This window comes from Myotis daubentonii, chromosome 11 (assembly GCF_963259705.1).
Source record: "Myotis daubentonii chromosome 11, mMyoDau2.1, whole genome shotgun sequence".
NCBI classification, from domain to species: Eukaryota; Metazoa; Chordata; class Mammalia; order Chiroptera; family Vespertilionidae; genus Myotis; species Myotis daubentonii.
In genome coordinates, this window is record NC_081850.1 from 64751999 (window position 1) to 64803764 (window position 51766).

The 51766-nt window shown below is 40.9% G+C and overlaps 1 protein-coding gene across 1 annotated transcript; it reads left to right on the forward strand.

Annotated features, from left to right (window-relative positions):
• The first annotated feature begins 1486 nt into the window (after positions 1 to 1486).
• Positions 1487 to 51092, forward strand: HSDL2 (hydroxysteroid dehydrogenase like 2). The gene is made up of 11 exons (XM_059657664.1): positions 1487 to 1631; positions 19462 to 19625; positions 21086 to 21184; positions 22067 to 22181; positions 24920 to 25023; positions 27811 to 27909; positions 35787 to 35981; positions 37743 to 37814; positions 39379 to 39525; positions 42139 to 42267; positions 50458 to 51092. The coding sequence occupies exons 1-11, from the start codon at positions 1615 to 1617 to the stop codon at positions 50568 to 50570; spliced, it is 1254 nt and encodes a 417-aa protein (XP_059513647.1). The 5' UTR covers positions 1487 to 1614; the 3' UTR covers positions 50571 to 51092.
• Positions 51093 to 51766: the final 674 nt, after the last annotated feature.

Below are 51766 nucleotides of genomic sequence, written 5' to 3' on the forward strand. Positions count from 1 at the left end.
TACTCATTTTCTTGAGTATAGTTTTTTTTAATGACAGTCCCTATCAATAATCTTTCTAAAACACTTCATATTTACAACTATAGGCCCAGTGCATGAAATTTGTGCACAGGTAGGGTCCCTAGGCCTGGCCAGTGATCAAGGCTAATCTGTGGGGAGACCGGTGGGTGATTGGGGGGCCCCTGCTGGCACTTGCCTTGGCCAGCCTGGTGCCACCCAGTCACCTCCCTCTGTGGGGCAATGGCGGGGGGCGGGGGCGTCTGCTTGCACCTGCCTTGGCTGGCCTGGGGCCTGCAGGCTGGGGGCAGCTCCTGCATTGAGCATCTTCCCCCTGGTGGTCAGTGTGTGTCATAGCGACCGGTCGTTTGACAGTTGTTTCACCATTTGGTCAATTTGCATATTAGGCTTTTATTATATAGGATATAGGATAGTCTAAAGTACACATTGGCTACTCCTCATTCCTCCCACATAGACAGAGACCTTTGTCTTTTTTGCCCTGCCTGTAGCTCCAGTGACCAGCACATAGCAGGAGCTAATATCTGTTGAATAAGAAAATTCCTCCCGAGCATCTAAACACCATATCATGGATTGTAAATTCAAATGTCTATAGGGGACTAGCATGTGATATAAATGAGTAAATAGAGCTCTTTCAGGGAGTCTCCAGGCTGGTTTCTCTAACTAGGCCCAGAAAGAACTTGATCATCCTGTTCTACCATTTCACAATACAAAGCAATTTCTTCAAGTCTACCTAAATATATGCCAGTCTTTAGTTCATTAGGGTAGCTGAGTCATGTCCAAGATGTACTAACAAAACAATATTGGGTCACAGAATTAACCTTATTGCGTCACTGGGTTTGGAGATTGCCTCGATTAGATATCGGCTAAGAGTAAAAAAGTCAGAGTAACTGAATTCTTTGGTGTGACTATTGCAAAGAGCTCTGGTCCAGAAGCTGCCCCCCCACCAGTGCCATCTACAGCCCCGCGAGGTCAGACCGGCTTCAGTCCAGATTCCGTGGGAGTCCACATGCGACACTCGTCGGCTTCGGGCCTAAAGTATCTGCGAGGAAAATCGTTCCTGAGGGCAGCCTCCGAGGGAGGATGGGCAGCCGGACAGTCGCCCAGGTTTGCACATGGCAGGAGGTAAGTCCGAGAGGCAAAGCATTCCCAGGGCAGAGTCAAGGTCCTAAAGCACGACTCAAACGGAGACCCCGCTGGCAAAGGAACGCAGCCCCGTGACCAGGAATCCATAATGGGCCGTGAAAAGGCGTACGCAGCAGGTGACGCGCCCAGCGATCTACGCGCGCGGGCTGGAGACCGATTGTCACTGTAGAGCCCGCGAGAGGGGCGGGGCAGAGTGGTCTCCCACGGCGCTTGCGCAGAGAGCGGGTTTCCAGGGCCAGGTAAGGGGAAGTGGTAACCAGCGCCGAGCGCCGGGAGGGCCTACTGCGTGCGCAAGCGCACTCAGCAACGTCCGGCTTCCAGTACCCCGTCCTCGCAGACCTCGGGGCGGGGCCTCGGGGCGGGGTCTGGGGCGGGACTAAATGCGGAGGAAAGGACAGCCTGTCACTACATACTCGCTGCCGTTGCTGTCGCCCCCGATTCCGAACGGCGAAAGTCATGTTACCCAATACCGGGTAAGGGGATGGGGAGCCGCGGGGAAAGACCGGGCCGCGCGGAGTGCGCCTGAGTGGATGGCCCGAGGGCCCGGCGGCGGCCGCGGCGGTGGGAGGGTTTACGAAGCTGCCCGTCCCGCTCCGGAATGCTGGATTGCGCTGGACGCAGTGTTCCTAGAATTGCGATAACGCTTGAAAAGTAACCGAAAGTTGTATACTTCAGGGTGGCAGCCATATATAAACTTCTTCTGGAGGTTAAGGGTCCTGATTGGGTTACCCGCCGCCCGTAGGGCCGGCCCCATCTTGGCTTGAGCTATAGCTGAAGGCATGAAAGTTCTAGGTGAAAGGTCACTGGCACACTTGTGCGCCCAATGCGTTGTTCTCTTGGGCAGAACGCTCAATTCTGGAATAATAAAATAATGGAATATTTAAAAAGTGATTTTCAAATTAGTAACAAATAAAACTAATCTTACAGATATTTTTGTCCGGGGATTTTTTTTTCGCTTTAAAAAGATTTTAATTGTGGTAAAATACACAATAAAATTTGCCATCTTAACCATTTTTAAGTGTGTAGATCAGTAGTAAGTATATTCAGCCCTAGCCGGTTTGTCTCAGTGGATTGATCGTCCCACCGTGGACTGAAGGATCCCGTTTTCGATTTCAGTTAAGGGCTTGTACTTCAGTTGCAGGTTGGGACCCCTGACCTTGTAGGGGCTCGTAGAGGAGGCAACCAATCTGCTCCTTTCTCTCTGTCTCTACTCCCTTCCACTCTCTCTAAAAATCAATGGAAAAATATCTCGGGTGAGGATTAACAACATCATATACAAAAAGTATATTCATAGTGTTGTGCAACCAATCTTTAGAACTTTTTCAACTTAGAAAACTCAATACCCGTTTAAACAGTTTCCCCCCTTCCCCAGCGCCTGGCAACCCACCATTCTGCTTTGTTTCTATAAAGTATGGGTGCATTGAGCTAAGTAGCATGTCTATTATGTAATTCGCTTGAAACATGCAAACACATGGCCAAAAGATTTAAACAGCTCAAAAGTGAGTTTTTTGTCATCCTTAACTAACAATTCTGTTACTCTCTGGTATTTTCCCAAAAATATTCTGTGCATTTATAAATATACTAGAGACCTGGTGCATGGGGGGGGAGGGGGTTCCTCAGCCCCCCCCCCCTGCCCTTTTGCATCCAGGAACCCTGGGGGGATGTCCCAACTGACAGCTTAGGCCCACTCCCCACCCCCTCACCCCCTTTAATCGGCAGTTGGACATTCTTAGCGCCCCGGAGGCAGGAGAAGCTCCCACCACCGCTGTGCTCTCCAGCCATTAGTCCAGCTTCTGGCTGGGCAGGTCCTGCTTTGAGCATCTACCCCCTGGTGGTCAGTGTGCGTCATAGCGATTGGTCGCGATTGGTCGTTCCGCCGTTCAGTCGATTTGCATATTACCCTTTTATTATATAGAGTAGGATAGGATTTTGTATATTACCCTAAACACACACACACATACCACATTTTTTAAAATTATTAAATTTATTGGGTTGACATTGGTTAAGATTATACTAGAGGCCCAGTGCATGAAATTCGTGCACTGGGGGGGGGGGTCCCTCAGCCCGGTCTGGGACCCCTGGGGGATGTCTGACTGCCATGGAGGTGGGAGAGGGTCCTGCCACCACCGCTGCGCTCGCCAGCTTTGAGCCAGGCTTCTGGCTGAGTGGCGCTCCCCCTGTGGGAGTGCACTGACCACCAGGGGGCAGCTCCTGTGTTGAGCGATTGCCCCCTGGTGGTCAGTATGCATCATAGCAACTGGTCACTCCACTGTTTGGTCAATTTGCACATTAGCCTTTTATTATATAGGATAAGTTTTAAGTGTACTGTTCTATAATGCATCCTCTATAGATTGCGTTGCATACACAACTTTTAATGGTAGCAAACTCTCTTCTGGGCCTTGCTATTTGTACCTATATGTCTTAGACACACATTTTCAATACATATAACTCTTCTTTCCTTTTTTAAAAAATATATTTTTATTGATTTTAGAGAGAGGAATGGAGAGGGAGAGATAGAAACATCAACGATGAGAGAGAATTGTCAATTGGTTGCCTTCTGCAGGCCCCCCACTGGGGATTGAGCCCACAACCTGGGTATGTGCCCTGACTAGGAATCGGACCATGATCTGGTTTATAGACCGATGCTCAACCACTGAGCAACACCAGCCAGACTCTTCTTTCCTTTTCATGGTTACATAGTATTCTATTGATGTACCATAATATATTTAACTAGATCCATCATTGGATATCAGATCATTTCTAGTTTTTTGTTACACCATCTTTGTTATAATGATTATTCACATATTCACCTCTTTGCACATATTTGAGTATATCCACATGAGAAGTTCCTGGAAGTAAGGTTGCTGGATCAAAAAATATATGCACTTTAAATTTTGATAGCTAATACTAATAGCCCTCTAAAAAGGTTGCATGCCGCCACAAAAGGATGAATGAGATGTCCTAATCCAACACATGGGCAAACAGAAAAATGCTTGATAATAAAAATGTTTGTTTTGATCATAAAAATCTAGAGAAAAAATGGAACCTCATTATAGTAAAAATTTGAATCATGAGTAAGGATGAGAATCTTTGATATGTTTAAAGCAGTAGGTCCTCAAAAGAGCACTTTTGAACCCCATAGGACATTTGAAAATATCTAGGAACATTTATTTATTTATTTATTTATTTATTTATTTATTTATTTATTTATTTACTAGGGGCCCAGTGCATGAAATTCATGCACGGGTAGGGTCCCTAGCCGCTGCCGGCTGGGACCTCCCTTCCCCCAGCTGCCTGCCACCGCTGACGGCAGGGGTAGGGCCGGTGGGGAGGAGGGGCCACAGGTGGTTGGCCGGCCGGCCCCGCCCCCTGGTCAAACTCCCGGTTGAGGGGACAATTTGCATGTTAGGCTTTTATTGTATAGGATTTATTTATTTATTTTAGAGAGAGAGGAAGGGAGAGAAAGAAATATTGATCAGCTGCCTCCTGTATGTCTCCCCCTGGGGATTGAGCCTACAACTTGGGCATGTACCCTGATCAGGAACCAGTCTGGTTACCTCTAGGTGCAAAGGACAATCCCCAAACAACTGAGCCACACCGGCCAGGGCTGGGAACATTTTTGATTGCCAAAATTGAGGCTGGAGTCTAATAGTTGGAGTCCAGGAAGCTGGTAAATACCCTATAATGGGCAAGGTAGCCCCCTATAACAAAGAATTATCTAGTTCAAAATGCCAGTAGTACAGAAATTGAGAAATTCTGGTTTAAAGCCATCTTTGTATCTTTTTCTTTGCCTGGCTTACACAATAAAGTTTTTGATTGATCTCTGAGAGCTCTATTTAAAAAAAAATTGTTCTATGTTATGTATCACAAATATTTTTCTCAGTTAGCTGTATCTTGACTTTGATTATGTAATTTATCATGTAGAATGTGTTTTTATTGTGTCATAGTTATCAGTCTTTTCTTTTAAGGCTTTTGTGTTTTTGTGCAAACCTATAAGGCCATCTTAAACCAAGATTTGTATTTTTATTTTTCAATCCCCACCCAAGGATATTTTTCCCATTGATCTTTAGAGAGAGAGTGGAAGGGAGGGAGGAGGGGGGCGTAAGAGAGAAAGAAAGACAGACAGAGAGAAACATCTATGTGAGAGAGGCACATCAACTGGTTGCCTCTCACATACGCCCCAAAACTGCAACTGAGGTGTGCCCTTGACCAGGAATTGAACCCGAGACCCTTCGGTCTTCACTCTAACCACTAAGCAAACCTGCCAGGGCCAAGATTTTTTAAAATTGGGCCCTGGCTAGTGTGGCTCAGTTGGTTGAGTATTGACCCGTGCATCAGAGAGGTTGCTGGTTCAATTCTGGTAAGGGCACATGCCCAAGTTGGGGACTTGATCCCCAGTGGGGCTTATGCAGAAGGCAGCCAATTGATGTTTCTCTCTTATCAATGTTTCTCTCTCTCTCCTTCTCTCCCTTCTTTCTCTCTCTCCCTTCTCTGTCTCTCAAATCAATAAAAACATCTTTTAAAAAATATTTTTTTTATTGGTAAGTATTCACCTAGTATTTTTGTTTTGGAATTTTCTTTGAATCTCAGATTTTTTCATCCTTTTGAGATGAAATACTATTTTGCACATTATTTTGGCATAGGAATTGAGTTAGGAAACCCACTTCATTTTGGTTCAGTTGGTTGGTTTTATAGTTGTCCCTGCACTGTTGACTGACTAGTGATCTTTTCCTTCCTGTTAGAAATCCCACCTCTATCATATATTGAACTAGAGGCCCAGTGCACGAATTCGTGCACCAGTGGGATCCCTCGGCCTGGCCTGCGAGACTGGGCCAAAACTGGCTCTATGATATCCCCTGAGGGGTCCTGGATTGTGAGATGGCACAGGCCAGGCCGAGGGACCCCACCGGTGCACGATCGGGGTCAGGGAAGGACGTGGGAGGTTGGCCAGCCAGGAGGGACTGCGGGAGGGCTCCAGGGTGTGTCCGGCCTGTCTGGCTCAGTCCCAATAGGCCGGACCCCAGCAGCAAGCTAACCTACCAGTCAGAGCATCTGCCCCCTGGTGGTCGGTGAACATCATAGCTAGCGGTTGAGTGGCCTTAGCATATCATTAGCATATTACACTTTGATTGGTTGACCTGACAACTGGACAATTAGCATATTAAGCCTTTATTATATAGGATTCTTGTATGTAGAGGGGTTGATTCTTGACTTTTTAATTCTGTTACTTAGTCTGTCTTTTCAAGTACCAGTACAAGCTATTTTAAATACTCTAGTTTTCTAAAATGTTTTAATATTGGGAAGGCTAGTTCCTGCTTCATTTAGATTCTTTTTCAGAATTTTCCTGGTTATTCTTGAATGCTTATTTTTCCAAATGAACTTTAAAATAGTTTGTATAGTTTTTTAAAGTGATTTTCTTTTTTAAAATAGCCTGGCTGGCGTGGCTCAGTGGTTGGATCTCGACCTATAAACCAGAAGGTCAGGGTTTGATTCCCAGACATAGCACATGCCCGGGTTGTGGGTTCAATCTCCAGTGTGAGGCGTGCAGGGAGCAGCCAATCGATGCTTCTCTCTCATCATGATGTTTGTATCTCTCTCTCCCTCCCCCTTCCTCTCTCAAATCAATAAAAATATGTTTTAAAAACATCATAAAGTAGTTTAAAAATTTATCACCTTTATTCTGATTTTCAGGTACCAGAGAATTTTGGTAAATTGTAGTATAGGTTATCTCTACATTAGTAAGTTTTTTAGCCAACTATGTACTGAGGAATTTGGGGTCTTTCCTTCCTTCCTTTCTTCTTTTTGTCCTTCTATCTATGTACTGAGGATCTCTCCCTCCTCCCAGTTCTAATGTTTTAGAGATGGAGGAGTTCCTTAGCGTACAGACCCAGGGTTCAGGTTAAGAGGAGCGGCTGCCTTTGCCTTTCTTTCAGCCATGCCTGAGACTCTGAATGAGGAGAAAGATGTCCTTTATCCTACTGGGAATCAAGCCAGCTAGACTGGAGGCAAAGAAATAAGGCTTTCTGAAGCAATATGGGACATGAAATAGTTATAAAACTTTGAATATGAGTAGATACTGAATAATATAGAGGAATTATTATGAATATTCTTAGTTGTAATTATGACATAGCTATGTAAAAGTTAAAGATGCATATTTACATGTGAAATTTTATGACCTCTGATATGTGCTTTCTGATAATCACTCAAAATGTTGATAATTATTGAATTGTTAAATAAACAAGGGAGCTTATACTATTTTCTATATTTTTGAATATATTTGAAAGTTCCATAGTAAAAATATAATAATGGTCCTTAAGTGTCTTTGTACTGATTGTATATTAGTTGCAAGGGAAAGAAATGTAATTATACAGTGGGTAAATCTGATAATATCATAATTGGATGATCAAAATTAATATTTCCAGTAAGTACAGATGGACATCATGTGCTTCCAGGTGTGATACACTGTGGACATAATATTTTATATTCTAGCTGGAAATAACCTGAATCTAATCATAAGGACACATCAGTTGAATCCAAAGTAAGAAGCATTCATTTTAAAAAATAAGTGGCATTATATTCTTCAAAAAGTCAATATCATAAAAGACAAGAGAGGTTGCAAAAATGTTCTAGTTTAAAGAAGACTAAAGAGATATGACAACTAAATGCACTATCTGATCTTAAACTAGATTACGTACTGGAGGGCAAAAGTTATTCTAAAGCAGTGGTTGCCAAACAGTGGTCCATGAGGTCCGAAAGGTTGGTGACCACTGCTCTAAACGGTATTATTGGTCTGGCCAGCATGGCTCAGTGCTTGAATGTTGACCTATGAACCAGGAGGTCAGGGTTCAATTCCCTGTCAGGGCACATGCCTGGGTTGTGGGCTTGATCCCCAGTAGGGGGCTGCAGGAGGCAGCTGATCGATGATTCTCATCATCATTGATGTTTCTCTCTCCCTCTCTCTTCCTCTTTCTGAAATCAATAGAAATACATATTTTTTTAAAAAAGGATATTATTGCATCAATTGACAAAATTAAAATATTGGCAGTATATTAGATAAAAGTAGTTATTGTATCAATGTAATATTTACTGAAGTTGATAACTCTACAGTGGTTATGTAAAATAACAGGCCATGACATATTCAACTTGCATTTAAGTAGATACACGGAAAGAGAAAGGGAGAGAGAGATGAGTATAAATGCTAAAGCAGTAGGGCAAAATGTTAACAATATATGAATCTGGGCAAAGGATATATGTGTATTCTTTGTACAGTTCTTATTCTTGCAATTTTTCTTAGAAATTATTTACAAATAAAAAGTTAAAAACAGTGATGTACCTGGGAATAAAGCCAACAGAAGATTTATAATACCTTTCTGTAGAAAATGATACAATTTATTGAAAAATACTAAGTAAGTCTTAAATAGATAGAGAGTGATACCATGTTCATGGATTGGAGCACTCAGTATCATAAAGATGTCTGTTCCTTCCAAATTTAATTTTAGACTTAGTACAATTTCTATCAAAATGCCAACTGATTTTACTTATGCAGTTAGCTAAGCTGATTCTGAAATATATGTGGAAAAGCCGAAGGTTCAAGTATAGCCAAGAAACTCTTGAAGAAGAACAAATTGGAAGTATTAGCATTATCAGTTATCAGGACTGATAAAGCTATTATAGTTAAGACACTGCAATTTTTGTAGGGTCAATGGAACAGAAAAGAACTCCTAGAAAGAGATCTACTTATTTATGGAGACTTGATCTTTATTTTGTTGTTGTTATTAAGCCTCACGTGAGGATTTTTTCAATTGACTTTTTTTTAGAGAGAGTGGAAGGGAGGGGGAGAGAAAGAAACATCTATGTGAGAGAGACACATTGGTTCGTTGTGTCTCACACTTGCCCTGACTAGTGCCCGGATCGAGCCTGCAGCCCCAACAGAGGTACGTGCCCTTGACTGGAATCAAACCCAGGACCCTTCAGTCCAAGGGCAGATGCTCTATCCACTGACCCAAACTGGCGAGGGCAGGAGACTCAGGCTTGAACAAGGCTGGCATCAAATATCTGTGGGAAAGATGGGCTTTTCAGACTTTGGCAGTTGGTTATTCATATGGGAAGAAGTATAATTGGATCCCTACCTCAATTCATATACAAAAATTCTGGATAGATTAAAGAGAACAATTAAAAGATAAACCAATGATTTATTATTCACAGATCTTTGGGTTGAGTGTTTCTCTGCTCTCCATACTGGAAGTTGAGATCATTCATATGGTTGCATGTAGCTGGATCCTTGGCTGAGGCTGAAATGTCCTAAATGGCCTCACCCTGCAGATCCTCTCTCAAATGGTCTCTCATTATTTAGTAATCTGTCCTTGTTCTTTGCAGCATGACATTTGGCTTTTGAGAGAGAGAAAGTGGAAGCTGCCAGTCATCTATAGCCTAGGCCAGTGGTTGGCAAACCGCGGCTCGCGAGCCACATGCGGCTCTTTGGCCCCTTGAGTGTGGCTCTTCCACAAAATACCACATGTGGGCGCGCATGTACAGTGCAATTGAAACTTTGTGGCCCATGTGCAGAAGTCGGTTTTCGGAAAGGAGATAGACGAAACATGTATACAAGCTGAGTGTGGATGGGAGAGTTGAAAGGGGTCGACCTCAACGACCGTACCTCAATCAGATTGAGGACGTTTTTAGCAAAGGCCGGCTTAGGAGTACCCTAATTAAGTTAATAACAATGTACCTACCTATATAGTTTAAGTTTAAAAAATTTGGCTCTCAAAAGAAATTTCAATCGTTGTACTGTTGATATTTGGCTCTGTTGACTAATGAGTTTGCTGACCACTGGCCTAAGCTTAAAAAGATTATTAGGCTAACCCAGACACAAGGGAAGGGGGAAAATATGCTCCTTTTAATGGAAGGAATGCCAAAGGAATTGTAGCCATGTTTAATCTACAACAATGTCCTATAATCTAGCCGTTTCACCAGTAAATATATATGCCCTAGACAAACTCTTGCACATTTGACTGGAAGAAATGTACAAGAATATTTATATTCATAATACAAAAAAGAAACACCAAAACACCTGGAAATCACCCCCAACATCCATAAACAGTAGAATGAATAAATACTTTATAGTATATTCATATATGGAATATTATATATTCATTTTAAAAATTATTTTGGCCCTAGCTCAGGGGTGGGCAAACTTTTTGACTCGAGGACCACAATGGGTTCTTAAACTGGACCAGAGGGCTGGAACAAAAGCATGGATGGAGTGTTTGTGTGAACTAATATAAATTCAAAGTAAACATCTACACTAATAAAAGAGAAAAATGGTAATTGGCGTACGGCGATACCCTTTTCATTGGCTAATCAGGGTTATATGCAAATTAACTGCCAACTAAGATTGGCAGTTAACTGCCAACAAAGATTGGCAGTTAACTGCCAACAAGATGGCGGTTAATTTGCATATGTAGGCACAATGCAGGGAGGCGAAAGGGAAAGCAGGAAGAAGCCCCCTGCCACTGACAGTGATCAGAAACCCAGGGGGGAGCTAAGAGCTGGGGGGCAGGGCAAAGGCGGCCCTGGGGCCGCCTTTGCCCTGCCCCCCAGCCATGATCGGAGAATCAGGTGCCTTTTCCGCCCTGGCCAGTGATAGCAGGAAGTAGGGGTGGAGCCAGCGATGGGAGCTGGGCACGGTCGAAGCTGGTAGTCTCAGGAGCTAGGGGTCCCTTGCCTGGGCCTAAAGCGAAGCCCACGATCGCGGGGCCGCTGCAGCTGCGGGTCCCCGCTGCCCGAGCCGGACGCCTAGGCCAGAGGCATTAGGCCCTGGGCAGGGGTGGAGCCAGCAACCGCGGCGAGCTGGGGGTCCCCTGCCCAGGCCTGACACCTCTGCCGGAGGCCTCAGGCCTGGTCAAGGGGCCGATCCGGTGATTGGTGATCAGAGGGTGATGAGGGTCAACTCCTCTGGCCGAGGCATCAGGCCTGGGTGGGGGCCAGAGCCAGTGATCGGGGGGAGATGGGGGTCCCCTGTCCAAGCCTGACACCTCTGGTGGAGGCGTCAGGCCTGGGCAAGGGGCAGAGACAGCAATCGGAGGGGTCTGGGGGTCCCCTGCCCAGGCCTGACGCCTGGGCCAGAGGCATCAGGCCTGGGCTGGGGGCAGAACCAGTGATGGGGGGAAATGAGGGTCCCCTGCCCAGGCCTGACGCCTCTGTCACAGGCGTCAGGCCTGGGCAAGGGGCTGATCCTGTGATTGGAGGGTGATGGGGGTCAATGCCTGAGGGCTCCCAGTATGTGAGAGGGGGCAGGCTGGGCTGAGGGACACTCCCCCCCACACACCCAGTGCACGAATTTCATGCACCGGGCCCCTAGTCATTACATAAAAGGGTACCGTCTTTTTTTCCAATAGTTTTATTCATTTCAGACAGGCCGGATCCAGCCTGCGGGCTGTAGTTTGCTCACGGCTGCCCTAGCTGGTTTGGCTCAGTGGATAGAGCATCAGCCTGCAGACCAAAGGGTCCCAGGTTTTATTCCAGTCAAGGGCACGTACCTTGGTTGCAGGCTCCTCCCTGGCCTGAGCCCTGCTCAGGGCTCGTGCAGGAGGTAACCAATTGATATGTTTCTCACATTGATGTTTCTCTCTGTCTTTCCCTCTCTCTTCCACTCTCCCTAAAAATCAATGGAAAAATATCCTCAGCTGAGGATTAACAAAAAACAAACAAAGAAAAAATTAAGCCGAAACCGGTTTGGCTCAGTGGATAGAGCGTTGGCCTGCGGACTGAGGGGTCCTGGGTTCGATTCCGGTCGGGGGCATGTACCTGGGTTGCGGGCATATCCCCAGTAGGAGATGTGCGGGAGGCAGCTGATCGATGTTTCTCTCTCATCGATGTTTCTGGCTCTCTATCTCTCTCCCTTCCTCTCTGTAAAAAATCAATAAAATATATTTAAAAAAAATTAAAAAGAAAGTGGCGTTTTTTAAAAAAAACAAATAAATAAAAAATTAATTATTCTTGGAAAGAAGCAAATCTTAGAATAACATTTACTATATGAATCTATTATATAAAATTCAAAGTTAGGCAAAAAATAAATAGTGTATTGTCTAGACTGGTTAGGCAAAACTTTTTCTGTAAAGGCCATGTAGTAAATATTTTAGGCTTTGTGGGAAAGAGGCAAAATTGGAGCCATTATGTAGGTATAAGATGTATTATACATCATGAGAAAACCAATTTCCATAATATTTTTTATTGGTGAAATTCAAAATAATTGAGTGCTTTTTTTTGTAATACAGATTCTACTAATGAGAGGAATAAAACTCTTTTTGGAGAGAAGAGAGTGTAGTAGGTTCCTAGGACAGCCATAACCAAGTACTTTGAGTGGCTTAAAACAGAAATGAATTCACTCACAATTCTGTAGGCCAGAAGTCTGAAATCAAAGAATCAGCAGGGCCCTGAATCCTCTGAAATTTTGGATAGAATCCTTCCTTGCCTTTTCCTAGCTGCTGGCAATCCTTGGCATTCTTAGCTTGCAGCTGTCATCACATGATACTCTTCCTGTGTCTATCTACATAATTTCCCCTCCTCTTTTAAAGACACCAGTCATGCCCTGGCTGGTGTGGCTAAGTGGTTAAAATGTTGGTCCGCACACAGAAGGGTCATGAATTTGATTCCCAATCAAGGGCACATACCTGGGTTGCAGGTTTAGTCCCCAGCCCCAGTTGAAGCACATGTGGGAGGCAACCAATCAATATGTCTCTCTCACATCGATGTTTCTCTCTCTCTTTCTCTCTTTGCCTCCCTCCACCCTCCCTCACTTTCACTCTCTCTAAAAAAATATCCTCAGGTGAAGATTAAAAAAAAAGGCACCAGTCATATTGGACGAAGGGACTACCCTAATTTAATATGATCTCATCCATACTAATTACATCTACAAAGGATTATATCTGGGCAAAGGATATATGTGTATTCTTTAAAGGATACAAATGTATTACATCAAATAATTCTGACATATTGGAGTTTAGTACTTGAACATATCCTTTTGATAGATACAATTCAATCCATAACAGAGAGATAATGTTTTACAGATGAGCATTTATGCTCAATTTGATGCTAGAGAATACTTAATTTGAACCCCAATTATGTGTTCTCTAGCATCAAATTGAGCATAAATGCTCATTTGTAAAAACACTAACAGATGAATGGACAGATTTGGCCCTAGCTTAGACATGGGTATGTAGGTATCTATACTAATAAAAGGGTATGACCTTCCGGACGTACTTTGGGACAAAGCCATGATGGCAGGCCCCAGGCAGAGGCGATTAGGAGCGATCAGGCCAGGCGGGGAGGGCAGTTGGGGGTGATCAGGCTGGCAGGGAGGGCAGTTGGGGGCAATCAGGCCGGCAGGGGGGCAGTTGGGGGCTAGCCGGCCGGCAGTGGGGGGCAGTTGGGGGCGATCAGGCCAGTGGGGGGGGCAGTTGGGGGTGAGCAGGCCGGCAGTGAGGGGTAGTTGGCATCAGGCCAGCAGAGGGGCAGTTGGGAGTGAGCAGGCCAGCAGGGGGGCAGTTGGGGGCAGTCAGGCCGGCAGTGAGGAGCTGTTGGGGGAAAGCAGGTCAGCAGTGAGAGACAGTTGGGGGTGAGCAGACCGGCTGGTGGGGCAGTTGGGGGCGATCAGGCTGGCAGGAGGGGAGCAGTTGGGGGCAAGCAGGCCTGTGGGGGGGGGTGCAGTTGGCGGCAAGCAAGCCGGCAGGAGGGGGGCAGTTGGACATCCCCCAAGGGGTCCCAGATTGAAGAGGGTGCAGGCCAGGGTGAGGGACACCCCCCCACACACGAATTTTGTGCACTGGGCCACTAGTTAGGAATAATAAAGAAACCAAGGGAATGAATAATATTTATCTATTTTTTAAATTACATTTTATTGATTTTTAGAGAGAGGAAGAGAAAGGGAGAGAGAGATAGAAACATCAGTGATGACAGAGAATCATTGATCATCTGCCTCCTCCACGCCCCCTAGTGGAGATTGAGCCCAAAACCCGGGCATGTGGCCTAACCAGGAATTGAACCATGACCTCCTGGTTCATAGGTCGATGCTCAAGCACTGATCCACACCGGCCTCATGGGAATGAGTAATACTTAAAGTAGTTGTTACTTTGCTGTGCAAAACCTTTTTAATTTGATGTAGTCCCATTTGTTTATTTTTTGCTTTGAAACCAACAAAAAACCAAAAAGGCAACCTACCAAATGGGAGAATATATTTGCAAATGATATACTCAATAAGGGGTTAATATTCAAAATATATAAAGAACTCATACAACTCAACAAACATAAAAAAACACACCAAAAACTCAATTAAGGAGAACCAAGATGGCGGCAGAAGATATAAACCTGTACGTGCTGCCCCCCACAGCCACATTAAAACTACAACTAAAAGACAAAACAGCTGTTATCCAGAACCATGGGAGAGCTGGCCGAGTGGAAGTTCTGCAACTAGAAGGAAAGAAAAAAGCACATTGAGACTGGGTAGGAGGTGCAGAGGCGCCAAGTACAGAGGTACAGAGGCACACACAAGGCAGGCTGCACCTGGATGCGCAGTTTTTTTCAATCGGAAGGGGATACAAGCTCTCAAATGCACTGAACTCGTTTACGGCGAGACTCTGGGGACCCAGACTCCTACGGGGAGAAACTGGACTGTCTTGCAGCGGGTTGGAGAGCGAGGGTGGCTTTCTCGCAGAGCTGCTCGCAGGGATCGTTGTTACTGTGGGGGCACGGGACTCGGGGATGCGGAGATGCGGAGACGAGGAGACGTGAGGAGTCACGGAGATAGCTGACGACAGCCATTGCTGATTGCTCTGCCCTGGTGATTCTCTGAGACCCCGCCCCATTCAATTTACATCCCCACCCAAGCAGGGCAAAGGAACCGCCTGCCCTTTTGCAGCCTAACCTAACAAACTGCAGCTGGTCCAGAGAGCTCCAAAACTTCCAAACCCCAAACAAAGAGGAGAAATCTGCTGATATCACTGTAGCTCTTGCTGGGTGGACTCACACAGTGGTTGACTTGGAGATCCAGGAGCCAGGGTACCCAGTGGTCAGATAGTAGATTTCAACTCCTCACATCCATAAGGAACACACTCAAGAGGCAGACTCAGTGAGCACCGAAGCCCCACTGAAGCAAGTCCTACCCCATAAGGGTGTCTCCAGCACAGCAGTTCTTCCACTATAGACACAGAAGGTCCTCGCAGTCAGCCAAAATGCAGGGACAGAGAAACATGTCACAAATGAAAGAAATGGAGGAAAGCAAACTACTGGACATAGAGTTCAAAACCACAGTTATAAGGTTACTCAAGAATCTTTTATGAACCTCCGAGGAACTTAGTGAGACCTTCAAGGATCTTAATGAGAATGCCAAAAAAATGGAAAAGGACCAGTCAGAAATTAAACATACACTGATTGAAATTAAGAATAATATATAGAGATCCAACAGCAGACTAGAGGATCCCAAGAATCAAGTCAAAGATTTGAATATGAAGAAGCAAAAAACACCCATCCTGAAAAGAAAAAAGAATCCAAAAATATAAAGATAGTGTAAGGAGCCTCTGGGACAACTTCAAATGTACCAACATCCAAATTATGGGGGTACCAGAAGAAGAGAGAGAGCAAGATACCGAAAGCCTATTAGAAGAAATCATGACAGAAAACTTCCCCTACCTGGTGAAAGAAATAGACTTACAAGTCCAGGAAGAGAAGAGAACCCCAAATAAGAGTAGTCCACAGAGGACCACACCAAGACACATCATAATTAAAATGCCAAGGGCTAAAGACAAAGAGAGAATCTTAAAAGCAGCAAGAGAAAAACAGTTAGTTACCTACAAGGAAGTACCCATACGACTGTCAGCTGATTTCTCAACAGAAACCATGCAGGCCAGAAGGGAGTGGCAAGAAATATTCAAAGTAATGAATAGCAAGAACCTACAACCAAGATTACTCTACCCAGCAAAGCTATCATGTAGAATTGAAGGTCAGATAAAGAGCTTCACAGACAAGAAAAAGCTAAAGGAGTTCATCACCACCAAACCAGGATTGTATGAAATGCTGAAGGATATTCTTTAAGAAGAGGAAGAAGAAGAAAAAGGTAAAGATAAAAAATATGAACAACAAAGTGACAACAAATAAATATCTATCAACAAGTGAATCTAAAAATTAAGTCAGAATAAACTGGTGAATATAATAGAAGCAGGGGCATAGAAAGGGAGTGGATGACAATTCTCGGGGAGAAGAGGGTGCGGGGGTGCGGGAAGAGATTGGACAAAAATCCTATACCTATGGATGAGGACAGTGGCGGGGGATAAGGGCATGGGGTGGGGTGGGAACCAGGTGGAGGGGAGCTATGGGGGGGGGAAGAGGAACAACTGTAATAATCTGAACAATAAAGATTTATTTTAAAAACTCAATTAAAAAATGGGCAGAGCACCTGAATAGATATTTGTTCACAGAAGACATACAAATGGAAATGCAAATCAAAACCACAATGAAATATCACCTCACACCTGTCAGAATGGCTGTTATCCAAAAGCAACATATAACAAGTATTGGCGAGCATGTAGAGAAAAGAGAACCCTTGTGCACTGTTGGTGGGGTTGTAAGTTGGTGCAGTTTCTATGAAAAACAGTATGGAGGTTCCTCAAAAAATTGAAAATAGAATTACCATAGGGTCCAGCAATTCCACTTCTGGGTATATATTCAAAGAAAATGAAAACACTAAGTTAAAAAAGATATATACATCCCTGTGTTTATTGCAGCATTATTTACAATATGTAAGGTATGGAAACACCTTAGGTGTCCACCAAAAGATGAATAAAGAAAATACACAATGGAATATTATTCAGCCACAAAAATAATGAAATCTTAACATTTGTGACAGCATAGCTGGGCCTAGGGAGTATGATGCTAAGTGTGCTAAGTGCAGTAACCCAGAGAAAGAAAAATACTGCCTGACTTAATTTATATGTGGAATCCGAGAAACGAACACAACAAAAAAGAAACAGACTTACAGATACATAGAACAAACTGAGGTTGCCAGAGAGGAGGGGTATGAGGGCATGGGCAAAAAAGATGAAGGGGAATAAGAAGTACAAACTTGTAAGTAAATCATAGGGATGTAATGTACAGCATAGGAGATGTAGTCAATAACATCATTACTTTATACGATGACAGATGGTTACCAGACTTACCATGGTCATAAGCTATATAAATGTCAAATCATTATGTTGTACACCTGAAACTAATATAATATTGTATGTCAACTGTTCTTTAAAAATATAAAAAACAAAATAGTTGTTACTATTTTAATAGGTGGGGAGGAAGAAGGAGGATAGAGTTAAAAATAGACAGGCGGTTTCTGGGGGATTAGTAATGTTCTGTTTTTGTTTCTTGGTATTCATTTTATTTTGTTCTTTAAACCATATACTTTGGTTTATATACTTTTTTGTATGTTTACTATACTTCACTAAAAATAGTTGCCACCTCTCTGTTTCTTCCTCACTTCTCCACTCGCCTTCCTGGTTAACCCTCCTCACACCATCTCTGGTCACTCCTCCAGATCTTGGCAAGAGCCTTACGTTCTTTTGTTAACAAGCCTGCTTATATATTACTCATGTCTCTGGTTACTGTCTCCTTTTCTCTTTGTCATTGTTGTCACTTTTGCTGTCCTCTATTTTTTTAAAAATGCTTTCTTATTTGCCTTTAGAGAGTAAACAAGAAAGTGGGTTTCCCTCCCTGTTTTCTGACTTTATTTTAGATATTTTCTTCCCATCTAACAACTAAGTAAGTACAATGTTTAAAGTTAAGGGGGATAGATGTAAAAAGTGAATAGGTAACTTACTTCGGTACATTTGGATTAGAGAATCTTTTGATCAATACCTTGAGCTCTTTGCCAGCCTTCTAGGTTTATATGTTTAACAGCTTTATTGAGATGCAATTCGCGTACCACACAATTTACTCACTTAAAGTACAGTGGGGCCTTGACTTACGAGTTTAATTCATTCCGAGACCGAGCTCGTTAAGGAGCTCATTAAGGAGTTTGTTAACTCAAATTGCTCTATCAACTCAATGCAAAAAATCGGCCGAGAGACCGCTGGTATCTCAAAAAACTTGTTAGTCGGCACACTCGTAAGTCAAGGCCCCACTGTATACAGTTCAGCCCAGCCAGCGTGGCTCAGTGGTTGAGCATTGACCCATGAACCAGGAGGTCACGATTCGATTCCTGGTCAGGGCACATGCCAGGGTTGCTGGCTTGATCCCCCCAGTGTGGGGCATGCAGGAGGCAGCCAATCAATGATTCTCTCTCATCATTGCTGTTTCTCTCTCTCCTCTCCCTATCTCTCTGAAATCAATAAACATATTAAAAAAACACACAATTCAGTGACTTTTAGTATATTCACCGAGTTGTGTAGCCATCAGCATAATCAATTTTAAAATCTTTTTATCACCCCTAAAAGAAAACCCACACCTCTCAGCTATCAATCCCCAACAACCCCACCCCCAGATCTAGGCAACCATTAATTTTTGTGTCTCTGTAGATTTGTTGATTCTGGATATGTCATATAAATGGAATCACCTAACACGTGGTCCTTCATAAATGGCTTTTTTTCAGTTAGCATAATGTTTTCAAGGTTCTTCCATGTTGCAGCTTGGATCAGTACCTCATTCATTTTTATTGCTGAATATACTCCACTGTACGGATATACCACATTTTATTTATCCATTCATTAGTTGATGGACATTTACAATGTTTCCATTCTGGCCACTATGAACAAAGATGGGCATCCATTGAACAATTATTTGGTTTTAGGTCATTTCTTTCAAGTGGTATGTAGAAAATATGAAAAATTCCAAAGAATATAAAGAATACAATAAAATTTATTCATATCCCCACCATTCACATACCAGGTATAAGTTTTGTTAACACTTCTCTGTGGGAGAAAAATACATATTTATATAGTTTATTAACTCCTTGTTTCTCTTTAAGATTTATTTTTCATTTGAGTAGATTTTGTTTGCCAAATCACTGCAAGACTGGCCAACTGAAGTTGTAATAAATAATTTATAAATCATCATGCAATGCGAGAACAGTAGAGTTATTAACTAATCAGATGGGAAGGGAGGAAGGTTTAGAGGAAGTTTCACAGAGGAGGAAACATTACAAATATAGATAGATAGATAGATAGATAGATAGATAGATAGATAGATAGATAGATAGACGTTCTTTATACTGGTAAGTAAATAAAGCATTGAGGTTTCTAATAAAGTCCATTTGTTCTGTTGTAGGAAGCTGGCAGGATGTACAGTTTTTATCACAGGTGCAAGCCGTGGTATTGGCAAAGCTATTGCATTGAAAGCAGCAAAGGACGGAGCAAACATTGTCATTGCTGCAAAGACCACTCAAGCACACCCCAAACTTCCAGGCACAATCTATACTGCTGCTGAAGAAAGTGAGTGAGTGTGACAATGCCATTTCATGAACTATCCTCACCATGGTTGCAATACATAGATAATTTACTGGAGAGTTTAATTATAGCTTTTTGAAAGCTACCCTAAAAATAAGTTTATCTGCTTAAAGTATTTTGTCACCTTAGAGCAGTGATTGGGAACTGTTTTTCTCCTCCAGCACTTTTGAGTGATATGAGAGACTCCCATTAAAAATTGTGTCTCATGAGGGCAGTGGTTCTTGAATCTGAGTGGAGAATGGGAGAGTGGAAATAGAGAATTTGCGAGGTGGATGATGTGAACACTTTGAAAAAGCTCTCTATGTTATTTATTTTCTGCACCATTTTCAAGTCATTAACACTTTCAGTCCACAAATAATTACTGAGTGCTTATATTCAAGGCATTGTGCTAGGCACAGTGCCAGGAGAGAGAGCTTAAAAATTCAACTTTACCTGAGGTTGTTGGTTTTGTTAGTTATTTTAATAGCACTGTGGTTATGTAAAGAGAATACGTATCAAATATTGATGAATGAAGTGATGTCTGGGATTTGTTTTAAAATACACCAGCAGCCCTAGCTGGTTTGGCTCAGTGCATGAAGTCTTGGCCTATGGACCCAAAAGATCCTGGGTTCATATCAAGGTCAAGGGCATGTACCTCAGTTGCAGGCTCCTCCCCGGCCTAGGCCCTTGTCAGGGCATGTGTAGAAGGCAACCAATCAATGTTTCTCTGTCTTTCCCTCTCTCTCCCACTATCCCTAAAAATCAATGGAAAAATATCTTCGGGTGGGGATAAAAAAAGAGACAACAGCAAAAAACAAAATGAGGTTGGATGTAGATAAATTATACTGGCTGAACATTAACAATTATTGAAGATAGGTGATAGGTTCATGGTAGTTTATTATCTTGTTCTTTATATTTTTTGAAATTTTTCATAATAGTTTAAAAAAAATCCTCACTCAAGGATATTTTCTCCATTGATCCCTAGAGAGAGAGTGGAAGGGAGGGAGAGAAAGAGAAACATTGAGAGAGACACATCGATTGGTTGCCTCCCGCATGAGCCCTGACCAGGGATGGGGATCAAACTCACAGCCGAGGTACGTGCCCTTGGTGCCCTTGACAGGGAATGGAGCCCATGACCATTTAGTCCTCGGACTGATGTTCAACCATTGAGCCAAACTGGCCAGTGCTCATAGTAGGTTTTTAAGATTACCTTCCTTTTTTAGCTTTTTAATAGAATTTTAAAATTCCTCTTTGTTTTTTAATGGAACTAGTCTATCTAGTTTGAGGCTGAATATGGGTTAGACAATCTGTCCTACTGTATGGGCAGAGTCACTAGTGGTTATAAGACATAGTTATTTATATTGATTTTCTGAAAATAGGGTACTTGTTTCTTTTGACTCATATCAGAATGAAAGGTTTAATATTTACATGCTTTAATGCTCCTTTTGTTTCTTTATTCTTCATAGTTGAAGCCGCTGGAGGAAAGGCCTTGCCATGTATTGTTGATGTCAGAGATGAACAACAAATCAGTAATGCAGTGGAGAAAGCAGTTGAGAAATTTGGAGGTAGTGCCGTAATTCTGAAATAATTACTGAATATTGATAAAATATAGGTGTAACTATAACTTTAATTAATTTTTTTTCTGAGTCTTTGGAGTATAACCAAAAATGAAATTTGTTCATATAGAAATGTAGTTCAAAACCATCTGATGAGGGGTTTCTTTTTATTTGGCAAAAATTATTTTGAATAATATAACACTTTTACCACCAAGTATAAGGTTAGGATCTTGACAATAACATACATGTAACCTAAAGTAGTTCCTTAGATCCCATTCTCTTGCCTCTATTCAATTACTATAACCATATGTTACATATGCAGTGACTGGGGAAGGAAGACTGGATACAAGGTGCAGCAATAATCATTATTCTAGATTCATTTTATTTTATAAATGAGTTACCAAAACACACTTGATCTTTGATGATTTGCCTGGAATTGAAACTCTGGGTCTTTTCTCTCTTCTCAGTTCCCAACACCAGAAAGGGCCTTAGAAGGGAGGGAGATCTGTGTGCTTGGAAGGACAGGCTTTGGAAAGATGCTAGAGAAGAGGGAAAATTTTAAAGAAGCTAATCTTAAGTTCTTAGAGACAAGGAGGGATGACCAGGACGTAAGAGAACAGATAAGAATGGAAGCTACAAAACACCAAGGACTAAGCCTCCTTGTACTTTCACATGGAGCTCTGATGATGGTCTGTCTCCATTGTGCTAGTGAAAATCATTTGGGTATTTTGACACAGCTACTTAGTTTTATATTGGTGTATTGGTTAGTCAATTTATCTAAAAGAAGTATTTGTGAACTAACTTAGATTCAACTACACAGAGTAAATGTTTTTATTTCTTTTTGTTATAAACTTTAAATTACATTAATAGGAATTGATTATTTGAAAACAGGAATTGATGTGTTGGTGAATAATGCCAGTGCTATTAGCTTGACCAACACATTGGAGACACCTACGAAGAGGGTGGATTTGATGATGAATGTCAACACCAGAGGCACCTACCTTACGTAAGTTAAAGAATTGTCGGGGAAAGCCCTAGCCGATTTGGCTCAGTGGATAGAGTGTCAGCCTGTGGACTGCAGGGTCCCAAGTTTGATTCGGGTCAAGGGCACATGCCTGGGTTTTGGGCTTGATCGCCAATAGGGGGTGTGCAGAAGGCAGCCAATTAATGATTCTCTCTCATCATTGATGTTTCTATCTCTCTCTCCCCTTCTCCCTTCCTCTCTGAAATCAATAAAAATAAGTTTAAAAAAAGAGAGACTTGTCTCAATTTACAAAAATACTTTATTTAGAAAGGAAAAAAAAAGAATTGTCGGGGAAAATGTTGAAATGTTTTCTCAGAAGACTAGTTAGTAAACAGAGTTGAAACAGATTGGCAATACAGTTTAAAATCCAGCCAAACGGCCTAAAAGTGCTCCAAGTTAGTAGATAGTATTTCAAATAAATTGTTTTATTCAGAGATCTTCCCCCCCCCTGTAAATCTAATTAATACTACAGGATAGCTCATGTATTTTCAAACATTTATATGAAGAAATACATACAGGGTATCCCCCAAATATACATACACACTTTAACAGCTGTTAGCTCAATTTTGAAAATGAAATATATTTTAATAAACATTGCCTTTATAATTATTCAAAGTGTGTGTATATATTTTATGGGGACACTATATATGCATACCAAGTCTTCTAATTAAGCCAGCAATAGTCTCTCCTTCCTTTGAAAACACTTGGGTTTTAGTTATATAAATAACAGGAAGCTCATTATGAACCTATTTATTTATTTTCAAATATATTTTTATTGATTTCAGAGAGGAAGAGAGAGAAAAAAACATCAGTGATGCCCAGCTGGTGTGGTTCAGTGATTGAGCGTAGACCTATGAACCGGAGGAGGTCATGGTTCGATTCCTGGTCAGGGCACATGCCCAGGTTATGGGCTCGATCCCCAGTGTGGGGCATGCAGGAAACAGCCAATTGATGATTCTCTCCTATCATTGATGTTTCTATCTCTCTCTCCCTCTCCCTCTCTGAAATCAATAAAAATATATATTTTAAAAAACTTACCTACTGTAGAAATGTTTCACAGAAGTGCAGAAATTAAGTTTGTTCATTGTATTGTTCACTAGCTACAAAGACACAAAAAGTGTCTGGCTAAAAAGTAAAAAAATGGACTATGTTATGAATTCTAAGTACTAAATACACCTCCATGATTTGAAACACAGACAGATCAGTGCTTTACTCATGTTGAATACAAACATGATCATCTACTGTATGGCAAGATTGTGTGGCCAGTGTATTGTTAAGGAAATTGACTCTCTTTGCCACTCAAGAGAGAATTCCCAGATCAGTTTCCAAACAAAGAATGGGTCAAAAGCTTGGCTTTTTTAGTTGACATTATGACTTGTGTAAACACAAATGCATGGTTTTCACTGTTCATTCCTTGTGAAATTATGTCTTTGGAAAACCCATTTGGCAAGAACAATTTGGACCCATATCTATTCTGAGGTTATTTTCCAAAAATGAAAATGACGGCCTAAACTACATTCCTTTGAATGTGAAATATGGTCTTATGCCTGGAATAGATTTAGTTTGTTTCCTATTGATGTTTTGAGGTGCAGTTCACTGTTTTAATCACTGTCAGTTCTAATATTGGTTGTCTCTCCCAACCTCACCCCCATAAAAGTGAAGCACCTTTGGAAAGGAATAATATATATAAAAATTCATTAGTGATATTGATTGTAATTGGTTTATAAATTTGAAAAAATATTGCTGGTGGTTCCAAGAATATTGTAATAAGAAAATTGACTTGAAAGAAGAGAGGACAAGTTCAAACTTCTAGAAGTTATTGAATATGAAATAAAATTAAAAGCTACAAAATTTTTGCGCTACAATATTTAACATGTTATAACTTAATAATGAAAAATTTTTAAATATTGGACCTGAGTCTCCTGTAAAATAAATTGCCTACCTTTATAAACAGTATTTTAAAAAACCAAAAACTTAATATTGTTCCCAAAGGCATATTGCATTGCATACTGGTGCAAATTAACTTTGGAAATGTATTGGGAGTTACGTTATTAAATTACAATTCCAGCATAGTAGGAATACCACATCTACTAAGATGAAATAAGCCAACCTATATAATAGTAATAATAGTAGTAGTTTATTTCATGTTTAGCATTATGAACTGTTTCAAGTATCTCATATATCATCTCATTTTAATCCCTTGGTCAATCCTAGATTTTAGCAGGTATTACCAACACTTACCAATGAGAAAACTGAGAAGTAGAATGCTATCTATTTTCCCCAGGATCACACAAGGAAGGGGCAGAAGGAGAATTTGAACCGAGGTGTGTCTGACTGGAATATCCATGTTCTTTGCACAGTACAAGCTGTGCTGGCTGACAATTACATTAACTGTTACTGAAAAGTGTGTGTGTTGGGGAGGGAGAATTTTAAAGGATGTAGTTGAGGATAACCTCAGTTAGATTTAAGGCTAATATGCCAAGGATTTTATTATTATCATCAAGTAGATTATTTCGTCAGGCCATTAAGCAAAGTTTCAAGGTTGAAAAATTAGTTGCTTTTCCCATTTTCATTCTAGAAGAGTAAAAATAAACAAAAGTATTCTTTAGATTACTAAACAAATTCAGTTCCTCTGTAGAAGTAGATTAAAATAAAACTTTAAAAAGTGGGGTGGTTATTAGAAAACTATTCATTTGGCTTGTGTTTTCTTTCACTTTCAGATCTAAAGCATGTATTCCTCATTTGAAAAAGAGTAAAATTGCTCATATCCTCAATCTCAGCCCACCACTGAACCTAAATCCACTGTGGTTCAAACAGCACTGTGGTAGGTGGTTTGTTTATTTGTTTTGCATTAAATCAGTGCATCTATTATGTAATCACAATTTACATATACTTTTAGCATTACATTTTCTATGCAGAATCAGTACCATTTTGGAAAGTAGATTCTTAAACTTTTGTCTATAATTATAGAATTTAGGTATAATATGTATTCATTAAAATGCGCAGATCTTAAGGGTTCAGTTTGACGAGTTTTGACAAATGTATACACCTGTAAAGCCAACATCCAAATCAAGATATGCATTTCCATCATCCCAGAAAGCTCCCTCAAGTCCCAATGAGTGTGTTTTATTGAATGTAACTTATCCTATCTAATAAAAGAGAAACATGGTAATTGGCGTACGACCGCTACCCTTCCCATTGGCTAATCAGGGCGATATGCAAATAAACTGTCAGCCAAGATGGCGGCCGGCAGCCAGGCAGCTTGAAACTAACATGAGGCTTGCTTGCTTCAGTGACAGAGGACTACACTGTTCCCCGCCTGCCGCTGCAGGCCTCTGAGCTGCAAACAATGATGTAACAAACATAGAAACTAAACAAAACCCCAGAAACCTGCTGGGCTTCAGCCAGCAGGATCGCAACATTGTAAGCAAAGGCCAGAAACCTACTTTCAGCAGCAGAGGCCTAAGAGCTGGAGCCAAGCCTCAAAGCTAAAGCTGGCCCAGAATAAAAAAAAAGAAAAGAAAAAAAGGAGCGGTTGGGAGCTTCAGTCACCCCAGCCTGAAAACAGCCCTCAGCTCCTCACCCAGACTGGCCAGGCACCCCAGTGGGGACCCCCACCCTGAAGGGTGTGTGACCAGCTGCAAACAGACATCATCCCCTCACCCAGGCTGGCCAGGCACCCCAGTGGGGACCCCCGCCCTGATCCAGGACACCCTTCAGGGCAAACCAGCCGGCACCCACCCATGCACCAGGCCTCTACCCTATATAGTAAAAGGGTAATATGCCTCCCAGCACCGGGATCAGCGGAGCCGCAAGGCCTTCCGGCACTGGGATCAGCGTGACAGCGGGCAGCACCCAAACCCCCTGATCGCCCTGCGGCTCTGTGTGTGACAGGGTGCGGGGCCCCAACCCCCTGATCGGCCCTGCTCTGTGGGTGACAGGGTGCGGCGCCCCAACCACCCCCCACCCACACGGGCCCTGCTCTGTGTGTGACGGGGTAGAGCCATAACCTCCCCATCGGCCCTGCCCTGAGTGTGAGAATGGCGGCACCCTAACCCCCTGATCGTCCCTGCTCTGTGGGTGATAGAGGGTGGCGCCCCAACCCCCTGATGGGCCCTGCTCTGTGCGTGACAGGGTACAGAGCCCCAACCCCCCTGATGGGCCCTGCTCTGTGCGTGACAGGGTACAGAGCCCCAACCCCCCTGATGGGCCCTGCTCTGTGAGTGACAGGGGGAAATGCCCCAACCCCCTGATTGGCCCTGCTCTGTGTGTGACAGAGGGTGGCGCCGCAACCTCCCCATCGACCCTGCCTTGAGTGTGACAGGGGATGGTGCCCCAACCCCCCAATCGACCCTACCCTGAGCATGACTGAGGGTGGAATCACAACCTCCCGATTGACCTGCTCTGTGTATGACAGGGGGCGGCGCCCCAACTCCCCAATCGGCCCTGCTCTGAGCCCGACCAGGGGCTGCACCTAGGGATTGGGCCTTCCCTCTGCCACCCGGGAGAAGGCCTAAGCCAGTAGGTCGTTATCTCCCGAGGGGTCCCAGACTGCGAGAGGGCACAGGCCGGGTTGAGGGGCCCCCCTCCCCCCCAAGTGCACAAAATTTTGTGCACCGGGCCTCTAGTCTTTAATAATAAAAGTGTAATATGCTAATTAGACTGGACTAACCTTCCGGACGACCTTCCAAACGAAGCCGAGGAGGCAGGGGCTGAGGCAGAGGCAGCCGCCATGGCAGGCGGGGGCCAAGCCCCTTGCATGAATTTCGTGCATCAGGCCTCTAGTTCTTCAATAATGTTGATTAAAAACTATGCATGAAATACTTTACCTTCCACAGCAAACTAATGATTCAAGGTATGTTAAATAACAAGATTCATGTGTAAGTACCTCCTTTAAAATAGTTGTATCAGAGACTTAGTTCTTATTTCACAAAGCAAACTAAAAGAATTTCTATTTTCATTGACAAGGTTAATAAACAAGTTTGTAGCCTTTAGTTGTTATTTTACTAGCAGTAACTTCCCTTTAAATGATCACTTTCATTCTTTACAAAGAAAAAAAAACAGATTAAGAAAGAGTAGTGTAGCCGAAACCGGTTTGGCTCAGTGGATGGAGCGTCGGCCTGCGGACTGAGGGGTCTCGGGTTCGATTCCGGTCAGGGGCATGTGCCTGGGTTGCGGGCACATCCCCAGTGGGAGATGTGCAGGAGGCAGCTGATCGATGTTTCTCTCTCATCGATGTTTCTAACTCTCTGTCTCTCTCCCTTCCTCTCTGTAAAAAATCAATAACTATATTAAAAAAAAAAAGACAGCTCTTTTAAAAAAGAAAAAAGAAATAGTAGTGTAACTTATTCCAATAATATTAAGGGAAATTAAAGTTTATTACTGTGTCTTTTCTTTTAATAAAATGTTAGGATGGAAATATATAAAGAAGCTCACCCCTGTTCAGATACCTCCATAAAAACTGTTTTTTTTAAAGAGTATGTTTTTAAAAGTATGCTTTGTATATATTATATTATTAAAGAATTCTAAAAAAATGTATCAGGAAAAAATAGTAATAGAAAGAAATTAATTTATTTCTTAATTAACTATTATTTCTTGTGGTTCCTTTCAGCTTATACCATTGCTAAGTATGGTATGTCTATGTGTGTGCTTGGAATGGCAGAAGAATTTAAAGGTGAAATTGCAGTCAATGCATTATGGCCTAAAACAGGTATGTACTTAAAAAAATATTTTTTAATTCTCATTTATTGTTCTTTTAAAAAAATTATTGATTGCCCTAACCAGTTTGGCTCAGTGGATAGAGCGTTGGTCTGCGGACTGAAGGTCCCAGGTTCGATTCCATTCAAGGGCATGTACCTTGGTTGTGGGCACATCCCCAGTAGGGGGTGTACAGGAGGCAGCTGATCGATGTTTCTCTCTCATCGATGTTTCTAACTCTCTGACCCTCTCCCTTCCTGTCTGTAAAAAATCAATAAAATATATTTAAAAAATAAAAAATAAAAAATAAAAAAATTATTGATTGATTTCAGAGAAAGAGAGGAATGGGGAGAAAGAGCAAAAGAAACATCGATTTGTTGTTCCACTTATTTATGCATTCATTAGTTGCTTTTTGTCTGTACCCTGACTGGGGATTGAACCTATAACCTTGGTATATTGGGACAATGCTTTAACCAACTGAGCTACCCGGTTAGGACTCATTTATTGTTCTTGACACTCTTGAGATGCATCTTGGGTGAGCAGGGTGGGGTAGGAGAGAGTAGACTGTCAAAGGTAACCTCAGTCTGTCGGGAAACAAGTTAAACTCTTTATTGTACATATAAGACATTTTACAGCTTTCACTTGGACTAAATAACTGACTCTTAAGCAGATCGCTATACTGGGAACACTGGAACACTTAAAGAGTTTCATTAAAGCTGACAGGAAGCCAGCTGTGCTTCCCTAACCTTTTCTCCATCCTCATGTTTGGTACCTTACTAAATTCTGCAGATTCTCATGCTATTGTTTTATCCTCATATATCCCAACAAATGTTTCATTAGTTTCTTTCTTTCTTTTTTTAAATAAATCTTTATTGTTCAGATTATTACAGTTGTTTCTCTTTTTTCCCCCCATAGCTACCCTTCACCCAGTTCCCATCCCACCCTCTGCCCTTACCCACCCCACACTGTCCTCATCCATAGGTGTACGATTTTTGTCCAGTCTCTTCCCACACTCCCTTTCTATGCCCCTAATTCTATTATATTAACCAGTTTACTCTGTTCATCAGATTTTTTATTCACTTGATTTTTAGATTCACTTGTTGATAGATATGTAATTGTTCATAATTTGTATCTTTACCTTTTTCTTCTTCTTCCTCTTCTTAAAGAATACCCTTCAGCATTTCATATAATACTGGTTTGGTGGTGATGAACTCCTTTAGCTTTTTCTTGTCTGTGAAGCTCTTTATCTGATCTTCAATTCTGAATGTTAGCTTTGCTGGATAAAGTAATTTTGGTTGTAGGTTCTTGCTATTCATCACTTTGAATATTTCTTGCCACTCCCTTCTGGCCTGCATGGTTTCTGTTGAGAAATCAGCTGATAGTCGTATGGGTACTCCCTTGTAGGTAACTGACTGTCTTTCTCTTACTGCTTTTAAGATTCTCTCTTTGTCTTTTGCCCTTGGCATTTTAATTATGATGTGTCTTGGTGTGGTCCTCTTTGGATTCCTTTTGTTTGGGATTCTATGTGCTTCCTGGACTTAGAAGTCTATTTCTTTCACCAGGTAGGGGAAGTTTTCTGTCATTATTTCTTCAAATAGGTTTTCAATATCTTGCTCTCTCTCTTCTTCTGACACCCCTATAATTTGGATGTTGGTACATTTGAAGTTGTCCCAGAGGCTCCTTACACTATCTTCATATTTTTGGATCTTTTTTCTTTTTGTTTTTCCGGTTGGGTGATTTTTGCTTCTTCGTATTTCAAATCTTTGACTTTATTCTTGGGATCCTCTAGTCTGCTGTTGGATCTCTGTATATTATTCTTTATTTCAGTCAGTGTATGCTTAATTTCTAGTTGGTCCTTGTTCATAACCTCCAGGGTCTCACTAAATTTATCGGCAGTTTCTAGAAAATTCTTGAAAAACCTTATAACCGTGGTTTTGAACTCTATATCGAGTCATTTGCTTTCCTCCATTTCTACCATTTGTGATCTGTTTCTTTGTCTCCGCATTTTGGCTGCTTCCCGGTGTTGATAGAGTGGCTTTGTGTGCTAGGTGTCCTATAGGGCCCAGTGGCTCAGCCTCCCCAATTACCTGAAGTGGACACTCTTGGTGCACCCCTTTGTGGGCTGTGTGCACAGTCTTGTTGTAGTTAAGCCCTGATTGTTGTTGGTATCACTGGGAGAAATTGACCTCCAGGCCAATTGGCTGTGAGAATCAGCTGTGTCTACAGTGGGAGAACCTCTGTGCTGGAAACACCCTTATGTGGCAAGACTTGCTTCAGTGGGGCTTTGGTGCTTACTGAGTCTGCCCCCTGAGTGTGTCCCTTATGGATCTGAGGAGTTGTAATCTGGTTGGTCCCACTCTGACCACTGGGTACACTGGCACTTGGATCTCTAAGGAGGTGCTAATCTAGCCTCTTCCTGAGGCTACCCAGCAGGAGGTACAGAGAGATCTGCAGATTCCTCTTCCTTGTTTGGGGTTTGGAGGTGCCCAGATGAGGCCCAGCTGTGAAGCAATGCAAGCTGCTGTGGGGCCTTGAGCCTTCTTTTGGATGTTCTGGGTCTCTCTGTCCCAGCTGCAGTTTGTTAGGTAATTTAAGATCTCAGAGGGCCAGCCCATTCATATGCAAAAGCCTCTGGGCGGAACAAACAGCTATGGCTGATCCTCAGCCCTGCCCTAAGAGGTCCCCGGGTGTCAGTGTCCTGTGGTAATCACTGTAAGCACCTCTGAGAGAAAGCCGCCCTCAAGTTCCACCCGCTGCCAGACAGTCCAGTTTCTCCCCGTATGAGTCTGGGTCCCCAGAGACTCGCCCAGAACTGGAGTTCAGAGCCATCAGGAGCTTGTGACTCTCTCCCGATTGAAAAAGACACCTGCGTCCTCAGTTGCCAGCCTTTTCCACATGCGCCTCCATACCTCTGCACTTTATTTTCACACCTCCTCTGAGTCTCAGTGTGCTTTTCTCTTTCCTTCTAGTTGTAGAATTTCCACTCAGCCAGCCTTCCTGTGGTTCGGGATGATGTCTGTTTTGTCTTTTAGTTGTAGTTTTGAAGTGGTTGTGCGAGGCAGCAATTTCAGGTGTTTACCTGTGCTGCCATCTTGGTTTCTCTAAAATATTTTTAATCCTCGTTAGTTTCTTATATTCTTACTACCTTTGTCTTTTTCCACTATAATAAGCTGACCTATCTGTTACTTTCACATGAATTCTGAGCTCACAGTGTGCCTTGACCCCCTTGAGGTGACAAGAACCTACATATGGCTGGACTTTGTATGCAGCTTTAGAGTTCATGTACAGCATTGTTTTATTTATTTTCATCACTCCACAAATACCTATTGGACAGTTACCATGGAGTGCACACTGTGTAGGGTACTGGGGTACTTTTTTTGGCCTTTTCATCTAGTAGATGACTAAGTTGGTAGGAATTGACTGTTAAAAGCACATTTAATCTAGTATTTTTATGAAGTACTGTAGCCGTACAGCTACTCTTGCACTGAACCGCCACATATGGCAGTGTGAAACATAGCAGAATTCTAGCTTAGGAACAGATGAAGGGTTTCTTTTCATCTTTGCTTCCCATCTGCTGTGCAGTGGGTGAAGGGATTTCCTCAGCTCCAACCTGTTAGGAGAGGTCTAATGGTATTGAAGCTGAGGAAACAAGGGACTGTGGGTAGGAATTTATGGAACACAGGGGCATGTAGCTGATGTAACTTAGGAAAAGAAAGCTTTCGCAGCCAGCTCTCTAGTCACCATCTTTCTTCTAAGGCAGTGGTTCTCAACCTTCCTAATGCCACTACCCTTTAATACAGTTCCTCATGTTGTGGTGACCCCCAATTTCATTGTTACAAATTGAACATAATTAAAGCATAGTGATTAATCACGAAAACAATATGTAATTATATATGTGTTTTCCGATGGTCTTAGACGACCCTGTGAAAGGGTTGTTCGACCCCCAAAGGGGTCGAGACCCACAGATTGAGAACTGCTGTTTTAAGGATTCCAAGAATCAATTGTTAAAAATTTCTTTGTTTTGTAATTTGACCAAGACTCCTTTTCTTACTAGCCCATTGTGGGATCAGAACCATGTTTTATTGCTTCTTTGTATCTCTTATGTTTCTGTGTCAGACACAGTTCTTTTAAGATTTTCTGGAGAGTAATATTCTTTGCAATGGGGCAAAAGGTGAAAGTGAAAAAAAGTGCTTCTACAACATTTTCAAACTACATGTCAAGACTCATTGGTGAGTCATGAAATCTATTTAGTGAATTGTGAAATTGATATAGTAAGCAGCAGCCAACATTTTTTGTTGTTTTATTTTATTTCTAATGGAATCAAATAGAAAATATTAGAGAGTACTGCATACAGTAAGGGTTAGTATTATTTCATAAACTTTTGTTTCCTATATAAATGTCATATATGAATAAAATATGTTAGTGTATATGTGTATGTATTTATATTCTTTTTAAAAAAATATATTTTATTGATTTTTTACAGAGAGGAAGGGGAGAGTGACAGAGAGCCAGAAACATGAGAGAGAAATATTGATCAGCTGCCTCCTGCACACCCCCCACTGGGGATGTGCCCGCAACCAAGGTACATGCCCTTGACCGTAATCGAACCTGGGACCCTTCAGTCCACAGGCCACCGCTCTATCCACTGAGCCAAACTGGTCAGGACGTATTTATATTCTTAGTTATGTCAGTAAAAAGTGTTACTTATTGTGGATCACAGTCAAAGACTTTAAAAGTTTACACTTTACTGTGACTCTTTTTCTACTTCCTTTTCTTCTCAACCTCCTCCTCCCACATCAAACATTGCTATTACTAAAGTTAAAAGATAGTGAGATTCAGGCAGTTAGTTAGAAAGGAAGGGCTCCAAGATAACAGAAGTCCTAACATCATATTTTCCCTCTTTGTACTCCTGGTATGTAACTTTCTATTCATTAATCTTCCAAACATTTTCATATTCCAGGCACAGTGCTCCGTACTATTTATTCATTACTCATATAATTTATTAAGTGTCTACTCTGTACAAGGCATTAGGAGGTACTAAGATGAATATGATGCAGTCCTTACCTTCAAAAAGTGTTACTATTTATTGTGAAAGATGAAAGATTTTGTTGCCATCGCACTTTGTTCTTCCTTCACTGCCTCCACTCTCCGAATCTTTAGTTTTTTGCGGATCCAGGGGTAACAAAGTTAGAAAAGGCCTCGTCTGACTGTAAAAATTTTATATTTTATTTATCCAACATATATTGATTGAGCATCTATTCTAGTTGCTTAAGATGTATTATAGGACAAAACAGATAAGAATCTGTTGGAGTTAGTAAGGAGAATGAGGCAAGGTGTTCCTGACAGAGGGGACCCATTCCACCAGGGAACAAGAAAGGCTGTAGAGTAGGAAAATAATGTGTTGGAGGAACTACAAGGAGTTTGATCTGGTGTCTGTGTGATAGGGTGTAGGCTTTTTATTTCCCACAGACCTTGAGCAACTGTAATGCTCAGATTGATTGGAATGTTGAGTGGGTATGAGGTGGTGGGGGAAGGTGAATGAACTAGGTCCCAGGTCTTGATTGCCAAGTTTAGGAGCTTGAATTTTAATCTATATTCAGTAGGAAATCACTTTAGAATTTTAGAAGCAGGAGAGATATAATAAGCAGTGGGAAAACAGGAGCAGTGGACTGATATGGTTGTTGAGGTTGAAGAAGTTTAATTTGGCATCTGAATATAGAATGGCTTGTAAGAATGGAGAGAGGAGCCAGGAAAGCTAGCTAGAATACAGCATTATCTATAATTGAGGCAATGAAAATGGATTTTAGAGGGTGTCCAAGGTGCTGGCTACTTCTTAGGTCTCTATTTAAAATAAAAAAAAAAGCCCTAGCCAGTTTGGCTCAGTGGATAGAGTGTCAGCCTGGGGACTGAAGGGTCCCAGGTTCGATTACGGTCAAGGGCACGTACCTCGGTTGCAAGCTCCCCGCCCTGGTCAGGGGCATGCGGGAGGCAACCAATCAATGTGTCTCTCTCACATCGGTGTTTCTCTCAGTCTCTCCCTCTCCCTTCCACTCTCTCTAAAAATCAATGGAAAAAATATCCTCAGGTGAGGATTTAAAAAATAAAAAAATGATTCCTCATCCTAGACTGTATAGAGTGGCTCTCTTTCTATGTCTGCTAGAAGCTGAATAATCTCCCAACATTACTGCCCTTTAAGGAAAAGGAGATTTACTGCACTTAATGAAATGGATACAGTGTAACATTTATTATCAATAATCAAAGCAGTGTCCTGGTCCACTCGCTGTTTGTCCTCTCTGGTTTGGTGTGCCTTCTCTATACCAGCTACATGAGCCCTTCTGGGTCTAGATCTTTGACCACACCAAATTCAACACATCCAGAGATCAGTGAGCAGGCCCCCAACGAGGTCACCTTTAAAAATACAACTTTTTTCTTTTTATAAAATCCACTTCATAGTTTCTGCTGAAATGAAAGGTGGGAGGAGAGGAGTTATGAGGGCTGCTATTCAAAATGTCTACTGCTTCTTACCTCTTGACTGGCCAGAACAACTGTGGTAGAAGAAGGTCCACCTGGGATAGATTTCATGTGGGTTAGGGTGAGGAGTCTGGGAATGCAGCTACTGATCTTGGTGCTGACCACAGAGAGGAAGATAAAAGTATCACAACAGCTGCAGCCCTCTATCACCCGGACCACATTGCAGATGGACGTGGGACTCAGCTAACCAGGGAGGCCAAGGTGACAAAGTGGCAACTGGCTTCTCTGGTGCTAGAAACCAAAACTGGGTGTGTGTTTTTCACAAGGACCTACTTGCCAACTTGTTCTCATGGCAGTTTTTACCGTATTTCATTGATTCTGAGATGTCAGGCTTTGACATTTTTACATTTTTTATATCGGAATGCTCTTACAATTGATGATATATCATAGTTTAATTGGGAGGGTTTTTTTTTCTTAGTGGTACACTTTATAAGTCATATCTTTGCTTCATTGAATATGCCCAAGAATATATGTGTGTGCTTGGTAGGGGCCAGTAGGTGTTAAAGAGGTGAGAGAAGCTCTTTCCCCAGAGAAGGAGGACTCAAAGGCAATGCTGATGTTTTAAACCTGATATGTGCAGCATATATTTATGTGAAAGGAAATCTTCCATTGATTTTAAGACTCTTGTTACTGTCTGTTTTGAGCAAGCTGTAACCAGAAGAATCAATCCGAAGCTACTAGATACTTTCCCAGTTATTCCTTAATTAGATTCAAATTGTAGGGTCACCTTTAGGAATCTTGTGATCCAAGGTTTATCAGCTTTCATTACAGATATTGCTTATTTTCCTTTCCAAAAATCATCACTGAATTTTATGTGGTGGATCTTATCGTTAACTTGTACTTATTAAGTGCTTATGGTGTGCTTGTCATTGTTTTAGGCATTGGGCATACAGTGATGAAAAATAAAAACAAAGTCGCCATATTCTAGTAGAGAGGAAAGAGAGACAACCAACTTAAGAAAGGAGCTCCATATTTAGAAACAAGAAACTGAGGCCCAAAGATGGTAGTGGCTTGCCAAAAAATAGCATAGTTGGCATAAAAATCCCACCTTACAGCTCAGTGCTCTTTCTATTATACCTTACTGGCTTCTTGAATCTCAAGAATGGTATGCAAATTCTTAAGTATTCTGAATCAGAAAAATCTAATTGACTTTTGCTGTGAGTCTCATGAAGAAGTTCTATATAAGGCAGTGTTGTGAAGAGCAAGGAACATATGTTTTCTATCCAGTTATGCCATTTAGCAAATGCTTCAAGCTCTCTGGACCTTGTTTTCATCACCTGATAAATTAACTGTCTTGCTGTCGTTTCCATAGTCCTACTGTTTGATTTGGAGTTATGGATGCGTATGTTTTCTCTGCAGCCATACACACGGCTGCTATGGATATGCTGGGAGGATCCGGTATTGAAAGCCAATGTAGGAAAGTTGACATCATTGCAGATGCTGCGTATTCCATTTTCAAAAAGCCTAAAAGTTTTACTGGCAACTTTATTATCGATGAAAATATCTTAAAAGAAGAAGGAATAAAAGATTTTGATGTCTATGCTATTAAACCAGGTAATGCTTATTGTTTTTAAATATAGTGATGCATTTCCCCACATTTTCTGCAAGGAATACACATCTCTTTTGTGGTGTGGTTTTGTGATTATAAAATTAATATGCTCTTTTAAGAGCTGTCTTCCCAATAAAAGGAAAACCCCATACCAACACATCTTAAAGAAGAAAGGAAAAATAGAAGTGAGTTAAGGGATATACAGATGCAGAAGGTCACATCAACTATTAATCATTTCCAAATCTTGAAACCAAATATGAAAATTAGTTTTAAAGTTGATCTTAAAATCACAGAGTAAAGATTTTATTCAAGGATACGGTAACAGAAGATACAGCAGTGTTTTGTTTTGTTTTCACAAAAACTTATTAAGATTATGGGCTTTTTCTAAAAGTTTATCTCTGAGGTGCAGTCTCTTAGAGTAGCTTAATGGTAAATGGTGAAGGGGAGTGAGCAGAGTCTGTGCCATGTACAAGGGTGTGATGTGAGAAGTTCTCAGCAGTCCCCTTGTTCACAAGTCATTCTTCCTCTCTGAAATTGCAGATGATGATTGTAATGATAATGCATTTTACTTTATGTATAAATTATAACACACACTAAATAATAGACATATTTAATACATGTTATATTTAGCTTATTTGTACTAAAGTATATTTTAAATATTATTCATTAGGTTGAATGTTTATATTTGTATCATCCCTGTTTCTTCAGTTTGAACAGAATCTAATTAAATAGCTCTTCACAGTTTTACAAAGCACTTTTATATACATTGTCTAGCTAATCTCATAGCAATCCTGGGAAGGAGGCAATATTGTTTAGCGGGTAAGAACATGGAGTTTGGGAAAAGACAGCTCAGGTTCAGATCCCAATTCAGCTGCACTTTAGGTGAGTCACCACTTTCTCTGAGCTTCACTTTCCTTACTGGTAAAATACTGTAATGATACCTTCCATACAGGGTTTTGGTAAGAACAAAATGCAATAATGTATATAATGTGCTTGGCACAGTGCCTGGCATATGCTGCAATCACTGTATTCAGGAGTTAATATTTACAGTAGAAAAACAGGTCCAAAGAGATTATTAAGCCTTTGTCTAGGAGTATCAGCTAGTAAGTGGCAGAACCTGAATCTGATCCAGGTCTTCTGGGGCCTGGTAGAGTGTAATTATCACTTCAGGTATTAAAGATATAGTGTCTTTATACACAACATTTTTAATTTGATTTAAATTAAAAACCGTATTTTAGATTTGAGAGTGCTGAGAACTTAATATGATTAGGTACTGTGGTAAGTGTTAGGATATAACAAACCCAATGCATTCCTACCATCCAGTTTTGTTTTGTTTTTGATCTTCTGAGAGGGAGGAGCAGACATACAGAGACAAAGATGGGGACAAGTCCTTTTTTACTGAGGAATTCCCTTCTCTTAGGGGGCCAGGTAGGAAACGAGTCCTAAGCACCTTGGAGGGATGTAGCCATAAGGGTTTCATGGATAGATGAGAAGGGGGCAAAGGCTCCTGGGAGAGCAGTTAAGGGCTTAATATGTGACTCTTCCGTTAGATCTTAGGGATGAAATTTTCCATAGGAAAGGAGGATAACTTGGTTATGGGGAAAGTATTTTAGCTTAGTGGTGAGGTAGTTTAACAGTTCTCATGGGGGTCTTTGCATTGCACCATTTAAATAAAAACAGATACAATGTTTATTAAACAGGTGTTAAAATCTTAATATATTGAAGTTCTTACAGTAACCTGATTATTTTGGGGGTCATTTTTTCAGGCCATCCTTTGTTACCAGATTTCTTCTTAGATGAATACCCGGATACAGTTACCAAGAAAATGGAATCACATGGTAAGATATAGACCATATTTTATGTAGGAAAATAAAGATACTTACATATTTTTTCCAAAATAGAGAATTGGACATTTCTGTCTTCTGCTGGTGCTGTGTACAGGGCTGACATGGGGCCTTCTGTTACCTCCTCTGCTTAAAAACTACACTTTTCAGCATGCTGAGATGCCAAGGTCCTTCCCTTCCTCGTCTTTATCGGTCGTGCTTTGGGTGGTGTGTTCTTCCCAGGATGAACCACCAGTAGGACCTCACCTTCTGTCTGCTTCTCTGGTATTTGGGAGCTGTGAAACTGGATTGAAATATGGGGGCACCCTGGCCGGTGTGGCTCAGTTGGTTGGAGCATAGTCTCATACACCAAAAGGTGGTGTGTTTGATTCCTGGCCAGGGCACATCCCCAGGTTTCAGGTTCCATCCCCAGTTGGGGTGTGTGTGGGAGGCGACCAATAGATGTTTCTCTCACTCTTTCGTTCTCTCCCTCTCAAACTCAATAAATAACTTTTAAAAATTAAAAAGATAGCTACTTTAAAAAGAAGAAGAAATGTGGGGATTTCTTGAAATCAGTATTATAAAACAGAGGGATAGATTTTAGTATAAGATCAGAGTCTGATGAGAACCTTTCTTCTTTGTTCAGGTGAGCAGAACTATTCTTCCATTGGTATCTTTTATGAGGTGTGAAGCACAGGCAGTCCTGTGTTTCTGAGGCTGACTTCGTCTACCTTAGAGTTATTGACCTGTCTTCCTAGATTCTGACAGTAAATGGTGTGTCAGTCTAGGTGATGTTTAGTATTTGTCTTTTTTTGGGGGGGGGGTACATTAAAAAAATATATATATATATATTATTTCAGAGAGGAAGAGAGAGGGAGAGAGAGAGAGAGATAGAAACAGAAAGAGAATCATTGATTGACTGCCTCCTACCTGATCCAGGATCTAGCCTGCAACACGTGGGCATATGCCCTGACCGGGAGTCCTTAACTGTGACCTCCTGGTTCATTGGTTGACACTCAACCACTGAGCTGCCGCAGCCGAGCTTGTACATTTTTATATTTATTTAGTGTGAAATTAGGAGAAGCTGTGTTGGGGCTGCTAGCTGTATGTTTGTTTGTTTTAAGTAATTGAGATACTCTAAATATATCTACTGACTCTACTGACTATGATCTCCAATTCAGCTCCACTAAGTACACAGTTGATATCTCCATCTTTCTGACTCTGGTGTGTTCTTTTTTCATTTGGTTTTAGAATTCAGAGTGGATAATAAAGGAGTGATTAATTAATACCCCCTAAAATTCCAATAGTTTGTTTAGGCCCATTTATTATAAGTGCCGTATACTTTTGCTCTTTTTAAATCTAACCTGAGAATCAGTCTTTTACTTGGAGAGTAAAAATTGATGTGTTTGGCTGTTATTCCGTTATTTTGATTTATGCTTTCAGATGCCACTGAATATATTTAAGGTCACTTTGGTCAAACAGGTATAATTGGTAGCAAGTTTATTCTGTTAATTAATTTTGTGTGTGGCCTTATCTTGCCTAGCCTTTATAGCCATTTTCATCAACAATTATTTTGCAGGTGCTGGTACAAAGTTGAAAGAAGAGCAGCAGCCACCATTAAAACCACCTTCTGGAGCTGTGAAAGAAACGTTTAGAATCGTTAAGGCCTCTCTCAGTGATGACCTTGTTAAAGCCACTCAAGCAGTTTACCAGTTTGAACTCTCGGGTAAGGATTATGCTGGTTATCTGAGTGTTTCAGGAAACAAAGGAGGATATTTCCCTTGGACAAAAATCAGCCTCCAGGAATCTCCTATCTAGCTGACTGTATGGAGAACCCTTACCCTAGAATGTAGCCATTTCAAAATAACCAATAACTACTGATATGTATTTTTAAGTTAACGTCAGTGTATATGGGCATATATAAAATAAAATGTTGTTACAAATACTTTCACTGTTAAGTAATTGAGAAGAATCCTACTTAGAAGGGCATGTGGATCAAGACAGGTGGTGTAGTACAATAATTTATTATCCACCGTGAGCGCTTGCCATTTTTATTTTTGAGATGATTCAAGTCAGTATGAATGTAGTCAGCTTTTTAAAACCTCAATATTTTTCTTCTCAATATAGTATTAACATGGTAATGACAGTTTTAAAACTAGCTACTTCATTCCTACTGTATGGAAACTGACATTATCAGTTCTTTTATTTTTTTTCTCTCCTCTATTTTATCTTAATTAATCTGTACCTTCCTGTTTTTACTTGCTTTTCTTTGTTTTTTGTTTTTTTTAAAATATATTTTATTGATTTTTTACAGAGAGGAAGGGAGAGAGATAGAGAGTCAGAAACATCGATGAGAGCGAGACATCGATCAGCCGCCTCCTGCACATCTCCTACTGGGGATGTGCCCGCAACCCAGGTACATGCCCTTGACCGGAATTGAACCTAGGACCTTTCAGTCCGCAGGCCGACGCTCTATCCACTGAGCCAAACCGGTTTTGGCTGTTTTTGTTTTTTAAAAATATATTTCTATTGATTTCAGAAAGGAAGGGAGAGAGAGATAAAAATATTAATGATGAGAGAGAATCATTGATCGATTGAGCCTGCAACCCGGGCATGTGCCCTGACTGGGAATTGAACCGTGACCTACTGATTCATTGGTTGACATTCAACCACTGAGCCACACCAGCCGAACTTTCCTTCTTTTTCTGTCCTTAGAACCCACGTCCATTGATTCAGTCACTCTCTTGCCTATATCCTAAACTTCTGGACCTCTTTACTTATGTCACAATCTGCCAAAAACCTAGTCCTGACTGAATCAAACTATCTGGCTGCCCCATAGTTGCATCTAGACTGCTAAATCTGCTGGAGGAACAAAAAAAATAAAATAAAAAATCACACTACCAGTGGATCTGTACCAGTAGATTCATCATTGTCCCTCCTCTGCTTGGGTCTAAGCAGCACCTCAGAACTCTGTGTTTCTGTGATAGCTCACTACCTCATTTTCCACAGTGACTATTTTAAACCTCAGTGTTCCTCAAATCTTCCATCTCTCCCTTCACCACTTCCCTGCCAGTTTCAATGGATAATTCCATCTCCTCTTTTACAGAGATAATATAAGCCTACAGATAAATTGCTTCAGCTTCCTTTCATCTGATATTAAATTAACCATTATAGGCATCATCCTCTCTTCTCCTCCCAATGGAATAGAGCTCAACTCTAGATCAGTGCATCTCAAGCTTTAAAATTCATGCTAATTACCTGGTTTCAGGCTACAATGCAGTAGGCAGGTCTGAGGTGGGATCTGAATTCTGCATTTCTGACAGTTGATGACAGTATTCAGTCCATGGATCCCACTTTGAGTAGCAAAGTTCTAGATTCCGTTTCCTCTGGCTTCCTCAGAGACTTTGTGCTATTAATTGTGCCCTCTCTTCCACCTGTTCATCCTGCAGCCTCCTTCCCAAATGTATTTTAACATTCTCAGTCTGTTCTATTATTTTAAACACAATAAGTAAAACTTATTTTCATCTGCGATTCATTCTGCGGTGGTATCATTTTTCTTCATTCCCTGAATTTGTTTTCACCAGGGTCCTTGGTGGCTTCTGTGTCACCAGTGGGCATTTGTCATTCTTACCTTGTCATAACTCTGGAGTATTTGATGGTGTTGGCCACTGTTTCCTTCTGGAAATCCTCCCTTTTCTTGGCTTCTTTGACAAGAGCTTTCCTTCTCTATCTGTAATCATGCCTTCTCAGTATCCTGTGTCAGATGCTTCTCCTTTGTCCTTCAAGGATGTTCTTCAGATCACTGTCTTAGCGCTCCATAGACTTTCACTAGGAACCTCCAACGACTCACAAGACTTCAATGACCATATGAATAGACTACTTATATGTCTATATTTCCAATCTAGTAAGACTTCATTTGACATATTCACTTGGCTAGCACAAAGGTGCCTCAGTTTGAAAATATCCAAAGCAACTCACCATTCCCAATGCCAATATCCACTCTCTTTCTATCTTCTGATCCTACTATATTTTTTTAGTTTCTTACCTAGCTAGTTCTTACTTACCTTTAAAAATCTCAGTTCCAGTTGGGATTTCCTGGCTCCACATCACCATCCAATTCCTCTTTTGTAAGAACTGGCTTATGCAGAGTCTTCAAAGCCTAGCCTAGTGCCAGGTACAGAATAAGTATTTAATAAATATTTGCTGAAAATGATAGAGTCCTTGGGATTTTAGCCTGGGAAGAAGCAGTATATAAGATTATTGTAATTGTAATGTTATTAAGTTGAAGAAGAACAGGGCTTCTTTGGCATTTATTTCTATATCTTTACCTTCCGTGTAGGTGAAGATGGTGGAACATGGTTTCTTGATCTTAAAAACAAGGGTGGGAATGCCGGATATGGAGAGCCATCTGATCAGGCAGATGTGGTGATGAATATGTCTACTGATGATTTTGTAAAAATGTTTTCAGGTGAGTTTTTAATTTCCTCAGTTTATCAATAAATTTATCAATAAATCAACAAACAACAAGTACATTATTAGTGGGATTGCAGATTGGTGCAGCCGCTATGGAAAACAGTACAGAGGTTCCTAAAAAAATTAAAAATAGAACTACCTATGATCCAGCAATGTTATTTCTGGGTATTTATCAGAAGAAATCTAAAACACACATTCGAAAAGATATATGCACTCGTATGTCATTGCAGCATTATTTACAGTAGTCAAGATATGAAAGCAACCTGAGTGTCCATCACCGGACAAGTAGAGAAAGAAGATATGTATATGTATATACACAAACACACACACACACACACACACACACACGTATATGTGTATGTGTATGTATATGTATCTGTATATGTATATGTATAATGGAATATTACTGGGTCAGAAAGAATGAAATCTTACCATTTGCAACAAGATGGATGGAACTAGAGTATTACGCTAAGTGAAATAAGTCAGAGAAAGACAAATACTGTATTATTTCACTTATATGTGGGATCTAAAGAACAAAATAAATGAACAAACAAAACAGAAACCGACTCATAGATAGAGAAAAAAACTGATGGTTGCCAGATTGGGGTGGGGGGTTAGAGGGCAGGGTGAAAAAGGTGGAGGGATTAAGAAATACAAATTACATAGTTACAAAATAGTCATGGGGGTGTAAAACACAACATAGGGAAGATAATATTGTAATAACTTTGTATGGTTCCAAATGGGTACTAGACTTTTTGAGGGGACCACTTCATAAATTATATAAATGTCTAACTACTATGCTGTATATCTGAAACTAATATAAAATAATATTGAATGTCAACTGTAATTTAAAAACAAAAAAGAGCACATCTTGGGAAGTAACTACTGTTACTTCTACTGCCCCTTCTACTTGAAGCAACAAATGGGGAGTAGATGTCAGAATTTCCGTTTTGTATGTCTGATAATAAGATAATGTTGGGGACAGAGAGTGAGTTCAAAAGGACTCCTAGGTGGGCTTTATTTCTCCTAGTTGGACTAAGATATCATTTCCAATAACACCTGAGTCACCAGAGATGCAGGACTCAGCTGCAGCTCATTTATTGAAAGTAAAGTCATGCCTCAATCTTGCCAGCTATTATTGAAGAAAATAGCCACCCTCTCCCGTGGCTCAGGGACCCTGCTTTCTGTGGCATCCCTAACCAAGAGGACCTTTTGCATAGTTTCCTATTCTGCCCATGTGCCAGAAACATTTTTAGGGTAATTTTTAAATTTTTTTCTACTCTTAGAACACTACTCCAAATGGTCATTTATTTCTGTATTTATTAGAAGCAGCATTAACATTATAACAGTCTAATCTAAAGACTCTTTCATTTAATAAATTATTATTAATTCTTCCGTTTTAATCTTCATAAATTAAAGATCATAGTGCATTCTGTAGGTCTTGCCTTCCAATTCTAATCCAGGATGCTCTACACACTGAGCCAAACAGGCTAGGGCTCTTTTTCACTTTTTTTTAAAAAATATATTTTATTGATTTTTTACAGAGAGGAAGGGAGAGAGATAGAGAGTTAGAAACATTGATGAGAGAGAAACATCGATTAGCTGCCTCCTGCACATCTCCCACTGGGGATGTGCCTGCAACCCAGGTACATGCCCTTGACTGGAATCAAACCCGGGACCTCTCAGTCCGCAGGCCGACGCTCTATCCACTGAGCCAAACCGGTTTCGGCATCTTTTTCACTTTTTTGATGGTATATTTTGAAACACAAAAGTTTTTCATTTTGATGAAGACCACTTTATCTGCTTTTTTTATCTTTTGATACTTGTGCTTCTGCTATCAGATCTAAGAATCCTTTATCAAATCCAAGTTTTGATAATTTACCCTTATGTTTCCCCCTATGAATATTTAATTTTAGCTCTTATAATTAGACCTTTGACCAATTTTGAATTAATTTTGTATATGGTGTAAGGTAGGAGTCCACCTTCATTTGTTTGCCTGTGGCTATTCATTTGTCCCAGTACCATTTGTTTAATAGGTTATTTTTTCTCCATTGAATGGTCTTGACAACCTTGTTAAAGAGCAGTTGACCATAGATATATGGATTTAATTAAACCCATATATATATATATATATATATGGGTATAGTTAAACATAAAATTACCATAGGATCCAGCATTTCCCCTTCTAGATATATACTCAGAAGAAATGAAAACAGATACTCAAACAAATACACATATACATATGTTCATAGCAGCACTGCGCAATAGCCAAAAGGTGAAAATAACTCAAGTGCCCACCAACAGATGAATGGATAAATGAATTATAATATATAAATAAATTATTGTATAAAACTAGAGGCCCGGTACACAGATTTGTGCACTGGTGGGGTCCCCCAGCCTTGCCTGCGCCCTCTCACAATCCGGGACCCTTGGGGGATGTCGGACTGCCAGTTTCGGCCCAATCCCCAGCCTGGCCAGTGCGCAAAGTGGCCAAGGAGGAGCCAGAGCCTGAGCTGGGCGCTGTGCCACTCCAGCTCATCGGGGCCCCACTGTGCCTGCTGCCACCTGCACCGCCACTGCTCCGTAGCACTGCTGCGGAGGTGGGAGAGGCTTGCGCCACTGCAGCTGCGCTCGCCAGCCGTGAGCCTGGCATCTGGCGCCCGTTGGTCAGCTGAGCGCACTGACCACCAGGGGGCAGCTCCTGCATTGAGCATCTGCCCCCTAGTGGTCAATGTGCGTCATAGCGACCAGTCGACTGGTCGTTCGGTCACTTAGGCTTTTATATATAGAGATGAGCTATTCAGCCATAAAAATAAATGAAGTACTATTTCATAGTACAATTTGGGTGAACCTTAAAAACATGTTAAGTGAAAGAAGCCAGACACAAAAGATCACATATTATATGAATCCATTTACATGAAAAATTAGAATATGTAATCCATAGAAAGCTGATTGGTGGTTGCCAGGGCCTAAAGGGAGGGGGAACTGCTAATGCATAAAGGGTACAGGGTTTCCTTTTGGAGTAATAAAGTGCTTGGGGACTAGATAGAGGTGGTGGTTACACAACATTGTAGCTATACTTAAATGATACTGAATTGTTCACTTTAAAATGGTTAATTTTATAAAAAATAAATAAAATGGCTTATTTTATGTCATGCAAATAACACCTCAATTTTAAAAGGTATATATATATATATATATATATATATATATATATATATATATATATATATAAAGTGTTTTGGGCCTTTCCCCCTTCCACTCTTGAGAGGTAATTTGTCTTCAGGTCTTTTTGGTATTCCTTTCTATATTTAACCACATTTTTCAATGTTTTCATATTTCTCAATGTTATATTTATAGTATTTATACTATTTTCTTTAGATTCACTAAAGAGTGATAGGTAAGATTTAAATTCTTTTATAGCACCTTGATTCTGCTTCACCTCCCTCTTATTCTCCCAATTTAATTATTTTATAATTTTTGTTTAAATTAATACTCTGTGTTTAATTCTGGCATAGTTTGCTGCTGAGTCAAATAGTATATTATTATTATGTTTCCCCTAAGAAAGAACTTTTATTTTTCCTGGTCATAAACAATTGCCCTATTTCTTCCCCATTAAAATACCGATAAAGAAACTAAGCAAAATTCTCCTATACTTTTCTCACAACCTCTTGATACAATTTACTCTGCCAAAAGTGTCAAATTACCTGTCAGTCTACTTTTTTCCTGGAACCCTTTGTCTTCTTGTTAAATTCTGAACAGGTAACTCATTATAATAGCCTGCTACACAGCTGTGATTCTAGCTAGAAGTTTCTTTAACTCTCTCCTGCATTGAATCTCCTATTTCTGTATCCCATGTCTTCTCTCTTGGTTTGCATCCTCATTTTGGTGTCACAGATTCTCCAGTAGCTTCATGAGAAAGGATACAAAAGAGGTCATTTTAATAAGTGTCTAAAACTACTTGTATTCTACCAATTCATTATTTGGCTGGATAGAGATTTCTGGGTCGAAATTAACTTTCAGAATTTTGAAAGCATTGCTTCATCTGCTTAGATTACCATTGAGAATTTGATACTATTCTTCTTTTTAATCTTTTGTTTCTCCTCCCTTTCTGAAAGCTTTAGAATCAAAATGATCTTTCTCTGTAGTGTTCTGAAATTTCACAATGATATAAGGTGGTGTGGTCTTTTTTTCTTTCATTTTCCTGGGTATTTGATGGGCCTCTTGGGAATGTATCTTACGTTATTTCTTTGATAGTTCTCTTGGTTTTCTTAGTTCTCACATTTTGGAGAAAACATTAGCTCTGGTTTAGTCATCTTATTTTTAAGAGGTTGGCCCACCTTATTAATTTATTTTGTTTTGTTTTGTTTTGCTAATCCTTACCCGAGGATATTTTTCCACTGATTTTTAGGGAGAGGGAAAGAGAGAGGGAAAGACAGGGAGGAACATCGATGTGAGAGAAACACATCAATCGGTTGCCTCCGCAGGAGCCCCAACCAGAGCCCAGGCCTGGGAGGATCTTGCAACCAAGGTAAGTGCCATTGACCGGAATCGAACTTGCGACCTTTGGTCCGCAGGCTGACACTCTATCCACTGAGCCAAACCAGCCAGGGCCTTATTCTTTTTTTTTGAGTTGTATTTTTTTCTTTAGTTTTTTTCTCCTATTACTTTTTTTTTAATAGTAAGGAGAGACTTTATTTGAAAAGATTATTGGGGTAAGGGCCAGAGAGAGGCTTTTCCAATAGTGAGTCTCGAGACTGTTACAATAGAAAGACAAACATTAGTGTCTGTAAGTTCTATGACCAGAGATGTGCAAGTGTCTCCTTTCTATTATATTTTTTATTGATTTTTAGAGAGAGAGAGAGAGAGAGAGAGAGAGATAAAGAGAGAGAGGGCAAAACATCAATTGGCTGCCTCCTGCATGACCCCCTACCAGGGTTTGAGCTCACAAACCCCCTCCCCAGACCTAGAATGGAATGCAACTTTCAATGCACAGGATAATGCCCAACGAATGGAGTCACATCAGCAGGGCTGTATTTTAATGTTGCCTATCAACTTTTTAATTTCCAAGAGCTCACTCTTGTTTTCTCTTTCTTCTCTTACTTCCCCCTTCTTCCTCTTCACTCTACCCAGTTTCATTCCCCTTCTTCGTTAGCTTCTCCCCATTCTTCTCCTTCCGCTCCCTCCCCCACCCTTTTTCATCCTGTTCTTTTTTTCTCCCTCTTCCCTATGCTTCTCCTCTTCCCCCTTTCTCCTCCAGAATCCTGTTCTTGCTATACTGGTGTTATGTCTTCTCTTATCAACGAGGACATGAATTACAGAATTTACTTGTTATTCATTTACTTTGTTTCAGTTTTCTTCTGTGCTACATTCTCTGTTTCCTCCAAATTGCTGTTATCTGTTTTTTGTTCTGGGGGTATTTTGTTTTTAGTCTCCTTTTGATGTCCATTCATCTTTATGGGCAAAGCTCTATAGAGCTGATTGGAACCTCTGTATGCATGAGTAGACTGGTGGGCTTATGGACTGGTGGGTTCCACTGTAGAGTGACAAGAGCAGGGAGCCAGCTTTGTGGCTGAAGGGTATCTGAATATTAGTGTTTGTAAATTCTTGGAGGGGTTGTTCTGATCCTTCAAAGAATAAAGATCTTCCAGTATCTTCCATGTAAATTAAAAATTATCCCTTAATCTATTATTTGTGAATGCAGGTATTTTAGCATCACATTTCCTTGGACTAGTGCTCAGCTCAGTTTATTCATTAAAATGAAAGAATTAGATTTGATCCTTTCTATCTATATCCAATCTATAAATGCTTTGCTACAACTCCGATTCAGAATAATTTAAAGGTATCTAGTAACTCAGTAGGTATACAATATTAACCCACACATTTTTCTACAAACAGCCTGTACATGGCCCAGTGAAAGTTTACTTATGCACCAGATACATATTGTGCCCTCTAGAGATATGACCTATATATAATTTGGCATAATATAGCCCAGAAACTATAAATGAGAATAAGTCACATAGGACTTTGAAATACAGCATCATCATATACAAGCAGTGTGACATACAGAAAGTCCAAATCCTCTCTGAGCCTCAGTTTCCTCATGAATTCCTGTGTCAGACTCTATACTAGCACTGCAATGAGAGTCCCAAATAAAAACAAAGTTTCCTCCCTTGGTGAGCTTCTATCTATACTAATAAAAGAGAAAAATGGTAATTGGCGTACGACGATACCCTTTTCATTGGCTAATCAGGGCTATATGCAAATTAACTGCCAACTAAGATTGGCAGTTAACTGCCAACCAAGATTGGCAGTTAACTGCCAACAAGATGGCGGTTAATTTGCATATGTAGGCACAATGCAGGGAGGCGAAAGGGAAAGCAGGAAGAAGCCCCCTGCCACTGACAGTGATCGGAAACCCAGGGGGGAGCTAAGAGCTGGGGGGCAGGGCAAAGGCGGCCCCAGGGCCGCCTTTGCCCTGCCCCCCAGCCATGATCGGAGAATCAGGTGCCTTTTCCGCCCTGGCCAGTGATAGCAGGAAGTAGGGGTGGAGCCAGCGATGGGAGCTGGGCACGGTTGAAGCTGGCAGTCCCGGGAGCTAGGGGTCCCTTGCCTGGGCCTAAAGCGGAGCCCATGATCACGGGGCCGCTGCAGCTGCAGGTCCCCGCTGCCCGGGCCGGACGCCTAGGCCAGAGGCGTCAGGCCTGGGCAAGGGGCCGATCCTGTGATTGGAGGGTGATGGGGGTCAACGCCTGAGGGCTTCCCAGTATGTGAGAGGGGGCAGGCTAGGCTGAGGGACACTCCCCCCCGCCACACCCAGTGCACGAATTTCGTGCACCGGGCCCCTAGTTTATTATATGTTGTTATTGGCTATAATTATGTTTTTAAGCTAACACTTTATATCCTGGCATTTCTGTAGTTAAAATCATGCTAACATACACTTTTGTGGCCATACCTATACTTTTAATGGTCTTTTCTTAAGAATATTGCCCTAACCAGTTTGGCTCGGTGGATAGAGCATTGTCCTGCAGACTGAAGGGTCCCAAGTTCGATTCCGGTCAAGGGCATGCACCTTGGTTGCAGGCACATCCCCGGTGGTGGGTGTGCAGGAGGCAGCTGATCGATGTTTCTCTCTCATCGATGTTTCTGGCTCTCTATCTCTCTCCCTTCCTCTCTGTAAAAAAATCAATAAAATATATTTTTTAAAAAAGAATATTACTAGTACAGGCAGTCCTCAGGTTATGTCGGACTTGACGTACGTCGTTTCGTCGTTATGTTGCCATCTCCCATTTATTTATTAAAAAAAAGTTCCGTTGTTTTGACGTATGTACTTATGTCCTTTATGTTTTTTTTATATATATTTTTTTGATTTCAGAGAGGAAGGGAGGGAGAGAGAGATAGAAACATCAATGATGAGAGAGAATTACTGATCGGCTGCCTCCTGCATGCCCCCAACTGGGGATCGAGCCCGCAACCTGGGCATATGCCCTGACCCAGAATCGAACCGGTGACCTCTCGGTTCCTGGGTCGACGCTCAACCGCTGAGCTACACCCGGCTGGGCAGTCCTTTATGTTTTTTATTATTTATTTACCACAAGTAAAGGTCAGGAATTGTTATCTTTCTTTTATTTTTTTTTTTTTTACTGTTTCACTTCAATACTGCTGTGTGTGTGCTCCATGTGAGTGACATAGGTGCTTATGTAGGTGGGTTCCGACTTACGGCGAAAATCATGTTACGTTGGGTCCGGAGGAACGGATCTCTGATGTAACCTGAGGACCTACTGTATATGTATTTAGATTCTTTAAAAAAAATCTAAACTTAAAATGTTAAGAGTTTAATGAACTATAATAGATTAGAACATAAATAGATAATATTTGTTTGCCTCAATTCATTTGAGGGCCATGTATCCTTGGGAGTACTGTAACAAGTTTATAAATGTTGCATCTTCAGCTTTTTGCTATAATCTTTTACTGATTGTTGTTTTTATATTATCTTATAAGATATTGTTAACATCTAACTCTATGAATTGGGATTCCCAGGATACTGATTTTAAAAATGCTGTAATAGTTCTGTTTCACAGACTTACAGAACTCCAGAATATTCTTTTCATAATGCATGTTCTTGAAGCAGTATTTCCTAAGGGTACTAACTGATGCTTTTTCCTCTCTCAATTTCTTGTTTTAGGGAAACTGAAACCAACAATGGCATTCATGTCAGGAAAATTGAAGATTAAAGGAAACATGGCGCTAGCAATCAAATTGGAGAAGCTAATGAGTCAGATGCAGGCCAAGCTGTGAAGGAAAAGAAAAAAATATGTCCATGTCCAAACTCAGAAAAGTAAACGGGCTCAATAGTTAAAATCTAATGTTTGTTTTCTTCCCTATTGTATTATAAGGATATGCATGTCTGTCCTGGAAGAAATATAATTTCTGTATCTATAAGACTTAAAATTATAATTAAAACAGTTAGCAAAAACATAAGCTTCATTAAGTAAATTCTAAGACATTCTTTTTTTATATTTTGTGAGTTTTGCCCTCTGAGCTATAAACCATTTACCATCTTCTTCGAGGAAAAGTATTATGAGCAACCAATCAAGGTCAAGCAGTAAAGTAACATTAGCTCTTTTCAAAGCTTTTTCCCATGGAAAATATGGCCTGTCACTTCTAAAATTTTTAATTGGGGGTTGTATACCAATGAAAATCGTAATGATATTTTAGATTTTTATATGCTTACTTTGAGAAAGGTAGTCTATAATACATTTTCACAGGAATCACATAATAAACTAATAAATACTATTTTGAAGACTAATGAAACAAAAATGGAGTTTTTCATTTTGTTAACTAACTTTCCAGGTATAAGTCATCTATAGGAAAATATTAATGTAATTCAACTAATATATATCCTATTTTAAATTATGTAAAAGTGAGCTAAAATAAAATAATTTTTCCCCAGAAATATGTACTTGCTAACAATGTTTTGAAATGAGAACATTAGAATAGATGGTTGTTACAGGCTTAAATGTCTGCCCCCAAAAGTTTTGTGTTGAAGTACTAACTTCTAGTATCTCAGAATGTGACTGTTTTTGGAGATAATGCCTTTAAAAGGTGATTAAATAAAAATGAGGCTTTTAGGATGGGCCCTAAACCAATCTGACTGATGTCCTTATAAGAAGGGAAATTTGGGCACAAGAGAGAGACCAGGGATGCACACAGAGAGGAAAGACCATGTGAGAACATAGTGACAAGGTGGTCATATGCAAGTCAAGGAGAGAGGCCTCAGAAGAAACCACATCTACTGACACCTTAATCTTAGACTTCTCCAGAACTGTAAGAAACTTTTGTTGGTTTAGCCACCCAGCCTGTGGTATTTTATCCCGGCAGCCCTAGCAAACTAATACAATGGTTGGTTTGTCTTTTTTTTTTTTTAAAGCTAAACTTTAAAAAAGCCCTTACCTTTCATTTTAATCAGTTAAAAATACTTGCTGAGTGTAATA

Bases quoted from the DNA above. Each gene is read 5' to 3' on its own strand.
- HSDL2 (XM_059657664.1), top strand. The intron at 22,182-24,919 runs GTAAGTTAAAGA...TTTCACTTTCAG, and splicing joins ACCAGAGGCACCTACCTTAC to ATCTAAAGCATGTATTCCTC. The intron at 39,526-42,138 runs GTAAGGATTATG...CCTTCCGTGTAG, and splicing joins TTACCAGTTTGAACTCTCGG to GTGAAGATGGTGGAACATGG.